A 69,813-nucleotide genomic window follows, 5' to 3' on the forward strand; every position below is an offset into this window, starting at 1 on the left:
GCAATATGGAGAGGGCCTGAGATCTCCACACACACCTGTCTGAAAGAAACCAGAAACATGACAAGAGAAAAGAACAAGGAAAAACCTCCAGCTGCTGACCCTCGGGAAGTAAATCCAGGAGAGGTAAATACAGAAGAGACCCAGTGCAGCAACAACATCAGCAGACATAAAGAAATACCTTCGTGACCTCATAGATGAACTTAAAACTGAAATTCTAATCCAAGTGAGACAAGATAATTAATAAAAGAAATGCTAAGCCTTTCTCAAGAAGGATGGAAGAATAGAGAAACCCAGAAAAGGAACCATACCCTTTCTTTTGGGTATGGTTTTGCTTGCTACCTGGAAATTTTCTTAGCAGAAGTTCCACATTCTTTGGCATTTCCAGCATCCTGAGGTCTGCCTGCACTTTTTGCTTTACTCTCAGTGCTTCACATACTGCCCTCCCAGGGCACACTGCCTGGCTTCCCAGGCCTTCCTTCCTTTGAAAACTATTTGGAAGTCTCCATGTCCCCATAATTCTTGCATTCTGTGTGACTATAAAACCAGCACCATGGTGAATGATGCCAAAGTTTACCACCAATTTGATCAGCAGCTGGCCCCCTTTGGATAATGGTAGCAGAGGTCTCTGAGTGCTTGGATGGCTAAGTACTGTGAAGCCAATCCTAGGGAAGCAACGAATCCTTTATGTGGCCCTTTTCAAACAGGGATTCTCAAGTGAAAGATTTACAGTTCTGCATCCTCAAGTCTGTGAAGGGTGGTATCTTGCTGATTCTGAAGATGCCCTCAAGGCATTTTTCTTACTGTTCTGATGCAAAGGACTTGGCTTCTTTTTAATGCTAAATCTTTTTAGCAACCATGTCCTTCTTTGCCATAACTTTTGAGATTCTTTCTTTCTGGCAAAACTGAAAATTCATTTCAGCCAGATCTACAATGAGAATCAGGGACAAGCCACAGAGCTGAATGATTCGATGACGTATTCTGGGAAATTCTGCAATGACTACTAGCCAAGGAAAGAACAGATTATTTTGACATATATTTTTGAGAAAAAAGTTATAAACATTCAACTTATGAACTTACAGTTAAGAGCATGAACATTTATTCAATAAGTAGAACAAACAATAAATGAGTTACACATCTTCATGAAGTTCAGTCTGACTAAATGTTTAATGATTAATTTACCACATTCACTCACTAATCATTTAACCACCACATCAAATCTTGTTTTGAAGCAGGTAGCATATAAATTAAAAATAAAGAATGTATTCAGTTAACTCACAAGAACACCAAAACTTTGGCTACAAGTATGCAGCATTCTCTCAGCAGCTTAGGTGACAAACCACTAAGTCTGACCTGTTCTCCCAAATATTTAAGCAAAGAAGTAAAGATTTCTTGTTGCTTATTGCTGCATAAGAAGAATGACCCCCCTCCCAAATCCCTCCAAAATTTAATGGCTTAAAATCACAATCATCATGACCCTACGTGTGGGTTCTTGCTGGCATCTGTGTGAATCTTGCTCAGATGAACTCCTGTGATTACAGTCAATGACTAGGGATGAAGTCAAGACAGCCTTCTCCACTCACACGTCTGGCACTTGGTTGCAGTGTCTGAAACAGCCTCACCCCTCAATACAGTTTGGCTACTTGATGGCGTGTGTCCTCAACAAGGTCATTCTTCATTGCCAGAGAGTTGTTGTTCCAAAAGCAAGTATTCTAAAGCACGAAATAAAGGCTGCTGATCTTTTAAGGATCGATCTTACTTTTGCTTATTCTTATGCTTACACTACTCACAGAATCGGCCAAGATTTAAGAAGAAAATATCCATCTCTAAAAGATGGGAAGGCGAAATGTCAGAAAGACCATTTTTAGAATCTCTCTCAGATATATTTAAGGATTCAAATAAACTCAATTACTGCAAGGTCAGTAGGAAACACAGCTCTTTGGGGACAGACTTCCTTAGACCATGGACATGGCATGCAGTATACCAATGGACATCTTGAGCTTATTTATAAATTATTATAACAGTATAAGACTAACTGGGTGGTATGGTATTATCATAAACTGAATCAACAATTTGTTTACACAGGTTATGTGCATAATTTATTTGTATTGGAAGCATGCAATTTCCACAGTTCTTAGAATATCATTTAGCGCATAGCACTGATGACGGTGGTGGTGACGAGGAATACCTGGTCACATGGCTGTCTCTCAGACAAAGCTTCCAAACTTTTACTGGAGATGATGTAAGGTGTGGTTTAAAACATGAATGCAGCCAAAAATATTTCTTTTCAAGTATTTTATCTCATCATACAGAAACAATTTTCTCAGGAAATTTACTTTAAGAAGTTGAAATCCACTTTCAGTAATTTACTCTATTTCTTAGTCATTTCTTAACTTGTTGTTTCCCCTAAGAAATAAATAGCAAAACATTTCCAAATCTCGGCTTTCCTATCTCTCATGTGAAAGGATTTAATTAAATGATGTTTTTAAAGATTTATTTCAACTTAAGAACTAGCATTCATTGGGCAATGGATTCCAATGTATCGAGCATTGAAGTAAACAGTCATTATACGGTTTATTCCATTTAACTGTTGCAAAAATCATTTCTGGAACTATTAATGATATCCCTATTTTCAGGGAAGGGAAACATTTATTAAATGATTAATGGACCTAATTCCCAAACCAAATGAAAGGGAGTTAAGTATTTATATTTCTGTCATCTTCTCACCAAGATCTTATTCACTTTACCTTGAAGTGTTTCCTCCCATTCAATAAAAAACATATGAGCTTATGATTATGAAATTATTCAGGGTTTGAGTGAAGCTGTCTAGGAAGGCATTTGGAGGTTGTATTATGCTTCTCCTATGTTTTTACTAGGTCAGTTTATATGGTCTCTTTTTATGCCAGAAAGAAGCTATGTGAGCTAGACTACCTATTTATTTGCCTAACTATATGAAATATAGTTAATGCCAGGGAAATAATAATTATTATAATTTTTATTAGTATACCCCACAAAAGACTTGATATACTTATTTTTAATAACTTAGTGGATGAAACATTATTTCTTTTTTACAAGTGAGCATCCTAAAAGTTAAGAAATGTGTACATTTGCCAAGCTTGTATGGTAAAACAGATTTATCATGGTCAGCAGCTGTGAAATATATCAGATCTGTGTCATTGTGATGAGGAACAAGTGAGTTATATGACTAACAGCCACACAGGAAAAGTAATGTTAACCAAGGCCACAATGACAGGGTACAGATAGGTTTCAACTATGCCAGAGCAAAAAATCTTCAGGTCTGAAACTGTGTTAATCAAATTTATACTACATAATCAAGCATCTACCTTGAGTTTTTCTTCAATTAGTCCTCCAAAGAATAGTCTATAGATGACACATGTCCATTTTTCTAATGTCAATTATTAGTCATATGAAGTTTGCTAGCCTAAAATTAAAATCCCATATAATGTGGAAATTAATAGTATATAGGCTGAACTCTAGAGAGCTTCTATACTCTAGAGAAAATTGCCCAGAAAGCACACACATGTGGTATCATTCAGGGTCCAAACAGGAGACAGAAACTTTACATTAATGTGAACAGGTAACATTTAACAGAAGGAATTATTAACTATAAAGGAGGATGAAGCCATGAAGAATTGTCTACTAGGAAGCAAAGAGGATTCTAAAGAATGCAGAAACTGTAGATATAATCTTCCCCAGGGCTGACATAAACTTCCAAAAGACTTCTCCCACTCTAAGGGCTAGATCTAAACCTCTCTTTAGACCTGGCCACAGCTTATTGGAACTGTGGCTGTGCTGACACACCAGGACATTTTCAGGGACCTCCTGGAAAGCTGCCCAAAGTAATGCCATGGGAACTGCTTGCAGGGAGGTATCTTAGCACTCCCCTGCAAAATCCATCCAAAAGTATGTCATGGGAAAGAGCTGACCAGTGGATGCTATTGGCACTCACATGTGCAGGAGTGGGTGGTGAAAAACTCACATGTTACAGAAGCTAAAAAACCAGGTGAGACAAGTGCATTATAACCAAGAGGATAACTGTTCTACTCCTAATGTCCCCGCAGAGGCTGCAACTGATACGGTTTAAAGACGTGCTAGCCAGGAAAGGAGAATTACTGCATCAATCACCATTACCGTACTACAAGCAATGAAAGGTGAATGCATGTGTACCAGAAAATGAACAAATAACTGACTCAGTTCTCTCCACTGGATGTGCAGGTCCTACATTTACTCACCTACACACCAGTCTGAACTCTCAGATGACAATGAATTGACTTTATTTCCACCTAGAAAGATTCAGCTGTCCTGACAACTGAAGAAGTACTTACTTCATCGCTCCCCAAATAAAGAGCTACATACATCCAGTGATAATTATGGGCATGCATATTCATTACACCTAAGTCTATCTTATTTGAACACTAAATTGTAAAATCCATTTTCAACAATTTATATATGAAATTAAAATGGAAAGGAGAAGTGGGGAGAGAACCATTAGCATATAAAATAAACACATTTCTAGAGTAAGCAAAGAGAAAGTAGTTAGAGCAGTAGTAGTAGATAGTTACCGTAATTACTGTTTATAAAATGGATATCAATGGCTTCTTTTATATCACTCATTCTACATGAATCTCTTCCTCATCCAAACAGCCTCCATGCGTCCATGTGCTTTACTGTTGAGTACCAAGACGGTGAGCTCTTACAGACAAGTGCCCAAACTGCAACCCAAAACCCACTTATTATTGCAAAACGTCAACACTGCAATTAACCCTTAATACTGAGGTTTTAGTTTAGAAAAAAGCAACTCATACATTAATGTCTTTTGTCTTAAAAGAAAAACAGTAATGCATGTACCATAGTTTTGCCATCACTATATTTTTATTCCCAAATCCTGAATCCTCAATTGTCTTCTGTTTTGTTTTGGTTTTGGTTACCAACAGTTTTCCATTACCTTTTAGTAATGGGTGTAAAAATGTTAAGAAGTGCCTTGGAAAATCTCCTGGGTCCTACACATATTCCTGCTGATCCCCAGAATGAAGCTCCAATTCAATTTTCTCTTAGATAGTCAGGATCAATCATTACAAGACATGGTGCAAAGACACAATGAGTGTTTAAATGTTTTTAAAACTTATTACAGCAAGAGACACACGGCCATTAATCCTCCTAAAAATACTTAAACACACTTATTGTGTCACTGTTGCCACAAATTATTTTAAGTAGTTTCTGTCAAATAAAAACATAGTTTCTGTCATGTAAAGATAATTTTCATTTAGAAAGGGAAATAAGACAAGTATACATACACAGGGCAGAATATTAGCTGTTCCTTAAGGAAGGTATTCAATACTTTGGAGAAGCTGCCCTGCTGAAGATTACCACAGGAGATTTACATTTACACAGAAGTCACATTTAAACTTGACCTGGAAAATTTTCATTAAGCATGAATTAGGACAGGGAAATAAAACTTAAGAGACATTTGAAGGATGACTAATTTCCATCTATTTATTTCCTTCATTATTCATATATTTGCTTACTTATTTCTTTAAAATAGGGCAGGAAAAAAGAAACCAAGTTTGTAAGATATTTTGAGATTTGACTATGGAAGGTCTTGGATGCCAAGATGAACTGGGAATTATCTTAATAGGCAATGAGAATCAGTGAAGCTATTTGTTCATAAAAATAACTGCTAACATTTATTTATTTGTTTATTTGCATTGAATAAGGCTTAACATGCTAACAATTTATGCTATTAGTTCTCATCAATCTCACACATTTTGAGGAAGGAACTGTTATTACTCGTTGCAGGTGGCAAAATTAAAGAATCAAAAAATTGAATTTACTCAAGAGCACTCCACTCGTGAGTAGCAGAGATAGCATGTAAATTCATGCCACACAAATATGTTGGAATTATTCTCTGTATCAAAAGCAAGATAGTAAAGAGCTAGTAGTTTTGTCATTAAAGTCAACAGATAAATTTAGATTACTGAAGGATCTTAAATGTTACCATATAGATCCTGGTGGAGACTGCTACAGTTACATCTAAGTATTTCACCCAGAGCTTCATTTCCTCATTGGCGGGGTTTGGTGGAGGTACTGGACTATGGGGGTGCTGGCAAGCAAAGCCTGGTTGGAGGAGGTTGATCACTGGGGCCATGGCCTGAAAAGTGTATCTCCCTCCTTCCGCCTTGGATCCCTCTCTGCTTTCTGTCTGCCACACCATTAGCTGTTTCTCCTCTGTGATGCCCTGCCCTGTGCCTTGGAGCCAGCCAACTCTGGACTGACCCCTCTACAAACTGAGCCAAAGTGATCTTCTTCTTTAACTTGTGGGTGTCAAGGGCTTTACACCAGCAACAAGAGAGGAAGTAAGACAGAGATATACTTATTTTAAGCAGATGAAAATAATGGTTTGAGATTACAGAGATGCAAAATGTGACTCAAGAGTAGAGAGTACTTTTCAGGGAAGAGAGGTAAAGAAAGTTAGTGGGTGGGGTTTTCTTTTTCTCAGATTTATTTCGCTTACGAGTATGATCTTGAGTTTCATCCATTTACCTCCCTAGTGTAAAATGTGCAATAGACACTGTAAAAGTGAAAGGGGAGAGAATTGCTCAAAAGGAAAGAACAATAGGGATGGAGGAAAGGAAGAAAGAAAGAAAGAAGAGAGATTATATATATGATAGATAATCATATTGCTAATCTCCATTAGCTCATCAAAGAGAAAATTTTTGCGTTCAGTTTTTGATCATTTTTTTCATACCTACATCTTGTAATCAACTGCTTTGAAGATAACAATGTGCTGTATATTAACCACTGTTAATCTCCTATTATTTTGTCTTGAAATTCTGTATCATTGTTTTTATTCTTGTTTCATTTTAAAATAAAATTTTTTCCCTCAGAAAACTAAAGTGTGCCCAAAGGAAAGAGCAGTAACAGAAACCTGCATTCTAGATGCATGAAAAATAAAAAGAGGCGAGAGCATAGTAAACATCCAGAAAAATCTGGAGAAAGAAGGGAATTACAGGGTTTCATAAGCCAAAGCAGAAGATATTTTCAAGGACAATGATCAGACATTGAAAATAATCAAGGACAACAATAATTGAATTTGGGGATGAGAAAAATAGAAAAGAGTCTCTAAGAGAACAGGTTAAATGTGAAAGACAAAAATCAGAATGAGTGGTAATAAAATTGAGGGGAAGCAGTGTTTACTCCATAATAAGGAAAAGCAGACGATATGGATAAATCACCTTAACGCAAAAGGACATTATATTGGTAGACTTTTGTCTACTGCCCTTTCATACCTCTTGTAGTGAAGTAGCCTCTGCTCATAATCCTACTGAAGAGGTCGGCTTGAATGATCATTATTGTTTCATTTGACCAGCTCTGGTACCCACCACATTAATCACATAAGAGGGCCAGAAATGGAAATTTGATCAGTGGGAAAACCTAGAGATGAATATGCCTATTTTTAATTTAGACAACTTTAATTAGGGAGGGCTGATGATGGTTGGTCAATAATGGGAACTGAATCTATAAAGTTATATATGTAGTCATGAGTAAACTGAAGAAGCTGAATAAAAAAGTATACAGATAAAGTAACAAGTGAGAGAAAATGTATGGCCTCTGAGAAATGATAACACAGGAGTTTGTTTAATGTGGAACTTGTTTTTGTTTGTTTTGTACCGGGATCAGACTCAGGACCTTGTGCTTGCCAGGCAGGCGTTTGTGCCACTGAGCTATACCCCCAGCCTAGGAGTTGTTTGTTTTTTTTTTTAATGAATTCCTACTTCAAATTTTATTTAATTTTGCATGTTGCATCATTACTATAAGTACAATTTTTCTGTTTTTTCTATCAAACAATGCCTGATTTAAATGGAACCCTCAAGTGTCTCTCCTTCTTCCGTCCTCCTTTGACTTCTGTATCTCTATCTCACTCTTTCCCTATACCTCTCTCCTCATTCACTTTTCAATTATTTTGTTTACTGCCCTTCAGCCTTGCTCTCATATTTTTCCCATCATTGACTGAAAGCAGAATTTTGTACTCTTTTATCTGCTTTTGCTCCTAGGAATGAAAAACTGAGCCACATTCAAGCAGAACAGGTGATAACACTTGCAGCTAGTAACTCTGTGTGTGGTTCACATATGGTTTATTCCCACAAAAGTTCATGCTCAAGTTTGCTTCCCAAGTGGTGGTGTCGGGAGGTGATTATATCCTGGCAGTCTTACCTTCATGAGGAGATTAATTTTTTTTGACAGACTGGATTAGGTAGCCTCAGACTGAATCAGGCTTTGAGGGATTAGAGTAGGTTTGTGGACCCAGACTCATTACCACAAGAAGGGTTATAAAGTTATAAAGTTAAACTGGCGCAACCCATCCCAGGTCTGTCTCACATACGTTCCTCTTTTCCCCATGAGCCTGCCTCTCTTTCTGGTTTCCTGCCATGCATGGAACAACACATGGCCATCACCAAAAATTGGATAGATGCCAGTGCCATGCTCTTGACTTTCATAAGCATAAGCCAACATAAACCTCTCTTATTTACAAATTATCCAGCATTGGATATTTTATTATAGCAACAAAAGATAAACTAAAAATCTTACACTGGTCTTGTGAATCAGACCCAAAGCAGCTAGGACTTCTCTCTCTTTTGCCTACCAGTAGTTGTAGATGGCTTGAGCAAAATGGTTATTTTTCCACCTACAATGTGTTTACATGGAATTTGCTTCTATGAGAGAATATAGAATGACTTAAATCACTCACTACATAGCTGGTAATACAGATATACAAGTATCTCTCCACTAGTGGATGATAAAAATGAATGCAAAATGATCTGAGCTAAGTATAACTTCCTGAAATCCCTGGCAGGTAGGTAATCACATTATGGTAACTATAAAGCTTAGTTTTTGAGGCATTTCAGTTTTTAAATATTTTCATTTAATCTTGTGTGCTTGTAAAACACATCTCATTTATGAGTAAGTCAAATGGATTTCCCTAAAAAATAGACAATCTCAATCAGCGTTATAATTTGAGCTAATTCTGGACAATAATCCTACTTTGTATTGCATGACTATGTTCAAAATTAAATTTGATCTTTCAAGCAAAGTGAAATAAAATGAAAAACAGTCAATCCTTAGTACTCACACTATAATACAAGGTTACTTCTAACTTTAGAACAATAAAATAAAATACTTCATGATTATTCATTATAATGGTTTATGCATCAATAGTCAATAAAGATGTATCAATCATTCTTTATTTTCCTCAAGAACTCACATGTTAACATGCTCACTGGTTTGCCTTCTGTACTCCGCCTACTTCATCTGACCTGAGACCTGAGTTTCAGACTTTTCCTACTAGTAGCTAGCTGTGTGAGCTGAGGCAGGTCAATTAATTACTATAAGGGTCTATGCTGTCTCCGTGTCTCAGAGGGTATCATAACACCTGCCCTAATTTTTCTATAAGACTGTTGTAAAGAGACAGAACCAGACAGTAGGGTGATCATATCTTATGTTCTAAACAGAGTGAATTAAGAGCTGTGCCTCTTATTGGGGCACATGGTAGACTGTGGCTTGTGTTTTCACTAGATGGGGTTGGCCTGCTGCATAGGCAGGTGTGCTGGTCAGTCTTGTCAATTTGACTGGATTAGATCCTGTGATTGGTTTGTGAGTATAGTGTGAGTACAGTCAGTAGATTAACCCACTGATGTTTATCAGCTGAATGTGCTTTGAGGAGGGGCCCTGTAGGTGGAGCCACGTCACTGGGGTTTGTGTCTTTGGAGGGTGTGTTTCTGTGGCACTCTGGGCTTTGCTCTGTTGCCCAGCTGCCATGAAGCGAGAAGCTTTGATCCACCACCCTCTTCCTGCATGATGTTTCTGTCTTGGAGCAGCCATGGCCTGAAACCTTAAAGCTATGAGCTGAAATAAGCCTCTCGTACATTGTTATAAGTGAGAAGTATTTTTGTCCCAGTAAAGAGTTGACTCTAGACAGCAGGTTAGATTGATGCTTTTCCCACTGGATTGTTTCCTGGGACTGGACTGAAAGTTTTTAAAAATGTGATGTTCTTTAGAAGTCAGAAAAGTATATACAAAATTCCTGTGTAGTTTTTTTTTTTTTTTAAAAAGGACTATTGCAAAGAGAAATGAAATCAAGCATGTAAAATTAGTCAAGCTCCATGGATGTTAGACATCACTCTTTTGGTGAGTACATTTGACCAAGAGTTGACTGACTAAATAAAAGCAAAAGATCAAATCAGTTGGTATCACAAATAGATTAGAGATATAGGCATGAATGGTCTAGAAAAGTAAAAAATAGTATACATAAAAAGCTTAAAGGTTTGAGGTTATGTAAAATTTCTCTTTGCCAAAAACAGGCAAATATAGAAAAACAGAGCATAATCTGATTTGTAATCTGGTCTGGATTCACAGAACAATGATCTGCAGACAAGAGATAAACCTACATTAGAAACACAAGTGTGGACTGCAGGGAGTGACTGAAGCTGGAGATCCCTCACACATGTGGGGCTAAAGCAAGATCAGCCCTGAGAACATGAAGATCCTAAAATGAGCCACATGAACAAGCTGTTCCAGCTCCAAGAAGACAAGGCGCCCAGGCTAGCCAGAAAAGCAAGTTGCTAGGCAAAGGGCTTGAAACTGACATCATTCGCCTGAGTGTATAAATAAACATGCTCTGGTGGTTGAGCAGTTCCTTTTCTCCCATCAGGAAAGAGGGCTCCACCTGACCTCAGATTTCATCTCTTTGCACTGTCCTTCCCCTTGGGAACTTTGAGAGCTGCTGGTACATGGCAGCAAGCATCACCACCAGTGCTCTCACAAATTACTTCTGAAGCACCCTGACATATCTCAAGCCCAGGTGCCAAGGATGGAGGCTGGGAACAGTTGATGTTATTTCTCCCTGAGCCGCACTGCAAGCCTCTCTGGAAGAGCTACACTTGTGTGATACCTGTGCTGTTTGTTTGTTATTAATATCCCATAAATCTGCATACCATATCAATTATTTCATAAATTAACAAAAGAGGAAATGTTGGCATTCAGATGAACACACCATACGGTCAAAGTTAGGGTGAAATTCTGTTAGCAGGTTATATCAATCTTTAGTTACAAATGTTTCTGTCAAAATACTCATTCCCCAAGCACTCATGTTCTCACTATGATAGATTAATAAGTATCGCTGCAAACAACTAAGCCTGAAGTACTCATCTTTTAGTTGATTCTCTCATTCAGCCAATAGTTATGGATTAGTTCAGGGCAAGAAAATGGAGTAAATGCTATAAACTTCCCAAGCCGTCCCCTACAAAAAAATGAAATGAAGGAAAAAAAAAGATAATGCCAAAGATGGAAGGGGAGGTATAATTCCAGAAGGTTCTTTCAAGATTAAAGTAGATAGCAAGAGTGAGACAGAAAAGCAATTTCCAGTGATAAGAGATTGATTAGTGATGTAGTAAAGGAAAAACAGTAGCAACAACTAGCCAATGTGGTAAATACCAGGGCAAATGTAAATAACAACTAAGTCTTCCGTACGCTGCCAGTTCCAGTGAAGCCAAACAACTTGCCTCCTTGTGGTCATGTGGGTACCCTGAGAAGGAAATGGGGTATAAATGTGGTGAGTAAGAGGAGCACAGATATTTCTGCTCTTGGAAAATGTGTAAGAGGAATCCTCTGATGGAGTGAAACAATAAAGGCGAGAAGAGATTAGGGGATTTACACTACAGCCTGTAAGTGGGCGTGACTCAAGAAAGTCAGGCCTTTGGGTCTGCCTAGTTTGGACTGTGACACAATGGATGCCAGTAGAATTCTTTTGGCAGCAACAATGGCATCATGTCAGGGTACTAGATGCAAGAAGCTGGGATCGTGGGCTTGAGTGGAAACCCACTTTGAGGGCCCACGTGCCATCATGTGGCATTACTTCTTTACTAAATAAAACCAGATCTAGGCTACCAAGGACCCCTGCAGTGGGCTCCAATCTCCTGCCAGGTGTTACTGTGCAAAGGGCAGTGCAGCAGGAATCTGGGACGACCACTTTTTCATAGGGAACAAAAGGCCATAAAGCAGCCAGGACCTTGGTATTTACTGGTTACATCTGTGTCAACTACAATGGTGAAGAACAGCGAGTGTTTTCAGGAACAGTAATGGCAACTGTGTTGTGCTAGGAAGAAGAACAAACCATTCTTGCAAGGACAAGATAAGGAGCAATAAGAAAACTGTATTTCCCCAGGTGTCTTATTGTCTTCAGCAGGCCCTGTCTTGTCCTGTGAGTGCACTGTCACTACCCGAGGGCTTTCAGCTGTAACCAGAAGAAAGCAGGAAATTTCCTCGCCCCAGTCTGGCTCAAAGGGCATAACAAGGACCACCTCAGACATCCTCTACACTCAGTTTATTTGTGGCCCCCAACAGTGGACAGCCATAAAAGCAGAACTTATTCAGGAGCCATTTACACAGGAGAAAAGAAACATCAGAATGAATTTGGGCTGGTTTCCAAACACAGCATGGATGAATGGAGACTTGTAGCCAAGGAGCAGTGCGGGAGTAAGGGGATGGAAAATTGCTAAGGGGAAATATTAGGAGAAAGGAGGACTCTGGCTAAGCCTCCAATAAATTTCTTGCTAAAGAAGCTTAATGGGATTTTTGCTGAAAGTTACCAGAATTATTAGATACCAAAGAAGAGGGTAAGAAATTTGCATCTGCATGAATCTCTTCCTGGGTAGATATTAATTTCTCTACTTACTGTCTTAATGATCACTACAAAGACTTTGGGGGGCATAAAACTGTAACAATTCTTTTCTTGAGAAATACATGATAAGGGGTCTTCTGTGAGTACATGAAACATTCATGAAATACTTTATTAATAAGCTGGGCATGCTGGTACATGCCTTTAATCTTAGTTCTTTGGAAAGCCAAGGCAGGAAAATTACAAACTAGATCCTGCTCTAGGCAATTTGGCAATTTAGCAAGATTTTGTTTTAAAAAAATAAAAAGACTAGGGATGAAGCTCATTGCAAAGACCTAAGTGAAATCCCTGTCGCTACTGCCAAAAAAAAAAAAAAAAAAAAATCAAAACAGAGAGCCAGAATAAACAAAACAAAAACCTGCATTAATGGAAGATAACATGTGACAGTAATTAAGACGGGGTTCAGACAGACAAGGATGATGGAGGAAATTTTTCAGCTTTGGTTGTCCAAAATAATACTGCATCCAATATTAAAGAAAGGACTGACTTTCCTCAGGGAAAAAAGAGAAGGGTTGGTGCATTAAAATTAAAATAAGCCTGAACCATGTTTATGTTTTTTGAATCTAAAGAAGCCTGAGATGCCACACATTATACAAGGAGAAACGAGGAAGAGATTACCATTTATGATATGCCTTTCACACTGATGTCTTTATAATATGTACTTTTTTATTTTAAAGGGAAAAAAATCTCAAAACAAGATAATTAGAGGGTAACAATGGTTAGTACATTGTATATTGTTATCTTTAAATTAGAGTATAAGATAGCAGCAAGGTTAATTTAAGTCAGGAAATATAGGGCCAAATTAACTCCACTATTTCCTCTTGCCGAGGTTATCCAGAAAAATTCATGTTTCCATCTTCTAAGTAATTATAGCATGGTATGCAAATCTCTGTTAGCACAGTCTAAAAGTAGCAAGTCTAAAAGTAGCAAGAACAACTTGAGTCATTTCTCTCCCAATTCTAACTGGCTGGAAAGAATACCACAGATATACAGTATGTATCTGTTGAATAGTGTGTACATGTGACATAGATAAATAATGGACCAAACTGTTAAAAGGAATAACAGAGAATATTGTGTCTCTATGTTGAAGAGGACTTCATGAAGAGACAGGAAGGCAGCTCTGGAACTTCATGAAGAGATAAGCAGGCAGAGACAGACCTTGGTGTCCAGGCATGCCTAGCCTTCCCGTGTTCACACCAGGAAACCAGGCCTGGGAAGAAGCTAGATCACCTCAGATGTCCTAAGACCCTCCTTTTTCCAGAGGATCTGGAGGGAGGCACAGAACACAAAGGCCAAGAAGAACCAGAACAGATAGGCCTTGCTGGGTTCCCCCACCAGTCAACTAGCAACCATCGGGAAGCAGGGAAGGCTCCAGGCAAACCCCAAAGAATGGGGCTTGGAGTGCTTCCGGGGACTGAGCACATGGGGCTCCTAAAGAGCAGCAGGCCAGAGACAGCACAGAAACTCTGCACTGCTCCGCGGCTGGCCCTCCGCTGTGTCTCTTCAATTGCATCCTCTGTGATATCCTCTACAATAAATCAGCAAACGTGAAAACAGGAAAAGAGAGGAAGGCAGGAAAAAAGACAGTAACATCGTAAGCCCAGCAGAGGTCACTCAACAGAAAAGGAAGTGGAAGCTCTTGGGTTAGTGTGGAGTGGAAAATGTCCCCTGTGAGACACCAGGATGCCCTGCGGACGCCCACAAAGTATTCCATCCTAAATACTAACTCAGAACCAAAAACACAGCAACTAACTTCCCCAAAGCGTTATTTCTCTCGGAATAAAGAAAAAAAAAAAGTCAGACTCTGCTGTGAGACCTTGCTCTGTGCAGAGTGTGGAGAAACATGGAGTCAGTTGGAGCTCGAATAAGAGAGAGAAGACCTCTGAAGAGGGGCAGCTCTCTCTTCATTCCAAAGGTGTTGTCTCCCTGTGACCAGTAGGAGCCACTAAGGTGCTGGGTCAGAGACCCAGAACACAGGGTGCAGCCTCCAGTCAGATTCCCTTCCAGGTTCAAATACAAAACATTACATAGTCTTGGCATCCTATGTTTCACATTTGTTTTTCATGATTCTGACTGCTTGGAAGGATTTATTTATAAATTAGCATGTATTATTGGGTGACCAGACTACTTCAAAATAAATTATTTTTACATTTTGGATCTTAGATCTGAACAACTACTTTGAAGATAACAACAATATATTAACCATTGTTAATCTATTATCTTGCTTTGAAATTCTGTATCATTGTCTTTATTCCTTTTTAACATTAAAAAATAAACGTTTTTCAAAACAAAGTAAATCCATCAAATGGTTCTTCATTGCTTGCTGGCCAAGAAACAGCAGCCTGGATAGCAATGCTAATCCTTCCGTGGTCTGTTTTCATGGGCCACTGTCAAACCGGTTTGTGGATGATTCGCATTGGGTTGATCATTTTCTTCGTTCTGTCTTATTTGAACAGCCTCCAGTTGTGAGAGGAGCAGGAGGGGAAGAAATACAAATGTTTGGGCTGACTAGGCTCTGCTAGGTAAAACATCTCACTGGTAAACTCCCACTTCTCCATCAGCATAGAGGTACACACACACACACACACACAGCACTGCATCAGGGCTGGACCTAGGGTTAAAAATTTAGACCCAGTAGTTCTATTTTTAAAGCACAAACACCAAAGAACTGAGTCCTTCAATTTTGGACTCTCATCTAAGACATTTACCATTATTTTTAGAAGAAAGGTATAATTTAAAAACCCTTTAAACACTATAGACATAGAAGCAGGCAAATTTTAAGGCATTTTCTTTCTGTAAAAAAAGGTTTTATTTTCGCTAAAGGTTTAATATGAAGGAAGCTACATTTAAGTTGTATACCTAAAACAATAACTTGGTCCTAGAAAAATAATTTTGCTGGGGGAGGAGCACCCCATTCTCATGGGAATTGACTGCCCCATCACTGCATGTCCATAGTCTACCTCAGTTCTGTGGTTCGGTTCAAATTCCACTCCTCGGTGAGGCCTATCTTGATTCCTCTTCTCCATAACTTCACTTTCCTCCAGAATCCATCCATAGCATTTCATCTGAACTTCTGTTATCTTGTCTCCAACAATCGAGGACCCATCCCACCACCTGTCATATAGCAAGCAACAGGAAATGCTTATTAACTGACTGAAGGAATCTACGTCACAAACAGTAATCTGCTATCTAGGTGTACTCTAACCCTGAGCATGTTACTTTGGATTGTTTTCTAAGCTCCTGAGAAACACCAGGAAGGAGCTGAACTCTTTTTCAGAATATATCAAGCAAAGATACTGTTTACATATTACTGTATTACTTATCATACAAATTGACATTTGCCTTTATATGCAAGAATATTTACCCTTGCCGAATATATATGTGGTGTGTGTATAAATTAATATGCACAAAGATTATATGGCAACATGCATCCAAAGTCAAAATAATTTTGAAGGCAAGCCCAAAGGCCTCTGACTGATACAGCCACCTGTGTAGATGCACCTCTGGAAGTCTTTCGGCTATCTTTCTTCTTTGGGAACACATGAAACATCTCACTTTCTCTCTCCCCTTTGACTCCCTCTGCATGAATTTAATCAAGCCTAGAGCTACTGTTCCACTGTGGGCCAGCTCAAGGGACGGACTATAAAGCAAAGCCTGACGAAGCTTCTAGCTCTGTCTCTCAGCATACTACCCAGGCTCCTCCACAAGCTAAGCATATGTGTTGCACAGGTCATCTAAATCCTTCTGGAGATTATGTGATGATCGACTGAGGTAAATTGTGCGCAGTAGATACATCTGGGACATCTTAACTATTTAACAAATGTTTATATTGTTATAATTGTTACTGTTATTATTGCCATCTGTATTTATGCTTTTACTGGAAAATTCAGTTTACAGATTGGGAAATTTCTGATACCACATTAATGCCAAAGCCACATCTTCCAGAATCTACTCTGGGACCCCATAGACAGCCTGCTTTGTGACAGCTCTCTCAGGGATGTGCAAGTCTCCTGAGACAGTGAGAGTGAATAAGTGCAGAGATTTTATCGCTGTACTCTGTGGTACCAGGATACCTGCCATTAATCTGACGATACTCTCCTGCATAGACTAATGCAGACTGAATACCTTACAAAGCCAGAAAATAGCTTCAGCATGAATCTCATCTTTCTTCTCCTTTACCGGACAGTTTTGCAAAACTATCTAAAAACCTCAAAGCAAAGAGTAACAAATCATGCTTTCTTTTCTGATGAAATACTCCTCCATTTTGGAGGTACTAAATCACATTTTAAAGTTGCAAAACTGTCAGAGTGTATTTAACTTGTGTTGCTTCATATTCCTGATTCAGCAATTGTTGAAGACATGGCTTTATAAGGGACTAAAGAGACAGCAGTAAGTGACACACGGTACTGTGAGCAGCACAGTACCCATTTGTCCCTACCAGAGGGACAGGGAAGAAAGTCACAAGAGGTTGTGTTTGAAGACGAGGTCATGTTGTGTCTGAAGATTCTGGTGTTTCTTTTATTCCTCCATGCACAGCCTGCCAAACCCTCTCCCATACCTTCTGAATCCTCAGAAGACCAAAGTACACAAATTGCTCAGGTAAATTAACTATCTGTGGAATGGTGGTTGCTTTCCTGGTTCCTAGGACATTTTGAGGGTTATTTTCTCTTTTCAATCTAAACTGCCTGAAGGAAATTAACTGTGTGGTTTGGTTGAGCCTCTCTTTTCAGTGATCTAGAGGTTTCCAACCTGGGAATGCTGGGCTTTCCAAAATCTAGTTATGAAAGCAAGTGAGTGGCCTCTTCAAAGCCTGGACATGCACCTCTGCAGAACGCATCCAGCTGGAAACCCCTTTAGAAGCAATGGTTTTGTTTATAAAACTTTCTGTTAATGACTTTCTTTCTCATCTATGGCTTTGTCTTAGAGTATGCTTGTAATCCAGTTGTACATGCCTGCTGCCTCTACTATAGGACATTGTTTTGCAACCAAAACTGCTAGATATAGAAGAGAGCACATAAATGAGAGATTATAATGGAATTAGTAAGTAGTGTAATCAGATTTCCCAGCACTAGACTGTCAACCTTACAAACTCTTAGGGGTTGTTTTTGCGGGGGGGGGGGGGAGGATGGTATCAGGAATCGAACTCATGACCTCACACTTGCCAAACAGGCACTGTGCAGCTGAACTATATCCCCAGAAACTCTAATAAACTCTTGGAAGCATTCTATGAGCAAACCAAATACCTTTCTTTCCCTATTGCTTTATAGTTTGAAAGGCCAAAGCTTTAAGAAATACAAGGGAAGGCTGTCAAAACTTTCTCATGCATAATTTTGTTACCTTTACAGTTTGGGAAAAACATTATTCTTGATACTTCTTTTCCTTATAATGACAAATATTCCCTTAGACAATGCAACATGTAAAGTATCAATTGCATATTCTATATAAGGCCCTCTGCTAATTTTATTACATTCCCATGATTATTACATCCGTTACAGAGGCCAAAGTGAATCTTAAATCAGAAAAGTAATGTGTCCAAGTTTGCACAATTAATCCATAGCAGAGCTAAGTAAGATTTACCCAAGCCTATCCAATCTCAGTGTGTGTGCTCTGTGTGATGTCACCTAAAAAGTTGGGACAGGTAGTCCCAGGCTTCACAAGGTGTGATGAAGAAGTTTCATGATTGGCTTATTAACACTCCTCTGAAACTTTATTTCCAAATGAGTGTTGACCCTTTCCAAAAAATTATTTGGTGAGTAAAATTCTAATATCAGTGTTGCTACCTTTGTCCAAAAACATAGCTAGAATTCTTCGGAAATGATCAATTCTCATTTAAGAGACAATACAGCAGTTGGAACCTAAATTGTCATTTTGTAAGTTCCTCACTTCCCTATCCCTCCCTTTCTTTATGTAGATAATTAAAACTTCTTTCCAGTAGTAAATAGGATTTTTTAAAAAACTGATTATTTTAACAGACATTTAAAAATACTAATCCTAATTCTTAAATAAAAATAAGAAGGCAGTATCCTCACTATAAATAACATTTTGTATGTGTGATTTGATCTTTATCCTTCATGAGACACCTATTTTTATGTATAAGTATTATTTGGAGCACTGAATGGAGGATCAGTTTTTTCCAGTAGCCATTGTTCCATCAAAGTCAAACTGCAAAGCTGTTACTGTACATGTGGCTGTCAGGTTATTAGTCCTCACTTGAACTCTGCAATTACTTAGAAAGAATTGCAAAACTGAGAACTGAAGACAATTTCAAAGTAAGGTCCTATGTATGCTTATTTTGTCCAGAATTACCTAGAAAAGTTCTACCACTTGCAAGTGAAGAATTATCGATCTTCAATTCAGAATAGCACTGATATGTTTGTTGAAAAACTTAAAGAAATGCAGCATTTTTTTGGATTGAATGTGACGGGGAAGCCAAATGCAGAAACTCTGGAGATGATGAAAAGGCCTCGCTGCGGAGTGCCTGATTCTGGCGAGTATATGATGACCCCAGGAAACCCCAAGTGGAAACACACAAGCCTCACCTACAGGTAATTTTTCTGGAGGTTCAGACTTCATTCAGTCAGCTAGTAGTGACTGAGCTCTAATGACGTGCAGACAATGTTTTTGAACATAGGATACCCAAAGGATAAAAGATAAAAACCCCTGAACTTGCAGAGCTATGAACAATGAAGAATGAATAAAATGTGAATATTATGAGAATGAAAGGCTAGAGACCTAATAGGTTCATTTCACCCCAAAGCCTGTCATTTTTCTCATCCTTCTCCAAATAATATAAACAATGTGAAGTTGTCTCTCTAGACACTCATTTTAAGGTCAAAATAAGGCTTAGAAAATCTAGTCCCACTTCCCACACGTGAGTAATAATAATAATATCCTGTATTTGTGGGCCACTGTTTACCAAATAATGCACTAGGAGGGATCCTATTTTATTGTCCTCATTTTACAGATGAGGACACTGAGGTAATTTCTCCAGTCCTGTCTGTCTTCAGTCCTGAGGTTCGCACTCCTCTTGTACTCCCCTCCCGCGATAGGGCAACGCAAATGCAACTCACTCCAACAAGAGCAACTTGGTGTGCTCACAGGAGATTGCTCTATGCAATAACAAATGCCTCATGTACCTTCTTGTCTTGAAGGATCGTAAATTATACACCACAGTTGTTTCAGGCTGACGTGGAAACAGCTATTGAAAAAGCTTTTCAGGTGTGGAGTGGTGCATCACCTCTGACCTTCACCAGGACCACAGAGAAAGAAGCAGACATCAACATTGGTTTCTTCCATAGAGGTGTGTTCGATGCAGTCATGCTCAGTTTTGCTTTCTCTGGCTAACCTGAAGTGTCACAAAGACAAAACATAAATTATCTTGTTTTAGACCATGGTGACAATTCTCCATTTGATGGGCCCAACGGAATTCTTGCTCATGCCTTTCAGCCAGGTCAAGGTATTGGAGGAGATGCTCATTTTGATGCAGAAGAAATATGGACTGTAAGCTCAAAAGGTAAATTAACCAAGATTTTATTACATGCAGTTTCTGAATTACCTTTGTCTCCATAAGAATATGCCCACGTGTGTATACATCTATATATACACACACACACATACACATAATTACAGTAATATTTCAAATTCATAAAAATAGATCATTTAAAACCTGTGCCACCTCAAGACACTAAGTTATTTAGGTTTTAAAAAATCCAAAGCTAATTACTGACTGTATTTCCTAACCTAATTATCTTCATACATTTGTGCTGCTGTAACAGAATACCTGAGACTGGGTAACTGACAAGCAAGAGAAACTTATTTTCTCATGGTTTTAGAGGCCAGATAGTCCAGGACAAAGTGTTGGCTTCCGAAGAGGCTCTCCTCATGAGGGCAGGAGACAGAAGGCAGGACAAAAGGGCCAATTCTCAGCCTGGAGCCCTTTTCCTGCAGTGTTAGTGTAAACTTCTCATTAGGCCCCACTCCCAACACTGTTGCATTGGGATTAAGCTTCTAAGACATGAATTGCTGAGAGATACATTCAGATCCTAACAGGCAGGCGTCAGATCAAATCCTGCCTGCCCCTGTCTGTGTGAGGCCGTATTGTAGGAAATCCACATTGATTCATCCATGCTTCATCCACGACTGCTTTTTCTCTGCAGCCAAAGGGCTCAGTTGGTGCAGAGAAGCACAAAGCCTAAAAATGTTGCTGGGTGTTGCTTCAGGTCATCTCTTTTTTAAAATTTGAAATGTAATGATGTTTGAAAAGGCCTATTATTTAAATTTTTGCAAACTCAGAAATAATCAAATTCCCAAAATAATAGGATAATTTGGAAGGTTATTCTATTAGGAAAAAACAGCCACATTCTCTCCTCCAGTTATTTCATTTTCATAGATCTCTTTCAACAGTATGTTCCCATTTAGCAAACCACTCCTTTGAGGGAAATAATCTCATAACAAGAAAGCAGCACCGTCTGATGGGAAGAAAAAAAATGTGAGAACAGCACTACATAGACCATGTAGCACTGGACAAGGTAACAAAGTGTACTTTTTAGAAAATACTAGAAGCAACAGAGCACATTTTAGATAACAAAGAGAAAAGTAACTTCTGTTTTCTTGCTTGACACCTGAGCCTCTCACCACTTTCTGAACATCTAAGTTGTCAGTGCATACTCTGCCTAACCCCTGTGCTCAGAACTGTGTGTACAAAAGACAGATACTGATGCCCGCTGTTCCTATGCCACCCATTAACTAGGATGATCATCTGCTTAATGATACAAATTCCTACCTCAGCTACCAACTACCCCCTTCCAGTCACTTCCCCTTCTTGGTTTTGTTTTGTTTTTGCTTTTTTTGTTTGTTTGTTTGTTTAGTTTTTGGTCGGGGGGGTGTTGCACTGCAGCAAGATTTTTTTCGATCTTGAGTTGTATTACTCTCCCTCTTAAATGTTTTCAGTATTTCCTGGTCTCCACCAAATCGAGCCCAAGTATCATCACTTGGAATTGAAGGTTCTTAGTGATTGTCCATCCTCATCTTTCTTGGCTTGTTTTCATATTTCAAATACACAGCCATATCGCGATTTGACTATTCCATCTTCCCTATATTAACTCATAACACTTTGTCTTCCTGAAATGTTTTTCCCGGACCCCTAACTCTGCCTTCCAAAATCCCTCTCATACAACCATGCAATGACAAGGGCATCCTCGACCTTGTCTTCAGCTGGTGATGAGGTCTTCCTCAGAAGATTTCTGACACTTCTGAATCTCTTTCCTAGCTGTTCTCATTCATTGTTTTGTGTGCTCAAGTTGTTGGCACACATATTTCCCCTTCCAGATTATGCACTCCTGCAGCGCAGAGAATCAAACTCAAATCCCCCAAAGCCTCTTGCATTGTAACCCAGGCACTTAATGATGAATTTTGAGATACATAATGTTCCTTAATGTATAATGGAAGAATATGGTGAAAAAAAAAGCCAGTCTTGGAGCACTGGTAGAATTTCACTTTCTCATTATTAACAGAAAGTTGAACATTTAAAAGCACAGGTCTTGACTCCAGGTCTACAACTTACTAATTGCAAGAGTGATAAAAAGATATTTAAAAGCTGTGTGCTTTAGCTCTTTTACTGTAAAAATATTACCAATAAAACTTCATAAAATTGTTGTAAGGATTGTACATTATTACAGTGTCTAGCATATGGTGGGTACTCTACAACTACGATTACTGTTTTTTTTTTTCCAAAGTAGGTTTATAAGGACTGTACGTTAATGAGAAGGTACATAAGTTGGTTGGACAGAAAGACTCAGACTAGAAGTTGAGCCCTCAAATATTTGCAGGAGTCAGATGAGGGCTCTTTTGAGGGCCAGGTAAAGGAGTTTGGGCTTATTGATAGGAAGTAGGACCCTTATAGTTTGAATGCCTACCACCCCTGATCTGCATGGAGTCATTCACCATGAATGCTTCTATTTCAGGTTACAATCTGTTTCTTGTTGCTGCTCATGAATTTGGCCATTCTCTGGGGCTCTCTCACTCCACAGACCCTGGTGCCTTGATGTATCCCAACTACGCTTTCAGCGATCCCAATACCTACTCACTCCCTCAAGATGACATCAATGGCATTCAGGCCATCTATGGTAAGTTTATCTGAAGAACCAGGAAGTAAATGGTGGGACCAGGGAACAAGCACAGGAATGAACCCCAGCAGTCCCGCACCTGAGTATATCTTCCTTTGTGCGTCTCTCTCATTCCATCTTTAGGGTAAGTTCAAATCAAACTCTAAACATCACCAGTAGTAACTTTAGCATTAGCAAAGAAGACCTTGGGGACTTAGTTTTTAATTCTGCCTTAAAATGTTAGGACAAGATACATCATGGTGCTTCTCAGTTTTTACCTCTGAACAGTGTAGATTTTTCCCTTCTCTTCTACTCCTCAATGTTGTATATTCTAAGAAGACACGACTTTTCCTGTTTGTATAACAATCCTGCTCAAAGACATATTTATCAAAGAAATTTTCACATATCCCCATAAGGGGACATTTATATAACATGTGAAGGATGTTCACTAAAGTCTTGTTCATGGTAGGAGAAGTTGGAGGGCCCCAGCAGATCTATCAAGAGAAGAAAACATCAGTACAACACGGTGGATGTGTACTATGGGTAAGGCACAGCCATCAGAAGCTCAGGATTAGGATATACCCTGAAAAGTATCATTATTTTGATTAAACAAACAAAAACCTTAAAAAGGTGAACCAATACTTTGTAAAATAGTCTGATAGATTGTTCTTCAGATGAAGACCTTCAGCTTCCTGAGGAGCAGCTAAAGTATAATAATAGTCACACTGAATTTAACACTTAATAAAAATCCTTTTTCTCCACAGGACCTTCAAACAACCCTATCCAGCCTACTGGACCAAGCACTCCTACAGCCTGTGACCCCAGACTGACATTTGATGCTGTTACCACACTCCGGGGAGAAATATTTTTCTTCAAAGACAAGTATAAAACTCAATTTTCCATTCCTTTGACTTCTTATTGACATACCTTAGAACTGGATTCTAATTAAATTACATATTAGCTTTTTCTTTGAATTCTACACATATGCAGCTCACTAGAATTTTTTATACATTTTGCTGGGCAGCACAAAATGTCAAGAAGAAAAACTTAAAACATTCACAAGCATTCACATATTTGTTGTGATGTAAACAGATATAAGCTATAGTTACTTGGGAACTTAATAGGTGAGTTGAACTCAATCAAAACATCATTCAAATGCATCCAAAATTTTTCAAGTAAAAAGAGACTCCCCCTTAACTAGCAGTGAGTCAAATCATCTAACTGAAAAGTTCCAGTTTTCTACCAGCTGCTTTATGACTGTAGAGTCACAGGCTGAATGTGTGTGCTGTTGGTTTTTATCAGTGTCTATATATCCTTAATATGTAAAAGAAAAATTATGAAAAATACTGACAAAGATTGTGAATGTGCCAATAAGGGACAATGTCAAATGTAACCAAATATGATCATTCTTGTGACATCTTCTGGAAACTGTTGTCTCCAGATGGCCAACAACCCCATAAACCTAGGCATATGTTGGTCACTGTGTTGGAAACTGTATACACTATATTGTTATATCCTCCCTGAAACTTTAAAAAAATTTTTTGAGTACCTGTTTGCAGTACATAAAGATTACATTCACTGTAGGGAGTCACTACTTGTACACAACACATCTTAATCTTATTAGGGCTATTATTTGCCTAAGAGCCCTAGAAACCAACTACTTAGGTGTGTGTGTGTGTGTCTTTCCTTCTGTTCTCCTAGGTTCTTCTGGAGACGGCATCCTCAGCAGCAAGTGCTTGACCTCAATTTTATTTCTCTGTTCTGGCCATCCTTACCCAACGGCATACAAGCAGCTTATGAGGATTCAGATAAAGACCTAGTTTTCATATTTAAAGGTAACTCCATAAAGTTTTTTGCTTATTTTAGTTGTAACAAATGGCAGAGGTGGGGTTCTTTGCTGTTCCGTGCAGATTTGAAAGAGATGAGCTGAGAACAGTGCTGGCCAGGCTTTCACAGGGAGATGACTTGGTTTCCTCGCGATCATGAGCCACTGTGTGAATTGGAGCCAAGTCTGCATCCTCTTCAGACCTTAGTATTCTCCTGCATAAAATAAGACCACGTTAGAACATCTTTATTAAATTTCCCCTCCCTTATCCTAGATAGAATTTGATAACCTCACTTTCATCCTAGATAGGTCATAGTTTAATTTCTATACAGAATCTATACAAAGTAAGATCTTCAATTGTGGAGTTCTGAATATGAGAACTAAAAAGTCTAAATAGTAAATTTTTGAAAATATGAGGAAGAACCATTAAAGATATCCTGACTGTCATGAACTTACAGTTGCCACCTTCATCTTTCAAAGACTATTGGTTCCATTTTAACTTATATGATGAATTTATACAAAGAGATGGTATACAATATTTTGCAGAGATATGAGAACTTTACTTAACATACAACATGAATCATTGACAGGAAACCATTACTGGGTTATGAATGGCTATGACATTCAGCAAGGTTACCCCAGGGATATATCAAACTTTGGATTCCCAAGCACCGTCCGAGCTATTGATGCAGCTGTTTTCTATAGAGGAAAAACATATTTCTTTGTAAACAATCTGTTCTGGAGGTAAGAAAAACTGCTTTTTCAATTAGATGTTAAATCGTGTGCTTTTCTTCCCTGTCTACAAACCACTAACCATTAGCCATGAAGATTTCAAAAATCTAGTGGTCTCCAATAAGTTTTAGAGAGGTTATACCCATTCTTATAAGATAATTGATGTTGCTATGGATTTTGAAAGCTTGTTTTTATAAAATCAAAATATCTTCAAAGTAATAATAAGGATTTTGAATTGTGAAAAATAACACAACTGCATAAAGTGCAAAAAGGGATGCAAAGAAAGACATAGGCTAATTTTCATGTGTGAGTTAAATCCTGACACACGCAAACAAGTATTGTCCATATCTCCATTAGAATTCCATGCCCTGGATGAACTTATTGTTTCTATTTGTATATGCACACGTACATATGTATTAATAGAAGATACACCAGTTAAATAAAATCTTTAGAACACATAAGATCATATTTTTGGCAATAATCTTGCGTCTGCCATAAGAACCCTGTTTTATAATTAATGATAACCATCCAAGTTTATCTGAGTATAACAATAAAACATAATGATAACAATCTGAGTATAACTGATGTTTTATATATAAGTTTTATACATGTGTATACTCTTAGGTAGAAAAATTAACCATTCATAATCCCAGTAAATAGGACACTGTGAAGACCAAATTTTACAAGTGCACGAAAAGGCACTTTGTTAACATTCAGACCACTAAAAGAAAACTATTATTATAATCTATAACAGTCTTAAATCATGTGACATTTTATTCTATCAGGTATGATAATCGAAGACAATCCATGGACCAAGGCTTTCCCAAATGCACATCAATTGCTTTTCCAGGAATAAGAAGTAGAATTGATGCAGTTTTCCAGGAGAATAGTAAGTATGAGGGAAAAAACTTGCTAATAAGCTTGATTAAATTTTAAAATAGCATATTTATATTTAGATGATATATTGGAGTGGGAGGGTAGTATATTTAGATATCTAGGATCTACTGTAAACTAATTCAATAAATTAACTTTTTCTTTGTAGACGTCTTCCTTTTCTTCAGCGGACCAAATTATTATGCCTTTGATTTTACTGCTCAAAGAGTTATTAGACATGGAAGAAGTAATTTATGGCTTAATTGTAGATAAAGTTGAAGCAAAATCGAAAGTAATTGTACCCACTTTCGAATATAGAAGGAAAACCTCACTTGCATATCCATCACTTTAAGTCGTGTTTATACTACCCTCAATTCTTGGTAATTTTTTTTTCTTTTCCCAACACTGAGTCTGTCCTCACTGAAAATGTGCCCGTGGCAGAAGCTGATTCAGTTCTACACATTCTACCTTAGATTAGCAAATCGATCATAAAAAGAAGAAAAGTAAGCCCTCTTTGTGACCTCTGTGTTTACTATCTCATCTGTCTGCTAAAATTCTCTGTTACATCGCTTGCTTATCTGACTTTAAATATTTCTGAGTCTCTTTACATATGACTTATATACATTTGCTACATATGATTGAGACTAGATTTTGATTAGAGGTAAGAATTGTTAAAAATACAGACAAGTACTCTTTGATTTTACAAAACTTATGGTGCTATTTTTCACTCTTGAAAAGAAATAAAGATATACATATTATAAATTGAATTGTGTCTCTCCCAAAGAAAGATATGTTGAAGTCTTAACCCCATATATCAATGAATATGAGTTTATTTGAAACCGGGATCTTTGCATATGTAAACAATTATGTAAAAATAGCATTATACTGGATTACGGTGAACCCTCAATCTGTATAACTTGTGTCCTTATAAAAGTAAGAGCGGGCTGAGAGTAGCACTTGCCTAGCGTGCATGAGATTCTGGGTCCAATTCCCAGCAGGAGGGGAGAGGAGAGGGAGGAAGGCTGAAGAAGGGGGAGAGGGAGAGGGAGAGGGACAGGAGAGAGAAGGCAAAGTAGATGGCGTGATGGACCTACAAGACACAGTACAACCAGGATTTCCAGCAACCAGCAGAAGCTGGGAAGAGGCAAGAAACAATTTTCTCCTACAACCTGAGAGAGGACACCAGGGCTTGTAATGCCTGCTGATTTTGGCTTCTAGCCATGTTTCTGTTGTTTTGAGCCACCAAGTTTGTGATATTTTGTTGCAGCGGTCCTACATCTGTACTTTAAAAAGGGATTCAACACAGAATGCCAATACTGAGGTCCTGCTAAGGATTACTGGGGCTCTTCTCAGGAAAGCAGGGTGGGGGGGACCTCTTGTGTCCCCTTCCCACTCTCCTTCCCCAGTCTCCACAAATGGCCAGCTGCATCTATTGTTCCTTAGCTGTTTACTTTCTGAGATACTCGAGAGGACACACTCAGTACATGACATGACATGACTATGTCTGTACATATGTGACTGAGGCTTACTACACAAACAGCAGCAGCAGGCACAACATTCAGAAAATCTTATACCGGGGCTGGGGATTTAGCTCAGCGGCATAAGCGCCTGCCTTGCAAGCAGGCAGTCATGAGTTTGATCCCCGGTACCTATAAAAAGGAAAAAGACAAAAAAAAAAAAAAATCTTATGCAATTGAATTAACTAACCCCATCGATGTTTTATGTGAACTTTGATGCACAAATTTACTAATGAGCATTTTTTTTGTTGTTAAAACTCTCAGGGTTCATGAGACCTCAAGGTCTAGTCAAGACATCAAAATTATATTTTCACATTTCAACATATTCCAGTGTATTGCAGCTTGTTATATAATATACATGGATTGTAAAATGTATTTCTCACCAGCACATCCTGTATTCTTTCTCCTTCAAAGGATTTAAATCACACAAATAACCATTATGGCACCTTGTTCTGATTCAAAATTATCTGTGAAATTAGTTCAAAATAAATATTTTTATTTTAAATAAAAATAAAATGATCTGTGATCTATTTATAATTTCTTAAAGTGCTAAAGTAATTTCTTAAAGTTCATGCAAATTATAAAAATAATATATTTGTAACCATTTATCCCCTTTTCCAAATAATTATATCAACAGTAAATTTTAGTAACTGTTTCACATTTTGTGAAAATTTTATACACAGTATGTCCTCAAAACTTACCTCAATTATGTCAGCATGTTATTTTCAGTTTAAACTATAAACTATCATTCTACTCATTCATCCCTCATTTATTCATCAGGAATCCATTAATCACCTATAAGCTGTGGTGCTATGTTAGGGAAAGGAGTGGGATGTATACCCAATTCATTGCATTGGTGTAACAAGTGTAAAAGTATATTTGCACACTCAATTTTTTTTTGTCTTTTTCCTTTTTATCGGTACCAGGGATCGAACTCACGACTGCCTGCTTGCAAGGCAGGCGCTTATGCTGCTGAGCTAAATCCCCAGCCCCTGCACACTCAATTTTTAACCATAGTGTCAATTTCAGGTTACTATATTTTCTAAAACTTCCTGTAAAAGTCAACTTTTACAGTCAAAAATATGAAACATGCATTTTTTTCAAAACACCTGCTAAATCTGTAAACTAGTGGTAATATATTCTTTTTTTAATCTTTTTGAGGCAGACCTTTGGTATGCACTTCAGGCTGGCCTTGACTCACAATGATCCTCCTACCTCAGGCTCCCGAGTGCTGGGATAACAGGCATGTGTGCCATGCCCAGCCTTATAATAGATTCCCGTTCCAAACCTCATCTGTTCCATTTAGGTGACAACTGAGTTCATATTATTTCTTTAACCATATTTCACAGTCATGGGAAATGAATCACAGTATAAAGCATAACAAGGAATTTGAAAATTTTTTATTTCCTTTTTATTTTCTGCTTACTATATGTGAGTATCGGAGATATAAGAATTTATATGTGAATATAGGAGATATAGAATTTAAGCTTAAAATTCAAGATTCCTTTTCATTTAGGTTGAGTTCATTAAAAGCAAAACTTGTGAAGCTCCTGATCCTATTATTTTTGGAGGAGGGACACAGTCCCAGGAAGCAAGTGGAATGAGATAGGGAAGAAGGGAAGGTCAGTGCAAGTACAAGACAAGGACACAGAATCCAGCTTTCTGCTAGGGACAGCCAGCGCTTGACTCCACCAGCCCCCGAGACGCCTCCAGAGCACTGTTTAGCTGTTAATGTTTTCAGTGTACAGGAGGCTGGAACCTTCCTGCTTCCTGTCCAGTCTGCACTGGGTGAGGTTTGTCCTTGATGATACCTACTGCCTTACACTTCTGCGATGCATCTTGACACTGACCTGGCAGCTCTCCGGTATCACTGGTAGAAATTAGAAAGATGCAGCATGTACTTAAGATTGGACTTTGTCACAGTGAGGTGAGCTGTACAAACCTGTCCACCACTGCTGCAGGTAAGGCAAAGGGATGCCAAGGAGATATGGCGTAGGGCACCACAGGCATCTAGGAGAAAAGATTTAGAGATACGGACACTGGAGAAATCTCAGTGGCCCAGGCTGCTAGTAACTTCTTGAGACATTCATCCATTGTCATTTTCTGTTCTGAAGGAGACTCCATTTTCCTTAGATGTGACAACGCAGCCTACTATAACACTACACTTTGTAACCTTGCTTAAAGGTAAATGGGTCGATCTTTCAACTTCTTGGAAAAATCTGTAAACTAAATATTGTGTGGAACTTCTTGAAAAAGACTGAAGATTTACTTTTATTTTGTTTTCCCTCTTTCTTCTGTCCATAGTGCAAATGCAATGGTTAGTTTGAGAAATCAGATCAACAGGCACTGTAGTAAGAGACAGCGGTAACAGGGTAGATGTTCCCTACACCCCTGAGGATGTGGCATTCCCATAGAAATCCTGGACTACCAAAACTTGTATCTGACAGAAAAGTACATTTTAATTTTATTAAGAATGCGTTATTTTGGGATTTTGTGTTGTGTTCAAACACATCTCATCCTAACTACTACATCATACTAAATGTCTCTGTCTCGCTTCTCTGCAGTGAAGGTCATAGTTCACCAGTCCTGCCCATGTGTGTGAGAGCTGCCAGTCAGCTTTCCTATCTCTCTTTCATAAACAGATTGCACACACAGTCACCAGCATCTGAAAAAGGAATATAGTGTTTAAAAAAAAAAGGTCTGAAAGAAACTTTGAAGGAATAGAGACAATCTAGGGAGCAAAAGTAAATATGAAAATAAACTAAAATATTTAATATTATTAGCAAAGACAATATTTTACATCCCCAAACACTTAAAATGCAAAAAAGTAAAAAAAATTACATAGAGAACTGGAAAGAACTCATTGAAATTAAAAATACGACAGGTGAAGTAATCAATAGGTGAATAGTCAAAAGAATAAAATAGGAGAGAAATAGTAAAGGTTATATTTAAAACAAAAGCTCAATCCAGGGGGATCAATAGAGACACATCTCAGAAACTGATAAGTAAAAATGATATGAAAAATTATAAAAGAAATAATATAGGAATTTAATCTCCAATCAGTTTGGCCCACTTACCACAAGTGTTGGCTAGAAGATGTTAACAAAAAAATTTTTAAGATAGTAAAATACAACAAAACAAAGCCAATCAAGACAATGCAACAAAAATGGTAGAAAGATGCAGCACATACTTGAGGTTGGACTTTGTCACAGTGAGGTAAGTGAGATGCAGAACTTCAGAGCACAATACCAGGAAAACAATAATAATTACCGCAATATATCTCATTATCTTCGTAATAGTTGTCCATTCCATCAGGTATAGCAAATTCAAATCAAAAACAAAACAGAATAAAACCAATCAAAACAGAATATTGAATAGAGCAAAACAATTAATCAGAACAAAGCAAAACAGTGAAAACAATATTGGCCTTCAAAGACAAGATAGAAGGAAATGCCCCATGTTTGCTATATTGCACACTGTCATCCTCCAGAGAGATACTCAGACTTCTGGCCCCAGGGCTGCCTAATCAACCAAACAATACAAGCATTTAGTTGCTTTACATACCTTAGTTGTTATCAACTCAGGCTGTCGTTGGAACTATCTGGTTGCTAACGGGAGTAGGGAACACGTTTGATTCCCAGCCCATGCACTAGTAGGCTCACAGGTGCACACATGCCCCATGCCCACTTACCAGGAAGGCTGGCTGATTGCTTTCCTGGCTGGTTCCCCAAGTCCTAGCATCATTAATGGTAACACAAGAAAACTCACATCAAGAGGTGATATGACTTAAATTGCAAAATATTTGGATAGAGAGAAAATAACCAAATTTTTTCGAATTTTCAAGACACAGTAAAAGACTTCTCGATAGTTATACTAGATTCTGGAATAATGAGACAGTGCCCTCAAATTTCTAAGGGAAATTTATAGGGGCTGGGGATTTAGCTCAGCGGCATAAGTGCCTGCCTTGCAAGCAGGCAGTTGTGAGTTCGATCCCTGGTACCGATAAAAAGGAAAAAGACAAAAAAAAAAAAAAAGAAATTTATTTCAGCCTGAGATTCTAAATAGAGACACATGCTTAAGAGTGAGAACAAAATAATGGGTACTCTTAGGAACAAAATGTTTCAAAACATTCATTTTCATTGCATCATTCCTTAGGAGACTCCCGAGAGATATGCTCCATCAAAGCAAGGGAACAAAGCATGAAATGGATGGAAATTAAATCCAGGATCCAGGGATCTAACAAAGTCACAGTAAAAATGCTCTGTGTGATCACAGGGTGATGGCTTTGCAGCAAACCCAGATTGGTTCTCCAATCATGCTCCAAGCATGCTCAAAGGAATTACTTGGAAGATGGGAGAGTTTGAATGGTCTGTCATATTGGATTATTTTAAGAAGTGTTTAGGGGGCTGGGGATTTAGCTCAGTGGCATAAGTACCTGCCTTGCAAGCAGGCGGTCGTGAGTTCGATCCCCGGTACCGATAAAAAGAGGGGGAAAAAAAGGGTTTAGGGGTTCTATAGGAGGATTTGAAGGAATTCACAAATTCAAGAAAAGTCTCAATTCACCTATCAACTTTAGAGAAGATAACAGGTGTACATAAAAGGAGATATAATGCCTTGTGAATAGTATTTTCACAGTAATGATTGAAAAACACAGGTTACTCATTAATGAAAACTTTACAGCCACACCTTGTATTGGGCTGCTTTGAAACTCTTCAAATTTAATATTCAACACATTTTGGCATGAAAATTTGGTCTGACACTCATTTGGTACTCAATGTGCAAGTGGTAAACTTGGTGTTGGTTGTCTCACGATTTGCTTCCCTTTCCAGCCAAAACAATTTGTTTGGTATTCATCAATTTTGGTCCTCTTTGTACTCTGAGAATGTATTAATGTCAAGAATGGAGGTAGCACTACATAACCCACTTAGGAAAATAGAGGAAGTAAGGTGAAGATAGAGTCCTCCTCTTTCATAGAAAAACATTAGTAACGTAAATATTAAAACACTGAAAGCTCAACAAACAGTAGCATAAATGTCTAGTTAGAAATGCAGAGCTGAGTATGAAGGGAAAACTGGAAGAATAATCACAATTATCTCTGAGGAGTGGGACATGAAGGAATGAAAGACAGAAGTTGGCTTTCATTATAAACGAGATACAGAGGCTTCTTCTTCTTCTTAACTGTAATTTCTGAATTTTGTCCTAAAATATTTCAGAATTTAAAAGCCACAGAACATAATATAATGGACATGCATATGCTCATACCAGGTCCCAAGACCATTGTAACTCATATCTTGATGTGTCTAACACTCCCTTCCATTTTTCTCTCCCCCTGAGACCTACTAGACGACTTTCATATATCAACTAATTTATTTAATAATACTATTTTTATTTCTGAAACAGCATCTATAATCTGGACAGGTTTCAAAGTCAAATGAATTTAGAATGCAGTAAAAAATACAACAGAACAAGACAGAACAAATCCAGTCGAAACAAAGCAGTGACATTGGTACAGAACTTCAAAGCAGGATACTGGGATAGTAGTAATAGATAATATAGTATATTTCATTATTTTCACAATAGTTGTCCAGTCATTTATGTATAGCAAAATCAAACCAATATCAGACCATTGTAAAACCAATTGAAGGAGATACTGAATAGAGCATAACAATCATTACAAACTATAACAGTGAAAATAACCTTTGAAAGGCAGATGAATTTTATACCTAGATTATATTCATAGTAAGTTCTTCAAATATGTCTGAAAATTTTATTCAGAATATCGGCAAGGGGAAAGGAATAAGATTTAGAAGGGTATGTAAAAGGGAATTGACCCTGGGAAAGAAACAGAAAGCAATCTGGCAATTAGTAGAGAAAAGCCAGCGAAAGAGAGAGGATGTGGCTTTGGTTAGCAGTGCTGCTTCACTTGAAAGTAGCCCAGGTAAAAATGGAAACACACTGAAATTGCCCAAGAGGTTCTCCCCGACCATATCTTCACTTCCAATGCTGCTTCTGGCCTTCAAAGTCCTTTATAATCTGTGCTTCCGTGAGTTCTTCTTCTCCCCTGTCAGCTCTCTGCAGCACACTCCATCCCGTCCCCATGGTTTCCTTCTTACCTGATCCAGTGCGAGCAGATCTTCTACAGATCATCCCTGCCCCGCCCCCTGCTTCCCACAGCCCCCCTCTCCTCAGATGCTGCCTTCCTCCAGGGGTTCCGTTTCTGCCTATTCTTCAAGACCTAGTGCCAGCATGAAGCCTCTGCGTCCTACCTATCAGCAGTTACCTGTTCCCTTTATGGTCCTTCCCAGTCTTTACTTTTTTTTTAATTTAAAGGAAAAAAAAAAAAACAGAAAAAGGGTAGAAATGATACATAATTTCAAAAAAAAAAGAGTAAAACCACTAATTGATAAATTACATATTGTTTTCTCAGAAATAGTTGTTCAAGTTACAAAAGTAAAGCATACAAAGTGGACATTTAAACAGTGAGACTGCAAACAGTTCTGTTCAACTATCCAACAAAAACTTAGTAATATGGTTATCAATCCTACACACTTAAACATACATGCAGTTACATCCTTTAGAGCACTTTCTTTTCCTCTTTTTTACAATAGCAATTATACATTTTGAGTTTTATTACTCCTACATTTCTTATTACTTTTTTACACTAGAGACACAATGTGATATTTATAAATATGATATTTATAAATATTTATTTCACTAATGAGGATAGCCTCAAGTTGTCGCCACTTGCCTATAAAGGCCTCGAGATCATTGTTTTTTATAGCTGAGTAATCTTGTCAGTCTTTGTTGTAGTTAGGGGTTGCGCAGAGAACAATTAGAATCAGGACATGGAGTTTATAATATTATTTTTATAATGGTCACTAGGAATTAACACAAGAAAATGAAGGAAATCTATCCGCAACACCAAAGACATAGAATATTTAGTCAAGGGCCTAAATCCCACAGCAATGTCCCAGTGAGTCCAGAGAAAAACCTAGAGCTCAGGACAATGCCTCCCACAAGTCCAACTGGAGGTCCAGAGCCCACAAGGACTCACACTAGTCTCTTTTATGGATCTGTGCTGGGAAGGCCCAAAGGTCAGCGTGGAAGCCAGAAAGTCCATGCCAGCAGGGTGAAGGATCTGTGCTGGTGGGATGAGGGTTCTACACTGGAGCTGACATGTCACAATAAAGACCAGGGCTGTCCTGAAAAGGCACCACAGCCATCTCAGGGACACGGAGGCCCCAAGCTCCTCCAATGACAAGCACAGTCAGTACATTCCAGGAAGCAGAGTGACGAGTCCATCCTGGAGACCAAGCAGCACACGTCTTCCCCTCCGGAGCCAGGAAGCAATGCTCGATGTGATGACCAAAGCTTCTCCAGGAGAATCTAATGGCTCAAACAGCAACTTGTAGGAGAACGCACAATGCCTCCATGCAACAATGCATAATGCCTCAATGCCTCAACCCCCTCCTTCTCCTTCTCCACCTATTTATGCTGGCAACTTTCCTCAGGTGGAGCATCTTCGCTCAGTGCCATGCTGATGTAATCCAGCTGGCATTAAATTGACCACCAGTTCTTAATCCATAACAGTCTTCATAGCCTGTACCGTGCATTTGACCATTTATCTCCATTTTATCCTTCACTAGAATCTGACAAGTCTGAATCCTCCAGCATGATTTCATTTACAGTGTCAGATAAATACAATAGTAGGTGCTTGGTATAGGCATTTGAAGATCATTTTTACTATTACATTGTCATTTCTGGTTCACTTGTCTTGGCATAATATCACAGAGATATTTTATGGTTTCCTTCAGCAGAAAAATTATATTTCACAAACTTTCAAGAATTTTTAGATAGAAAAAATGCCAACTTTGCAAGAAGAGATGTACCTTGAAGTCTCACAATATATTTGATTCAATAGAGAGCAGCACATTCACCAAACAACCATGAACCATGATTGTGAAATCAAGCTATTTAAGAAGTTATGACACACTTCATGGCAAGTCTTGTTTTCTGTTATTAATTAAATGATGATAAAACCGATCCATGCCACGTCTCACTATTATTTTCTAAATCTGTGCAAACAGGAACAGGCTTTCACGGAAGAGAAAGAGGAATGAAGCAACTCTTGCCTCTATGTCTGCTTTTTATAACATTTTCTTCTGCATTTCCTATAGATGCAAAGGGAGAAAATGAAGAAAACCTGCAACTGGCTCAGGTACTGTCTCCATAAATGTTATTAACAGCTCGTAATAGCAAGTTCATTTTGTTACTTCTTTCGGGACCTAAGCAGACAGCAAATTCCTACAAGAGAATCCTGGAGTTTCTTGGGAAAAGGAGGTGGTTTTCATTTGTCTGGCTATAAGGAGATCAAGGGCTTTGGTGAGAGAGGAAGGGGCGGGTCGGGTACTGTAGCAGAACTTGCTACAACTCCGAACAAAGGTCATAAATCAAGCATCAGAGACAGGAGATGAGCAGTGCTGGGAGGAGTGGAGATTTCTGTGGTCTCATTTCTAAACTGCCAGGAGGATCCAGGCTACAGTCTGGAGCCCCTTATTCACACGCTGCTTGAGAAAGTCCCCCAAGCAATGTCAGTCCAGTTAACTTGTCACATTTGGTTATCAAATAAATTTGTAAAATGGATAATAACCTGTATGTTCTAGAATTTCTTTTAAGGAAGTGCCAAAAGATAATAACAGCAAAACTATGTCAGTTGTGTCATCATTTGACAGGTGGAAGTTTCCTTATAGGTCATATGGTTTGGTTAACTGTAGTTATTCCTAAGTCAAACAATTCCTGGAATTGAATGAACAGGGTGTCTCCTTTCTTTCCTCTTTACGTACTCTCTTTCTTGTTTCTCTCATCATGTAGTTCCTTTTATCCCCTTGTATTGTCAGAGAGGATTTCAGGCCATTTTGGTTTTTGCCAAGGTGGAGAGTCTCTGTCCTGTAGTCTGTGCCTTTTTGTCTTTTTGGTCAGGCATATCTCAACCAGTTCTACTCTATTGAAATAAAAGCAAGTCATCTCATTCAAAGCAAGAACAGAAGTCTCATAGACAGCAAAATTCGGGAAATGCAAGCATTTTTTGGATTGTCAGTGACTGGAAAGCTGGACTCTAACACTCTGGAGATCATGAGGACCCCCAGGTGCGGGGTGCCCGATGTGGGGCAGTATGGCTACACGCTCCCCGGGTGGAGAAAACGCAAGCTCACATACAGGTAATAGCTCTGGCAACCAGTCCAAAGAGAGACGGTTATAACCTCCAAAAAACACTAATAAACATTTATTTTCCTGACACTTCCCATGTGCTCATCATTTCATAAATGTCTTATGTTCCATCCTCCCAAAATACCTATGATTCCGGCATGACTATCTTGCCACCTGAAAACCAAAGACACTGACACAAAGAGTTATTTAGCATGGCCAGGGTGACCCAGGAGATGCACGCTAACCACCACCCTTAGCACCTGCATGTGAGACCAGGTCCTGAAGCCCTGTCTCTGACTACAGATGCTCAGAAGCATGGATGAAGGCTGTGCAAAGACATGGGAAGACAAAGATGTGTGTGCCTTGCTGTGGTCTTCCTATAGATGGGTCCCAGTGTCAACTATGGGGTTTATTTCTAGGCATATTAAAGAAAAGGGCTCATTGCCAGAAAGAAGCTGATGTATCACTCCAACCTGAAACAGAGGCAGTGACTTTTCCACCAGTCTGCAACAGTTTTATCTTCATTTTACTGAATCTGAGGACTTGAGATAAAAATGGGTTTCGAAACACAGGAAACATAAGAGAAAAATCTTTCTCAGACTAATTATTTGCAGCTCTTGAGTAAAAACCCTTAATATATAATACACAAATGAAACTTCACCATTGTATCGTAAATCTTAATTCTTTAAAAAATTATATTTATGATACAATCATTACACAAGCATACACATGCATGAACTTAATTCTATCTTGTTTATGGCATGATTTTAGGAAGGCCGTTTATCTTTTGAGCACCCTTTGTTAAAATGTTACTCTACTTGATCCATAGGGAAGAAGAAATAATTGACTTATATAGTGTATATGAAAGTAGTTCATTTAAATAAAATGGTATACAAATTTCCAATAACCCAATAACAAAAGTCCCTATAGTAACTGCACCCATGGCTGGTAAATTAGAAATGACCTTTGCAGTATGAGTGTACCTAAGTACTTGTCTCACCAGAAATTGCTATATTTTTGTTATTTTTAAGGATAATGAACTATACTCCAGATATGCCACAAGCTGATGTGGATGAGGCCATCCAAAAAGCTTTAGAAGTGTGGAGTGAGGTCACGCCACTAATGTTCACCAGGGTCTACAGAGGGGTTGCAGACATCATGATTGCCTTCAGGACTCGAGGTAAGACTTCCAACAGAGAGGAAAGTGCACTATTTTCGTCTCAGGAAATGTGAGAAAACTGATCTTTCTCTCCCATGAATTGTATCCCAGTCCATGGTTGGTGTCCTCGTCATTTTGATGGTCCACTGGGAGTCCTTGGCCATGCCTTTCCTCCAGGTCCAGGTCTGGGTGGTGACATGCACTTTGATGAGGATGAGAACTGGACCATCAAGAATGCAACAGGTGAGGCTGATTTTCTTTTCTTTTTTTCTTCTTTTTTTCTTTTCTTTATTTGTTAATATTAAGAAGAAAAGGTAAAACAAATTTTAGGCTGATTTTCTTGATGGACAGACTAAATTATTCTAAAAAAATCCCTGAAAAGAACAGCTATCCATCTAGTTGCCTTTTACTAGAAAACTTCCCAAATTTTCCTCAATGTTCCATATTCCAAGACGACATTGGTGGCAGTGCTTAATATCTATTTAGTGCTTGTGCAGCTCTAAGTCTTATTCACAAAATGCCTTCATAAAGTTGCTACTCCTGGTTTAATCAGGATACATCTATTTATATGACCACAATGCCTGAGATCCACTATGTGCCTGAAACTCTGCAAGGACCATAAAGTTGAGCTCAAAAGTTCCAGCCTTCAGAAGTTCATGATTGTGTGCAGATGGATAAGGCCTGGACCCACATGCCTATCATACAAAGCAGAATGTGTTATGTGTTGCACTAGTGGTAGAAATTATCTATTGCTTAAAGATTAAATGACAACTGTAGGGAGGTAATAATGTTAAGCTTTTGATTAAACAATAGTGTGTGGATTCATGGACCATAGAGAATCTATTTAAAACTATAAACATTTTTTAACACTTGCTTATATGTGAAAGAATTATGTCCTAATCCTTATCTTTGACCTATTCTGTTAAATCAAGTAAGTTGATTTTATTTCTCATAATGGACCTGACATGAGTTGTTTTATACTTTTCAAACAAAAACAAAACTTTTACTACAAGTAACAGCATATCCACTAAACCAAGGAGCAGGTTCCAGATATTCTCCAGGCCTCTCCATTATTTTTGTCCTGTCATTGACTACACATCTTGTGTAGTGCCTGGCTTCCAGGATACCAGGAAAGCACACACTGGATGTGTTGCTTGATGACAGCACTTGACAAGTGACTCCAGGTAGTCAGGTCAGTTCTACATTGTCAGCACAATGACCTATGGCCACTCATTGGTCAGTTCCACCATGCGAAGCCACTGTCTTTCTGCATGTTAGTGAGAAATGTGAGATCAGTACTGACTAGGCTTCAGGAAGCAGGGGAAAACTAGGATTGGTTGCCATCAGCCAGCTCCACAATAGACAAAAGGATCAGGGAGGAATATTGTCATTGAAGCAACCAAAATACCGTCGCACTTGGCAAAATCAGAGTTAGTCCCCTTGCTTAGATAGTTCTTGCTATCATATCTAGAGGCAGAAATCAGCCAGAGATTTCACTCTCTCATTTTATCCTTTGGATGTAATTCTTATCCATATGGCTGCAGTCTGTCAAGTGGGATGTGTGAATTATTAAAAAGTCCGCAGCGATCAGGGCTCTGTGTTGGCAAGACTTGCCTGAGGAAGGCAGGAGATAATACTGTCCTCACCCAAGTTCTGGGTAGACCACCAGATGGCCATTCCAAAAGGTTCGCCTTCTGCCCATTTTATTATATTCCCTCAGGATAGCAGGGAGTGGAAGGAAGAATATTTGGGGCAGAATGGATGAGAACACAGAGTGTTCCTGAAAACATGAATGGCACAAACGGGAAATGCAAATGATTCTATTTGACTAGCTGATAGAATATGAAAACAAAATATGAACCTGGGAAAAGACAAGGACTGGATCATGGAGGGCCATGTGGTAGCATTTGGACTTTACCTGCAGCCAGTGGAGAATCTCTGATGAATCTAAATAGGAGCAACATGGTCACATATAATAAAGTAAAGCAGCTGGGCATGCTGATGCAACTGTAATCCCAGCACTTGGGATGCTGAGGCAGGACGATCATTGCAAGACCAATCTGGGCTACAAAGTGAGCCCAAGGCCAGCCTGAAGTGTATAGTAAGACCCTTTCTCAAAAAGACAAAATAATAATAATAACAATAAAGCAAAGCAGTCACTAAAAGCTGACTTCATTTTTAAAGGAACACTATCCATTTTTAAATAATATTTCAAGTATTTAATTGCCTACTCTAGATTAAATTTTCCATGACATGACTAGTATCAGTATCAGTATTAATACTGAAACATGTCCCAGATAAATAATGCAGTATATAACCATCGACACAGCAAGACCTCATTCTCCTTAGCTATTTCCTGATGTCAGGTGCAACCATTCCCCTTTTGATCAACTCATATCCTGATGTATTCTCTTGTTTTATTAAGGGTTTAACTTGTTTCTTGTGGCTGCTCATGAATTTGGTCATTCACTGGGGCTTTCTCACTCCAGTGATGAAAGAGCATTGATGTTCCCAAATTACGTCACTCTGGATCCTAGCAAGTACCCACTTTCTCAGGATGATATCAACGGAATCCAGTCCATCTACGGTGAGCAATATAAATCTGAACATATCTGAACTAAATAGGAAGCTTTTGGAAAAGGAAATTGAGAAAGTTACTCTTGAAATATTATGAAGCAAAAATTCACTTAAGTAAGATCCTTCTATGAGCAAATTTCCTCCTGTCTGCTTAATTCTTTTCTCCCCTTATTTCTCATTCTTATTTCTTTTCTCACCAAAGGAGTTCTACCTACAGCACCTGTCAAAACCAAAGAAACCAGGGTACCCCATGCCTGTGACCCTGACTTGACTTTTGATGCTATCACCACTCTCCGCAGAGAAATAATGTTCTTTAAAGGCAGGTAAACCCACTCCCTTAAACACCTGAACTTCCCAAGAAGATTTTCTTTTCAAGGGATTTGAGAGTGAAGAGTGAGTTGTGGAGACTGTGAAAATATGTGTCATTCTGATAATTGTACATTCTATTTGAATGCTTTACCGTAAGCATATATATTTTACTGGTTCAATAATCTAGTTTTAAGTGATCTAAAACAATTTTTAAATTCCATAAGAAGGTAAAGTTTACCTCAGGTGACTATTTGACCAAAATAATACACCAATCCCAGTGCTATGCTGGAATTAATTTGTATCTGTTTTCAGCAGTCTATTGTTAAATTTTCAGGAATTTTACCCATCATATTAGTAGATGAAACTGGCCATGGTTGGAGTATGTACACACTATACAGAAGCAAAATGTTAAAATTCAGCTTTTCCAACTGGAGAGCTAATCATTAAGTATGTACACACCACCCATCATTACTTACTATTGCATCAATGAAGTGTGGTTCTATGGTAGGAAATCTCTCCTCTCACCATACATAACGTATTGTAATTAATTTCAACATTGTGTGCCAGTTCTGTACACCAGAACCATATTTTCTGAACAAACTACCAGATTTTGGACTGGTTTTTTGGTTTGTTGGTTTGTTTCTTTGTTTTTGGTACTGGGAATCAAACTTACAACCTCGTGCTTACTAGGCAGGCACTGTGCTGCTGAGCTATATTTCCGGCCCTTTAACAAATTATCAAAATATAAGCCACTTGACAAGCATATAGAAGCAAAAGAAAAATACTTGCAATAATACTATTTTCAGGCATGAGTACTTAAATAGCTTATTACTATCATGCTCTGACTAGCGGAGACCAAGAGGCCACTTCTTAAAGATATACCAGACAAAAATTACCTATATGGAAAAAGAATTGGAAAATAGAGACTTCCCAAGTATAATTCATAGATTTGGAATATTTCAGCCAAAAGGGAATATCTGAGAAAATACTTTAGCATACCAATAATAAGATTTCTTCTTTCCAGCAGATACTAGCATCAAAATGTTCCTTTTAGTATACTTGAAGTTGGCTCAGAATATTGGGTGTCACTGCAAAAATGAGAAGATGGAGCACTCAGAACTCTTTATATTATTTCTGTGGGTAGTTAGCCACTTTCCCAAGTGGATGCACACAAAGACATGGCCTCACCTTGGTAGTTCAAAGGGTAGGACTCAACTCGAAACCATGTAAATGTGCTTGAGGAAATAGTATTACTTCTCTAATTATCTAAGGGAAATATCAATCAATTAGATAGACAAGCCTAAGACTGAAATACTATCATCAATGTGGTTATGTAAGCTACAGGTACACAGTGTTGTTTTTTAACCACAGGCACATATGGAGGATCTATTATGATATTACTGATGTGGAATTTGAGTTAATTGCTTCATTCTGGCCAACTTTGCCAACTGATCTTCAAGCTGCTTATGAGAACCCCAAAGACAGGATTCTGGTTTTTAAAGGTAAACTTTCGCATTATGATTTTTCTCTTTTTTTCTGGATGTCTGAACTAGATAGTGGATATTTTGTTGTAAAGAGCATAATCTTCATGCATGAGCCAAATGACTAAGGCTTCTGCACCGATCTGAAGTGTCCGTCAAAAGGAGCAGCTATCCAGGAGATTCTCTGGGGCTGCAAAGACAAACACTATCCCAGTTTCATGGGACTAAAAGAAACCTGGGTGATAAAACTTTAAAAGTGCTTTTTATTCTGCCAAGTAAAGGTAACTTAGCTCCTTCTATTGTTCCCTTTTTGTAGGGTTGTCAGATTTGACAAGTAAAAATATAGGATACCATGAATTTCAGAAAGCAGCAAATAAATTTTTAGTGTATATGCCATCTTACAATATTTTAGAGACACCAAAAAATTAGTCATTGTCATATGAAATTCAGATTTAACTGGGATTTTATATTTAACCTAGTAATCTTATTTCTTATATGAACTTAGTCAGATTATTAACTTTTGAGTATATTTGAGGGTTGGGATTTAGGACAACATATCCAAACATACTTGTTTGTTTTGACAGTTTCTCAATTAAAAACAATCAATAGAGAAAGCAATTGATAAGGATGGCACACTATTGACTATGGTGACACATTATTTGCATAATATTAATGATATAAGCAACCAAAGAAAGTGCTATCAATACACAGAGACGTAAGATTACTAAATCTCTAAGCCCTGGAAACTGAGATGATCTGGGCATCTAATGATTCTCAAACTTCTTAAGACAACATCCATTCCCTCTAGGAGGCAGGTCAGAAGATAATCACTTTCTCTCTTCCCAGGTGAAAATTTCTGGATGATCAGAGGGTACGCTGTCCTTCCAGATTATCCCAAACCCATCTATACTCTTGGCTTTCCAAGACGTGTGAAGAAAATTGATGCAGCTGTTTGTGACCGAGACACAAGAAAAACCTACTTCTTTGTGGGCATTTGGTGCTGGAGGTAATTTCACAGAAGACTGAGCCCTTTATTTTACAAAGAATAATAATCACAATAACATCACTTTGACACAGATAAAAATCATTAGTCTTCTTCAAGTGCATCATGTTGAAGGCAGTTTCTGTTGGATGAAATTTTCCGAACCAAAAGATGCTTTAAGCCTAAAATTCTTTCTAAAACTTAAAAAATAAAGATAGCATATTAAAACTGGCAGTGCCAACCAAATTACAAACAATGCAAACATATCCTGTCAAAATCTTGGAAGGGTATGAGCTGGACCCTGTTTGATTTAACAGTTCCTCAGAATAGTTCCAGTCTGACAAACGATGTAGTCTTTTTACCTGATCACATTTTGCTTCCAAGACAAAACAAATGATTCAACCAAACATACTCTTCAAAATATTTTTTGCATTATTGATCCCATTAGTTTGTTTCTAGCAGGCCTGCTTATCCCCCACATCCCTGCTTGACTCTAAGCCGGCAGTGGAAGAAACAGATTCCTCCGAACGAAGACACAGTAGAAACCTCTGAAATGCACATATGCAGGTATGACGAGACGGCCCAAACCATGGACAGGGGCTACCCACGGAGAGTGCTGAAACAGTTTCCAGGAATTGGTCTCCGGGTCGATGCTGCTTTCCAGCATAAAGGTAAGCATCATGGCCTAAACCGTTAGGATGCTTGTAGGATTGCACTGACTGAGAAAGAAACCATCATGAAAACTTAAATATTTTAATGTTAGTGTAAATGTACTACTCTTAAGTATGCACACAAAATAATACGCATTAACCCTGCAGATGTTACCACAAACTGAATCAGCAAATGTTGAACTATAACCTCACAATGCTATTTCAAGTTTATGTAAAAATTGCCAAAATTACTTTTATCGTTGTTGATCCAAAATACCCTCTAAAGTACAGGGAAAAAAAGATAAAGCCTATGAGCTGAACAATGATTCCTGAGCGTGTAACAGTGCATACAGTGTGAGGTTCACATGTGAAGCAACAAATTTCCAGTATCTAAGGCAGTAGGATTATGAGTGAGATCCAGGAATCTGTAGTTTTAAAGAATCCCAGAGAGTTTAATGTGCGTAGTCTATCTATTCTATTTTCAAAAACGGTGCCCTAAGAATGGAAGTAATTGGGAGTCTAAAATGTTTTTTGAGTGACACAGTGTATTATTTTAATGACATCTAGCACAGAATCTGAAAATCTAAGACAGATAAAAGTATAACAGCTCTAATGAAATGAGGATATAAAGTTCAAGGGCAAACCTACAGAGACCTTCTGCCTCGCACTGAGATGCTTTGTAAAAATACCTAGTTTGAGGACTTCTGACTTAGACCACAGGCCGGCTATGAACTTGGAAGTCCCTTGAAACTTATGCTTCATACATTGGCTTCCTTGTAGAGAAATAATAAGATTTCCCCAGTAGCAGCAGAAAAATAAAGTCTATCTATATAATTCTACCAGTTTCTTTGTTCTCCATAATGTCATTTTATTGTCTATTGATAAAATTTATAATATGGCACCATTTTATAATCATGCAAGATAACTAATTATAATTCTCTGTCTGTAGGGTTCTTCTATTTCTTCCGTGGATCAAAGCAGTTTGAGTATGACCTTAAGGCAAAGAACATTACCCGAGTATTGAGAACCAATTCTTGGTTCAAGTGTAAAGAACCATTAAACTCATCATTTGATATTGAAAAAAAGGTACATTCAGGTGGAGTGGAGATATTAAACCATAAAAGTTTAATCTTGTTTACTTTTAGTGGTTTTTATCTGCTGGAAAAAATTTATAGTTATCAATAAATTCAAAAAATAAACTTCAAGAAATACTTTAATCTAAACTCTTCCTCAAAAGAAAAGACAGCCATTTTTCAACATCAAGTCACCAGTCCAAGTTTTAAATACCTACTGGGTAAAGATTCATTCAGCTACTTGATTTTTTTTCCCCCCGAAGTCATTAACTCTGGCTATACTCATAGTAATCCTATTTCATGCTTTCAGACTTGGAAAAGTTAGACATGTCTCATAACTAAATATTGAACACATTTATTAAACTAATATTTAGCACTCAATTTTGTCTGGTCCTTTGGAGTCTGAGAGGCCCTGTGCACATTCTGAACTCACATCATCTGTTATTTCTCCCTCCCAGAGAAGGGTAAGAGTCTGGGGAGGGGAAGGAGGCTAAGAGGTAATTCTCTAGTAGTTAAAGGTGAGAGAAAATCAATGTTCTGACAGCCTTGCTGACACTGACTTCTGCATTTATCCATCTCTTCCAAAATACATAATTGAGTTTTGTGCACATTGATACCATATACCAGAAACATAAGGATCTCCTCCTTGTGTTTTGAGATATACTGTCATCACTTAAGCCTATGGATAGAAATTCTTGTTCTTTATTCCACCGTGTACTTGTAAATGCTTACATTTAGGTTTATCTTTCGACCCTCAGAGCTAAATGTTTAGCAAAGCTATTCTTAAATGTTCTCACTGAGATGGGGAGGTTTTCAGCTGAGCTTCATTCTGATAGGTGATAGACTGAGCATGTGTGTGCTGACTGAAAGTCTCATTAACAAAGTTCATAGACGCTTGCTGGGTCCATTCTAGCTTTCTTGAAGCCTGTGATCTGGTCTGAAGGGAAAGAAACAACTTTAAAAACAAGCATGACCTCTGTGGACAACAGTTACTCACTTTAGAGATGTGAGTGGATGAGGTGGAACAGAAACAAATTCACAAAGAGACCATGTATCTGAATTTTTTCTTACCTGAGGACAAAAGATAAAAATTGCTATAATCTTTCTCTTGTTTTCCATCAGTGAGCTCTCCACTTACCTAAACGAATCATTTATTCCAAATAACAACGTGAATTTTTTCTTGGTCTTGAAGTTATTTGAAACAAATAATTTATCTATAGGTTGAAATTCAGTCTTTTGTTTTTCTTCAGGTATACAGAATCTTGGAAAAAAGTTTAGTAACTAAAAATGATCTTCAATGTACATAAATTGGTCATAAAGTCCTAATCTAATTTTGTATTCATTTATTATCCAAAGTCAGTAGGAACCATAATCCAGTTGTTAATGATACAATTCACTCAGAATTTAATATGTAGGTGAAATCAAGAATTTCATAAAGTGGATTGTTTCCAGAACAAAGAAATGTTTCAGTTTAACCACTATTTATAGTTTCAGTGTTCATTGCTTAATTAACCAAAAGCCAAATTTCATTTTAATCTTGATACTTAATAAATTACTTTAATGATCCACTTTTCTGGGTTATAGTATGTGCAATTTTATTAGTAATAAATAATCCAAGCATTTTTTATTTTCAAGATGGCTTTATTTTTCTTTATAAAAATTTTTCTGACAAAGTTTGGCGATTCAGATTTCCTGAACTATTTTTTAAAATTTACAAGCAAAATGAATCAAGAAGCATGTCAGTCAGACAAATTCACGAAGATGAATGGAAATTTTCTGAATCTAAAATCCCTCAGGAAATACACTAAGTATTCAAATGAATCACATATTAAAATATATTATAAATTATAGGCTTCTCCAAATGAATAGTTGTTGTTGTGTGATGTAAATAAACCTATTGAGGTAGATTTCAACTAAGGCACCTTGTTATTTTTCATGTAACAACTACCTTGGGGTTTGTTCCATAGATCTGTGTTGCAGACTTGCTGTAAGTCAGATACCCTGAGATGGTTACCAAATACCTGTATGCATCAGGCACTGTTTCAGGAACTAGGTACACTCAGGACAAAACAGCAAGCCCTGCCTTGTGGCTTCTATATTCTAGCCAAGGTAGAGAAACCAAAAATCAGTGAAAAATCGCAAAGATGTTGAAGATGATAAATTCTTTGCTGGAAAATAGAGCAGGCAGTGCTGGCGCTGGGCATTTTTACCCTCAGGTTTGTTCCCAGCCTTCCCAGCACTCCACTGGGAACCAGATGGTCGTGCTACCCCCTGTAGACAAAGAGTGGCCTCAGCATCCCCCGCCTCGGGTGGAACAGTCCAGGGCAACTCCCTCTCGGCAGCTTCTGGGTAGCGCTGGGTCTCTTCAGCCTTGCAGCTTACACCTCAGCCAGTGTGGTTCCTGCTTGGGTGGAGGATGTGGGTACCACGGTGTCTCCCTTGTGGGGAGGAAGGGTCTGGTGAATTCCTAGAGGCTATAACATCTGATACAGCTTCCTGTCCCAGACTTGGCTTTCCAACCTCTTCTGTTGCAAATGTCACTAATTTCTGGGGTTAAATGCCCCTGAGTCAAACACTATTTGTCTGTCTGGTTGATATTTTACCGATGCTTTGTTGTTTCTTTGTTTTCCTGAATGATATTTGACTTGTGATTTGGGTATGGGAATAGAATGACAAAGGTAGGGTGTTCCAGGATGAATTACATACATGGAGATTACATCTGTGTGAAGACTTGACATGTGAAGCTGAAGGAAATTACACCTAGTGGAATGGATGCCCCAGGGAGATGACACAAGTGCAAAGGCCCTGAGGTGGAGACATGCTGTGCTCAGCTCAAGAACTGACAAGACTCTTGTGGCTGTACAGAAACTGGGGCAGGGATGAAGTGAGAGACTGGACAAGTGTCAGGAAAACAGATCACACAAGGTCTTAAAGGCCACTGCACAGACTTTGGATTCTAGAGAGGTTTAATCAAAGACAATATTTTTAGAAGCTCTGGATGTTCTGAGGGCAATAAACCACAGGAGCTAAAAAATCAAGCTAGGAGATCTGTTAGGAGGCTACTGCAAAATCCAGATAATACGATGGCGCTAGCATTTAGAAAAAGTCTGAGGCTGTTTTTGAAGGTAGAGGCACCAGGGTGGGTGGGGTGTGTGGTGCAGTGTGGAGAGAGAAGCCATTTGTAACCCAACTCTCTTTTTCTGAATGAGTGAGTGTCCATTCATGGAGATGATAAAGTTCGAGAGAAGAACAACTTTGAGGAGGAAATCAAGATATACACTAGGCAGTTGGATATTTAAGGTTTTTTTTCTGCAGAGTCTGAATGTGGAGATGCATACCTGAGAGTGACCATTATGTAGAGGAATAGGTCATCTGGGTGGTGACTGAGATAACAGGAACAAATTGAGAATTGATCGGCATTAATCAGCCAATTAAACTTGGTAGTCCATTTTTAAATCTCCACAGCACTTGATGTGCATGTGTCCATCCATGGCGTGGCCGTTCCCCACTGTGCATGGCTGAGGTTGCTGCCTCACCTTGCATGACTTCCCAGCATTCTCAGCCTTCCTAGTGGATCCTCCAGACCATAACACAGGCGTTCTTCACTGGAGGAGGGAGAGGTGGGTGGAAAAGCACTGGTTGGGACTTCTGGGGTTGAAATGCAGAGAATACTCAACAGTACATAAAGTCATCTATGCCAACAAGATAGGCATGGTTATACTTAGTACATCTTTTTTAATTTTATTTTGAAAGTAGTAAAAATCCAACAGCACAAGACAGAACAAAATCAATCGAGACAATGCAGTGAAATTGGTACAGGATTTCACAGTAGGATACTGGGATAGTAGTAATAGGTACTATGGTATATCTCCTTAGCATCACAATAGTTGTCCAGTCCTAATGGACAACTAATAGCAAAATCAAACCAAAAATAGAACATTATAAAACCAATTGAGAGTACTGAATAGAGCAAAAGAAACATCACAAAACAAAACAGTGAAAACAACCTTTGCCTTCAAACAGAAAATAGAAGGAAATCCCCCATATTTGCTATACTGCATATGGTCATCCTCCCAAGAGATGCTGAGACATCTTTCCCAGTAGTTGGGGGTGGAGGGAAGGGTGCTTGATTTTCAGCCCACGTGGCAGTAGGCTCACAGGTAATGGTTCTCCTCCAGGCCCATGCCGCAGGTGCTCACCAAGAGCGCGGGTGAATGAGCTGCCAAGTCCCACCATGTCCAGGTCTCAGGAGTGCTGGTTCTCCTCCTGGCCCACACCACAGGCACTTTCCAAGAGGGTGGGTGAATAAGCTGTCTGAGTCCCACCATGGCCAGATCTCGAGAGTTCTCCTTAGTACATTTCTTAAATCATACCTTTCCCCTTAATGTATGACTATTAGCAAAATGGAAAAACTTTGACCCTGCTATCATGAAGAGAAACCCGTTGTCTATAAGATGGAACTCTGCCTCACAACCTGTTACACGGTCTTCAAACTGAGTTTCTAGTCTGTGTGCCACTGAGACTCTGTTTTAATAAGCATTATGAGTACTAATGACATTTTTCTTTTCCTATATGGATGGAATTTATTTTAGGAAACAACAAAAAAAAAGAATACTTCAAAACTTTTACATAACAGGAAATAATTTCTTTAGAAACATTTTTCCACCAGGACCTTACAATTCAATTAGGAAAATATATCACTTTCCAGATTCAGCTGTTAGTGGCAAGGGCAGGGCGCTGCCTGGAAGGAGCACCTCCTCGGTGACTGGCATTCAAGGAGAAAATGAGCTCCACTATGTGTGTGCCCTGTCTTCACTGTTTACAGACAGTTCTGAGATAGGGAGGTAGGGTGTAGCACAGCTGGCCTGGGAGTCAGCACTACCTGTTACTCCCAGGACACCTTCCAGGAACAGTTCCCAAAGCCCCATGTGGACTTCTCATGAGAAACTGCACTGTATGGGATGAATAAAAAGACACAAGATGTATGAAGGATTCAGTAAGATGCCTCCCCACATCAGCCCACCTATATTCTCTAGGGTGTACTTTTATTTTCCTATTATTTTTATTTTTACTTGGCTCAAACTTGCTCTGCAGAGCCAGTTTCTCCCTTTCCTACCTTTTAAATTATTCTTATCTCAAATAAATGTGAAACCTTGCCACCAATTTGCTGGTTTCATTCAATTTTTTGTTTGAGATGGAAAGGAGCTAGAAACCACCTCCAGAAGGAGACTCCAGCACTCCAAAAGCTAGTAACAGTCCCATGCTACTTTATGAATAATCATAATAGCAGTGACCACTTACTGAACACTTACGACATGCTGTAACTACCTATGTCATTTCACTTATCTTCATAACAATCTTACAAGGGAAAATAGTTGCTATTAGCAATGAGAAATGAGATTCATGGGAGTATTTTCACGCCTAAGTCATCTAATAAATGCTAGAATTGAAATGTTGTCTTGTATATTTACATTTTCCATCTTCTGGTGGAATAATAATGTTCTAACACTATCATACCCTGTACTCACCATGACCACTCGAAGCAAAACAAAGACTCCTTCCACCTATTATTTCTTTATCTATAAGCTATCTGATTCTCCTGCTTACCCTCGGACCTGCAGTTGCACCCAGCAGAATCCATTGCGATGTTTCCTGGTTCTTCTGCAACATATTTCACTGAATTTCTGATTTCGTGAGGTCTGTGGTTTATTTTCTCAACATGTTTAAAGGAAAACCAAAGAACCCAGTACGTTCTCCATTAAGCAATCCTGCAGCACAGCAAATGGCAACTAACAGTGACCCAGGTTATGTTGGACTGCATGGCACCAAATCAGTTCATGAAGACATTTCTGTAGGATGTGATTGTCAAAGAGGTTCTGGGGAACCTGACTACATTTCAACACTGCACCCTTCAGACTGAGGCTTCCTTCCCTCACAGTAATAAGAATGCTAAACATGTTAGCTTGCATGTTATTTGCATAAAACTAGGCTGTGCAAACATTCTAGTGACAATTTAAGCTTCTTATTCACTAATTGTTTCATGTCTATGATATACTTTGGTTCTCAAGAGAACGCGTTAAGATAAATAGAGAAAATATGGAGAGGAATGAATTCATTTTATCCACTTCCAGAGAACAAAACTAAGATACACTTTAGCTGATAGCAAAGATGGAATTCATGTTTGGACATCTTGGCTGGTGGTCTTGTGTTCTTTTTATTACAGTTCTTTTCCACATAGCAGTCTTTATCCCAGAACTTTTATTTTGCTGTTGTTTAGGATTATTTGTTTTGATTGCATGACCAACTTCTTAAATGATCCCTTAGTTATGTTAATACCACATGTCTAATTCTAAGGAGGCCTTGAAAGGATCTGTTGGATTGAAATGGAAAATGTGACAGTGATGTTTCTTTCCATGGTCTTTGTGTTCCCTGCCTTTTTTCACAAGATATAAAGCTAAGGTATCAGTGCTGGTTTGGGTAATTGTAGCATACCTTGCCGCCGCTTTATGTAATCTGAAGAAGGGGATCAATCTCTAAATTTAATACCCAAAGATATAAGTGTCAGGCACTCCAGGAATTGTAAGATACTAGTCACAGCCTTCATGAGAGCAGGTGTTCACAAAGCTTGGAGCTGCCACTCCTGAAGAGTTCACAACTCCACACAGTCAGGTTAAGGAGCCTGAACACCTCAGCACCATTTCCTGCACCGTTTCCCTTTTCCAAGGAAGCTGGTGTCCAGCGCTGCCACCTGCTGGGCTGGGCCTGTCTTGATCCTCTCCCAGGGGTGTTGCTCCCTCCCCTGACCTGGGCCCTTCTGCTTGGCTAACTGGCATCCCTCAGGGAGACCTAGACTACATCTTAGACTCTGAGACAGGCCCTGTATGCCCCTTGGATGCAGGCTTTTGACCCTGGGATGGACAGAATTAACTTTGGACTGCTTGGCTCTCCATATTTCAGTTAACAGCTTCACCTCACACTGGTAAGTTAGTTCTTGGCTTCATTTTCCTGAAGGTGAGAATCTGAAAGCATGACAGACTATTGTTCCAATGACAACCCTGGGCTTCTCCCTAGCCTTCTTCTACTGACATTCTGCAACCCCTTCTTTAGAGGAAGGGCTGATAACAGCTTACTCTAGCTCAATTCGGTGAAGCTACAAAGGAAAATCATTCATCATTTTAATAGCTGTCAAGGAGGAATCACCTTTTCTCTCTGCATTTAACTGTTTCTTAGGACAGTAATACTCAGTCCTGGATATACAATTAGAACATATGCAGAATTCTTAAAATTATTAATAAGTAATCCCAAGAGGGTGGGGCTTGAGATTCCGCATTTCTAACAAATTTCCAGGTGTGTTGGTCTACAAGTTTTCTCTGAGTAACCCTGACTTTTAAAGCGGTGTCTGTCCATTGTTGATGCATCACAATGGTCTACTGGATTTGTTAAAGCAGGCATGACTGTGCCCCACAACAAGATTCCCTGAACCAATTGCTTTTCAAAGGATCTGAGAATCTACATTTCTACAAGTTCCCAGGTGCTATACTTTGGAATCCTAATGTTCCCCAAAGAGCCATGTATGGTATTCAGCTTGGCAATATTGGGAAGTGGTAGAAACTTGTAGAGATGGGGCCTGGGAAATGTTGCATTTTGGGGAGCACACCTGTGACGGGGATGTTGGGACCCCGGCTTTTTCTCACTCTTTTATTTCCTTCCTGACCAGTGTGAGGTGAGCATCTTCACTCTCTGAAGTTCTCACCATGATATATTGCCTTGCTACCAGCCCAAAACTAATGGAATTAGCTGACCACGAACTGAACCCTCCAAAACTGTCAGCTAAAATAAGGCTTTCTTCCTTCTAAACTGATTATCCAATCTATTTTTCACAGTGATAAAAAGCTAACACACCAGGTCATACTGATGTTGCTAGTGCAGGAAACATATTTTAAAAACCCCTCTAGTTTGCATGGCTCCACTTTACTTCCTGACCTATCCCTTTTTGTTCTTCTAATTCCATTGTAACTACAGCGGGAATGATTTGGGAGAAAAGACAAGAAGACCAAGGTAAGGAGCCCTGAATCTTACCCCTGTGCATGGATCCAAGTCCATAAATCTACCTTTAAGATTTGAATGAAGGCAATTAGCTTCTATCCATACAGTTGCTCTGCCAAGAGTCCCCATGTGCCACATGTTTATCAAGTAGGAACCAGCCTCAGCTCACTTGGGCTTCTTAATAAGCAGCCACCCAACCCATAATGAAAACAGAAACTCCCCTGGCTGGTGCTCTCCTGGCTGGATTTGAGATCTTAACATGAGTGATTAAAGCCAGTTATGAAATATTTTTCCCAGAAAAAGACCAATGCCCACTGAGCTCTGAGGGCCCCAGAATCTGTTTAGGCCCTTGCTAACTTTGACAAACTACTTGGAAGGATAACTGGCTCACAAGAATACTTTGAGAACAGACAGCCTTTTTTCTCTGTCATAGTGCCTGGCATGACTGTTTAGCTAGTCAGGAGAATAGGAAACGTTTGTTTGTGAGACAGTTCCTGATTTATTCTTGCCCAAGGAGGACTGCCATAAATCATTTCCCCTGATTTTGCTCCTTGAGCTCTGAGGACACAGTAATTACCCAGGGCTTCATAAAATCCCAGAGCTATGAGCAAAACTAGCCAAGAGCAGTGCCAGCCAGGCTTAGCTTGGAGTGGGTGATTACTGAAGAAGGTAATTCTGTCAAGCAAGGTTAAGACTCCCATCTTTAAAGCTTAATAGCAACCAGGCAGATTCCACAAATCTCTGTGGATTTATTAGAAGAAAACATCCCACACTGGCAGTGAGAAAATATTCAAAATCACAACCTAAAGAGTAAAAGCAAATCATAGAACTACAGGTTCTGTGGTCCCTTCCTCTTAAACCTAGGCTAGGTTTCTCTTAATCCCTCATAAACTTGAACGCTATACAGAACCCGAAAGTCAAGCTTTGTTTTCATAGTTTTCTGAATTTAAACCTTCAAGTGTTTAGCATCATTTAAAATTCTCCATGCCACCTAATGAAAATTTCAGTGTATTAAAAAATGTTTTTGCATGGTACTGGAATAAAAGCAGACTTGAAGATCAGTGGAATATATTAGAAGATACAACTACAACTACAAACACACTCAGTCACCTTATCTTTGATAAGAAGCCAAACACATTCACTAGAAGAATGACAGTCTCTTTAATAAGTGGTGCTGAAAAAATTGGCTTTCCATATGCCGAAAACTAAAACTAGGACCATGCCTATCACCATGTATTAAGCTAAAATCAAAATGGATCAAAGATCTAAATTTTAAAACAGAAATAGTAAATCTGCTGGAAGACAAATTAGCCAGAAATCTTGAAGACATAGGGGTAAGCAGCGAATTCATGGACAAAAATCAAACCACAGGGGAAATACTTTCCAGAATCAACAACTGGGATCTCATCTTATTAAAAAGTTTTTGCAAGTCAAAAGAAATCTCCAACAGAGTAAAAAAGAAACCCATAAATTTTGAAAATATCTTAGTCAGCTGTCCCTCAGACAAAGGACTTCTGTCTAGAACATATAAAGAATTTTTAAAAATCAGACCCCTGAAATTCAAAGACACATTCCAAAAATGGTCATCTGAGATGAATACACAGTTCTCAGATTAAAAAAAAAAAATACAAACGACAAATAAATGCATGAAAAAAAAATGTTCAGCATCATTGGTAATTAGAGAAATACAAATAAAAACCACACAGAGATTCCATCTCACTCCAGAAAGAATGGCCACAAGCAAGAAAACTACCAATAACAAATGCTGGAGAGGCTGCAGGGGAAAAGGAACTCTCCTGCGCTGTTGGTGGGAGTGTAGACTGGTGCAACCAATGTGGAGGTCAGTCTAGAAGTTCCTCAGAAGATGAGATTAGAAGTCCCATTTGACCCAGCTATTCCACTTCTGGGCTTATTCCCAGAAGGACTGAAAACATCATACCACAGTGATGTATGTGCATCCATGTTTATAGCAACATAATTTGTAATAGCCAGATCTTAGAAACAACCTAAATGCCCATTGATTGAGGAATGGATAAAAAAAGATGTGGTACTTTTATACAATGGAGAACTACTCAGCTATAAAGAATAATGACATTGAGATATTTATAAGTAAATGGATACAACTTGAGAGCATACTCTTAAGTGAAAAAAAATCAAACTTACATGTGTAAATACCATATTGTCTCCCTAGTGTAAGAAATGTAAGAGTACATAAGATGTAAAATCCTCAATAAATATGGTGAAAGGGTAAGAATCTGCTCAAAGGGGAAAAAATAATGTCTCAGGGAAAAGGAGGGGAAAAAAAGGAAGGGAAAAGAAAAAATATCTAAATTTGTATAAACACACTTAGGATAGCTAAGATGATTGTGCTACAAATTATATTAGTTCTTGGAACAAAACAGTTAGCATTCATAGGATTGGAACAATTTTGCATGTTTGTATTTGGTGATCTGGGGAACTCTTTCGAAGATCACTACGTAAAATGACAACCTTAGCTCTGTTCCTACCACCTTGTTTTGAAGGCCTATATCGTCATTGTTTTGGGCTCTTTGCTATTGGTATTTGTCTTTTTTGTTTCGTGATTTTCTAGTAATCTGTTTTGTTTTGTTTTTCCTTCTAATACAGAAAGTATAGATATACACGTAGAGGCTTATACATGCCTAGAACTTTTCCTAAACTGTTTACAAGAATCAATTACACTATACGTGATGAAATGTACAGCTTCTTTGAAGAAAAGTAGACATTATGGTATCCGTTGCTGATTCCCTAGTGTCATGCTGTGAAATCCAGTAATGCTTGTATTCTTTGTTCAGAGCCATTTTAGTCTGCTTTGTACTGTTTACTTTCAACATACATGAAGGTGTGGACAGCTATTTTGAAGAGATCGAGAGACATTATGACAGTCATTGTTGATTTTCCTATTGTCTGGTTTTGAAAGCCTGTAATACCTTCACTACTTTGTTCTGATCAGCTTTATTCTGTTTTGTTTTGTATGAATTCACTGTGTGTGAAGATATAGACAACTATTTAGATGAAAACAAGAGACATTCTGATAGCCACTATAGATTTCCTGGTGTCTTGCTTTGAAATCTGTGTCCCTTACATTGTTTTCATCTGATCTGCTTTGTTCTGTTTTGTTCTACCCTCTTTAAAATAAAAAAATTTTAAAGTGTTTTTTGTTTTTGTTTTTATTTTTCTCTATCCTGTCAAATCTGGGCATTTTTTAATAAAGGGAAAAACATAGAAAATCTATTCCAGCATTTGGCTAATTTTATTGTTGAGGTGAATCATTGAGAGCTCTGATTCAGGTCACCTGAGATTCATTTCCAGAGACCCAGGGAAGCTCCAAATGACACTGTGAGTGGAAAGGATCTGTTCCACCTGCACTGGTCACATGGACTTAAGGAGCACCAAAGGAAATCGTGGGGTAATTTTTAAAACATTTTTTTCCTTTCTATATAAGTTACAAGCTGAGAAGGAGAATTGAAAAAACAGGAAAAGAGAATAAATAAAAATGAAAGTTTGTATGGAGAAAAAATACTATAAACACAAGAAAGCAGATAGCTATTTATAGAGGATTGTTTTTCTTTGATGTTGGTAACTCTTTTCATATTAATAAGAAAATTACTAAAGTCAATAAAATCAGTGGTCAAATGATAGAAAAGGATTTATGACCAGTGAAAGGAGGGTTTACATTGGAATCTATCACACTCACAATTAAAGAAACAAGATATTTAAAAGCACCCTGAAATGTTGGTGCAAATGTTGTTGCTGGAAGGATGAAGCAGGAAGATTACAAATTTGAGCTCAGCCTGAACACGTTACTGACAGCAAGACATTGTCTGAAAAGTAAAATGTGAAAAACAGAGCCTGGGTACGTGGCTCAGCGCAAAAGCTCTGGGTTCAGTCCCCAAAAAGCACTGAGATATTTTTGTTAACCCTTCAGATCATCCAAGTTCTGAGATCTGTTTGTTTATTGGAACAGGTTGTTTTTGTTTTTGTGGTGATGGGGTGCAAACTCAGAGCCTTATGCGTGCTAAGCACATACTACCACTTGGGTTTGGTTTTTATTGGAGGTGAAAGCATAGGATTTGATACTTTCCTGTTCTGATAATCCAGATATAAACTGTTGTGACATGGTTGGTGGGAAATTAAAATACACACATCTTTTGATCCAGTCAATACTGTTTCCTGGAATATATCCAAAAGATACACAGCTGTACACATGTAAAACTGAGCACCTATAGATAATCATTGTAGATAATCATTGTAGCACTAATTAATTGTATACAAAATCAATCTTTTACTTATGGACAGGTTAAATGATTATACGACCAGACGACTAAACATACTGATTGAAAAAGTGGCATAGATTTGTATTATGCTATGAAAAGACCTCCAAAAACTGTATCAAAACTTAAAATTTTCGCACCATGATAAAATCTCTTAAGACAAAAAGACAAGCTACAAACTTGATGGAAAATATTTACAAACCACAAATCTGAATGAGACTTCACATAGAAAATATAAGGGACTCTAAAAATTCAACTTAAATCCAATTAATGGGTAAATGCCATGAAGAGACATTTCACAGAGAAGATTCTGCATCTAGCAAATAAGCACTGGAGAAGAGGTTTGACATAGCCATTATCAAAATCCAGATTAACACGACAGTGACATATCACTATACATAATATGATAGTTAAAATAAAAATACAGTGTCAATATGAAATGCTGCTAAGACTATGGAGAACACATTTTATTCACTGTCTGTAAGAATGTAAAATGGCACTTATTTGGCCGTTTGGGAAAAAAAACTAAACATATAATGCAGAAATCATCACAGTAGCAGAACATGAAAGCCGCTTTCTGGGATAGCCCTAAAAGATAGTGGTGAAGGGACATCATCACAGTGGGCAGAACTTCGAGCAGCGCACTTGGTGGTACATTTTGCCTGAAAGGAGAAATGGCCAGATGTGCAACTGTATGCTGACTTGTGGGCCACAGGTGATGGTCTGGCTGGCTGGTCAGAAATTTGAAAGGAACATAACTAGAAAATTGGTGACAAAGATATTTGGGGAAGAAGTATGTGGTAGACCACATGAGCAAAGGATATAAAAATATTTCTTTCCCATGTAATTGACCACCAAAAGGTCAACAGAAGAGGACTTTAAAATTCAAGTGGATAAAATTACCCCCATTCTAATTTAGTACATGGTGATAGGCATGGGTCTAGCTTTAGTTTTCGGCAAATGGAGAGCCAGTTTTTCCAGCACCATTTATTAAAGAGACTGTCGTTCTTCCAGTGAACCTGCTTGGCTCCTTTATCAAAGATAAGGTGGTTGATGAAAAAATGTTCATCATCATTGGTCATTAGAGAAATGCAAATTAAAACCACACTGAGATTCCATTTCACTCCTGAAAGAATGGCCAGGATCAAGAAAACCAACAACAAATGCTGGAGAGGCTGTGGGGAAAAAGGAACTCTCCTACACTGTTGGTGGGAGTGTAGACTGGTACAACCATTGTGGAGGTCAGTCTGGAGATTTCTCAAAAAGCTGGGATCGGAAGTCCCATTTGTTCCAGCTCCTAGGCATATTCCCAGAAGAACTGAAAGCATCATACCACAGTGATATATGTGCACCTATGTTTATAGCAGCACAATTTGTAATCGCCAGATCTTGGAAACAACCCATGTCCCAACTGAAGAATGGATAAAAAAGTTGTGGTATTTCTATACAACAGAGTACTACTCAGCTATAAAGAAGGATCACATTGAGATATTTATCAATAAATGGGCGCAGCTTGAAACCATACTCATAAGTGAAATAAATCAATCTCGCATGTGTGAATACCGAATAGTTTCCCTAATGTAAGTAATGATTCAAATATATAAAAGTATGTGGTAATCATGATTCCCCATTATGTGGCCTTGAAGCCTTATAAAGTTTTCACTTATTAATTGGAATGATTTTATTCTGGGCTGCTTGATATTATTGCCTGTGATGAAATGATCATCTATTTTGAAGAAAATAAGTTATTATAATAGCTAGTGCTGATTTACTATCATCTTGTTTTGAAGCCCCACCAAACTATGGCTCTTCTGTCTCCATTGGTTTTATCATGATGTATCTTGCTGGATTTTATTATATGTGATAGTATAAACAAAAATTGTTATAGGCAAAGAGATAATATAGAAACCATTGTTCGTTTTCTGTTAGCTGGTTCTCAATACCCTACAATGCTTTCATCCACTTGAATGGTTTTACACTGACGTGATATATTTGAAGCCATAGTATATGAAGTTATATTCAAATATTTCAAGGAAAAAGACACTATGGTAACTATTATTAAGTCGGGTTATTTGGTGATGAAGCACTAGGTTACTGAAACTGTCATGCTTTGACCTGTATTGTTATGTTGTTATGTCCTCTTTTATCTCAATCTCTCCTTATTCATTAAAAAAATTATTTAGTTATTTTTTATGATTTTTTAATTAAGGGGAAAAATTTTAAAAATTAGCAGGATATATTATAGTAACTTTTTTGATTTCCTATTAACTTGATTTGAAGTCCTGTAATACTCCCACTATCTTGTTTTGACTGATTAGACTCTGTTCCGTTCTGTATGATAGTACCAAGTTTGAGGGTATAGGCAACTACTTTGAAGGCAATAAGATTCACTATGATGCCCATTCTGGTTTGACTATTATCTTCTTTGGAAGTCCTGTAATGTTTACAAGGTTTAGGTTTTATTGGTCTTGTTCTCTACTGTTTTGTTCAACTTTATAATGCCTAATGAGATAGACAATTCTTTTTAAGGAAGCAAGAGGCATTATGGTAACCATTGTTGATAACCTTGTACTCTGTTTTTACATCATGTGCTATGTCTATCCTTGGTTTTGACTGACAGCTTTGTTTTGCCATATTTGACTTTATTCTCTTCCAAAAAAAAAAGTAATAAGAACTAAGGAGTAATAAAACCCAAAATGTGTAAATTGTGTTGTAAAAAAGAGAAGGAAAAAAAGTGCTCTAAAGGATACAACTGCAAGTGTGTTTAGGGGTGTTAAATAGATGACTATATTAATGTTTTTGGTTGGATCACTGAATACAACTGTTTACAGTCTCTCTGTTTGAATGTCCACTTTGTATGCTTTGGATACTGTGACTTGAGCAACTATCTCTAAGATGATAATGTGTAATCTATTAACTGGTGATTTCTTACTTTTTTTTTTTTTTTTTTTTTTGTAGTTCTGTATTACTTGTACCCTTACACCGCTTTGTTTTGTTTTGTTTTTTCTTTTTCCTTTTAAATAAATTTTTTTTTAAAAATTACCCCATTCTGTGAATAGTGGTGGACTATAGAGAGCCCTTCCCAGTCCTCCTCTCAGTCTAGGAAATTTATATTTGTAATCCCATGAAAAAGTAATTGAAATTTATATTTGTAATCCCATGAAAAAGTAATTGAAATTCCAATCTTCCAGTGCAACCCATGGCAAGAATAAAGACACTGAGACATATTTATAATTATGGGGAGCCACAGGGGTCCTAATTCAGCTAAGATGGTAGTTCACAGAACAAAGGGCTTGACCCAGGGCTGAACCCAGATTTTATTAATTCATGAAGGAGGAAGTGACTGTGAAAACGGCAGGAAGTATATGAGTACTGCAATAAACAGGAGGCCTGAAATCACCCTCTGCAATATGCAGAGAGAAAGCCATGTAGAAAGAGTAATCTACATAACACAATTAGGTAGTATCTAATGTTTTGGGATTGGTGCTTCAGCTCCGATATGTAATCTTTTATGTCCTGGGAAATCATAGCCTCTTGTCTTGAGGTTCAGTCCCAGCCAACAATGCAGAGCCTGGCTGTCCTTCCTACCTGACTCACATGTTTTTTGGGAGCTACAGGAATAGGGAAACACTGACTGTTGCCTTGCTTCAAAGATTATATACACATCAGCCCCTCAGCCAGACCAATTTATATGGCTTAAAGTCAGCTGAAGGGACAAAGAGAAATCCTAGCCAGCTCTGTGCATATCAATTTATGGAAATCGGTCACGTACCCCCAAAATGGAGGTAATGGCCCTTCTTTGGAGGAGAGGCAACCAGTTGTTTCTCCACAGCCAACCTCCTTCTTCAGCCACCCCTGTTATTGCCCAGGAGATGGCCATGGTGGCAGGTATGGAGGTTTCACATGGAATCAGCGATGTGGACTTGTGCAGGACATTGGAGTGGGGCCCAGACCCTCTGGATTCTTTGGATCTGGATTCTTTGTACCTCTAGTGGTGGACAGATCACTGGCGCTCTTTCACATTTGACTCCTTAGGTGAATATCATAAAATAATCCTATAAATTATGTGTAGATTCAGTTGTTTCTCTTGTAAACCCTAACTACAACAGCACATATGCACAATCGAATTCTATTCAGGCAAAGAAAAGGATAAAATGCTGTCATTTGTAGCAGCATGGATAGAACTGGAGATCATTGTGTTAAGTTAAATAAGTTAGGCATAGAAAGACAGTACCACATGACCTCACTCATAGGCAGAAAGTAAGAATATTGGTCTCATACAAGGTGAGAGAGAATAGTGGTCACCAGAGACTGGGGTGGAGGTGGGGCTCTAGGGGAAGGATGAAGAATGGATCGTCAGTGGGTACTTCTTACTCATCGCTGAGACAAAATACCTGGTGCCCAAAGTTAGGGAACGAAAAGCTCATTTCTTACAGTTCCTGGAGGTTCAGTCCATACTCAGTTGGCTCCAATGCAGTGAGGTATGGTGGGACAGACCTTCATGGCAGCTGCGAACAGCAAGGCAGGAACCAGTGAGAGAGAGAGAAAGAGAGAGAGAGAGAAAGAGAAAGAGAAAGAGAAAGAGACAGAGAGCTTCTTCCTGCCATTACACTGTATAGTAGCTGCACCCCGATCGACAATCCCAGCACTAGACAACAAACCAATCATAAATGTTAGATTCAGCCTCATCCATGTTACATGAGGCGGGGCAGGGAGCAAAGGAATAGATAATCTGTAACAGGTACAACTAGATTGGAGCAGAAGTTCTGGTGTGCTATTCCACAGTGGGATGATGACAAAGAATGATAAAATACTACACACTTTAAAAAGGTAAAAGAAAGGATTTGAAAGTTTTCACAATACTGTTAATATTTGGGGTGATAAATATGCTTCATGTAATTTAAACATTATGCAATGTATACAACTATCAAACCTTACATTACAATCCATTAGCGTGATTGTATGTTTCTATGCATGAATTAAAAATAAAATTTATGTGCCCACCTTAGAGAGTTGCTTTGGAGATGAAATGTGGACGTATGTGTAATACCCCATAGATGCCAAAGAAATAAAGTCCCTTACTAGAAAATAATTTTAACAGAAGCTCTTTTTTGGTCTTATTGTCTTAGAGTTTCTGTGAGAGTAGGAAACTGGCGGGTTTTCAGAGCAGTACTTCCATAGCCAATGACTCAAGGTTGAGCTAAGGACTCAATCATGCAATTTCCATCTTCACTAACTAGCACGGTTGTTCCTCACTCTGCCGCTAGATGGCAATTGCCTCCCAGAGCCTGTGAGCTGGAAAGGAGGCTTTCACACCCCCAAGGTCCCACTCAGGTTTCTCTTCAGAGGAGAGCATATAAATCTTCCTCATTTTATAAATATCCAAGGCCTTTCCAAGATGGATTTTACAAATCAGGCCTAAAGCTAACTTCAAATGAGTAGAAAGCCCCTCAAAGGTTATATTTTCACTTAGTAATTATGGAATTGCTCCCTGAATTCAAAAGTGCAGCAGAGAGGGGTGATTGTACAGAAGACCATTTTATGACATTTTCCACAAAGGCACCTAGGTATGTGACCTTGTTTGTTCTTGCAACAGAAGCTTTGCACAATATTGTCCCATCCTGCTGGGTCCTCTTCCCCTGGGCATTCTACAAGCTGCTCCTTTCTGTATTTATTAATAGCTTTCTGCCCCCAAAATGTAAGCTCCAGGAGAGCGGGGCCTGTTAGATTCCTTACAGCAGCACCCTCAACTCCAGAACTATTCCACAGAGAAAGTGTTAGATAAATCTCTGTGAAATGAATGTTCAGTGAACTCACAAGATTCCAAGTTGTTCATCCACCAGCTAGAACGATGCTTTCTCTCTTCTTTTCATGAAAGGAAATCAAGATGCAGGCAAACCAGAGAGACAGTGTCCTACCAGCTCAGGGATTAATGCCACAGGGGATCTCCACACCTCTGCAAATCATACATCGTCTGTATCCCCTGAACCACAATTGCAAGGCTAATAAACTATAGTCATCAGTAGGGCAGCTTATTATAGAACTCTAGAGTCCTCCTGGACAGAAAGTTTCTCCTAAAGCCTTCCATCTCCTTCGTGCAGTCTTTTATCTGCTTTTCCAGCTATCACAGTTGCTTCAAACTCAAATAGATTCATTCTCTCCCTTCACAAACCGTCTCTGATAGTGGCGTTCCACTACCAGGATTTTAGGCTACCGCTCACCTTAGACGTCACATGTAATCATCATTTCCATGTCCATCACCTTCAAGTAGACCCCTGTGCTGCCCTTCTCCATTCTTATTGCCACCATCCAGGGTCAGGTCCTCATTCTCCTGGGCACACACTAGGGTATTAGATGAAATGCACAACTCTAGCCATGACAATCTGCTTACAACATTCTGTGAGCCCAGTAAAGATCAGTTATTACTATTTCCTTAGGAAGCCACCCCTGCTGTCTGCATCTCAGAGCATAATTAGCCCCCTGCCTCTTTTGTGTCCACTGTGCTTCGTCTAGATTCCTCTTGCACCATAGGCTCCTCTATTGCAATGAACTCTTAACCAGCCACTTTCCCTATAGATGGTGTTTAAGTGTCCAGTGCCTAAAAGAATACCTAGAGCATATTGATGTTCATAATTGGTACCAGTTGCCTACTAAATAAAATCTAAGCCTCTTTCACACCATTGCCTGTCACCAGTGTGTCCCTCCATCATTCCCCTGCTAGGCTGTCCACTGCCAGCTCAGCAGAGACTCTCTAAATCTGTTTGCACAAGTCTGGGATTACATTAATGACCTGTGAGAATGGCCCTTGGACGAAACAATTAGTATATGACAGAAGGTTGTACTTAAAGTGTTTGCATGTGGGTTAGGTAGGAGTTCTAGAGCCAGGCCTCTTGGGTTCCAATCTCCTTTCTGCTACTCACTGTGACTTGAGTTAATAGTACCTTACTCTCTCTGAGTCTCCTTTCTTCACTACCAAAAGAGTATTCCTTTCTCATAAGGGTTTCTTGAGGGATTTGCTTAATATATGCAAAGCTCTGGAATAATAGCACAGACTTAGCCCTCAAGGAATTCTGATTGTTGGCTGTCCACTACATGTTAGCCACATAACAGTCTTAACAAGACTGGAGATGAGCAGTATTTCCCACCAATATACTCCCCCAGTGAGAAGGGAAAGGCCCATATTCACAATTAGAAAGTGCCACAGCAGGGACTTGAACCCAGAGCTATCTGATCCACTCCACTTTGCTAACATTTCCCAAATTTCAATAAACCATATACCACTTAGTAAATTTTGCTCCATATGAACTCTATTTACTAAATATCATTTAATTAGGTCCCTTTCCTTTTATATAAATGTAATATAAATGTTACCTTCATTTCACTTTCATGGATGAGTTTGATGTGGTTGTTATTACACATTTTAATTCAAACAAATTTTTAACTCTTAAAATAATTTTCCATCTGTATTGCATCTAAAACTATGATTATGCCGCAATACTACTTGGTAAACACAGTACTGAGTCATCATGCTTAGCCTGTTTTTACTCATGAATTTTGAAAGAATAAAGTAAATCCTTTATTTATAAATAAGAAAAACCTTCAGAGAGATTTGTTCGAGGAACAAGTAGGTATCCATGTACAAACCTTTTGAGGGAGGTAGAGCAGGGACGGTCCTGGGGACGGAACCCAGGCTTGCACATGCTAGACAAGCACTTGGCTACTGAGCAGTGTCATCAGTCCCTCCCCTAGACACCAGTTTAAGAACCTGCTGTGTTCCCAGAAGGCTGTGTTGGACACAAAAAGAAATAATGCCATGCTGCTTGTGTTCCATGATACAGGGAGGCTGGGCAAAGGGACGGGCCGCTTACAGTAGTACGTTGGTTGGCAAACTTAACTCTTTCCACGATTCTAACAAATCGGATGAGAATTTAATCAAATTTCCCCATGAGATCAACATGGAACCTAATCATTGAATTTGATTCATGTCTCATCCAATTTGGATTGCAACCAGAACTATGGAAAGAATCAAGTTCTTCAACCGAGGCACCACTGCACTTGCAACTCTTCATCTATATCAACCTACACAATATTTTGGAGGTGAGATCCCATCAAATGCTTACCCTCCTCCCACCACCATTCCCTTACTGGATAACCAGTGGTATCACGTTTTACCATGAAACGCTAGTAAGTAGTAGAAAAAGGTGGGCCAACGATTTAGCTCAGTGGAATAAGTGTCTGGCTGGCAAGCGCAAGGCTGTGAGTTCAATCCCCAGCACCAATAAAAGAAAAAGAGAACTATGGAAACTCTCTCAACCCAAGAGGTGGAACCTTCAAAGATAAGCTAAGGACCCAGAGCCATCAAGAAAGCAATAGAAAAGGCTGACTAATGATGTGCATTGGAGTGAGGAGGGGGAAAACATCAAGGAGACATAACAGCCAGACACAATAGGATCCCTGCAAGTAAACATTGTTTAATGTGATGACTGTGTATTTAAACTGAAGTCAGCACTTAGCCCCTGTCAGTAAGCCAGTAAGATGCCTCTAAGTGCTTACGGGGGTTCTTGCATGTGTATATTTTCCTGCTCCAACACATACTTAAGGCAAACGCTGGGTTGTGGCATCTTTTTTATGCCTGCTTACTTGGGCCAAGCTGTGATTCCCCTTTGGACAAGGCTCTCCTTATTTGGCCCTATGTGAAGGATTAAAAAATCTTCCCACTGATTCTCCCTGTAATTCTTCTTATTCTTTCTTGTGCTGAATGAAAAGGAGCTTTGTGGAATGGTTAGCATATCTCCGAACTATAAAAGAAGCACTAGAAGCTCTCCTCTGCTGGCAAGACTACATCCTTTTTTTTTAGTAAATGTCAAAAAGACATGCATGCTCAAAAGAGTTAACACAGTAAGCTTGAGCTGCTATTCTTAGAAAGCCCTGCTTACAAAGTGGGTCTTTTGGCTGACAGCTGAAAATTCAAATTGCAGAAGGTTCCCACTGTAACTGAGAGCATTGACTGCTGGGCCTGAGCAGTGTGTGGGCACAGTGCACTTTGTGCTCTCCTTCTGGAAGCCTAGGATTTTGACACATGCCAGGAAGACTGCGAATGTCACCTTAAACCAGTTAGGAAAAAAGAACCAGAGGGCAGCTCTAACAAGGTGACCTTATCTGCATCTGTTTGCACGTGTTGTCTCAATACAACACAGTGTTGGGGACTAAAGGATGTCGCATGTGAGGGACATCTGGACACTTGCATCTGCCTTTCCCTGAACACGATTCCACGCATCATTCCCCTTTACTGATTTTCTCTGTGTCCCTTGGCTGTTATTAATCACACCCATCAGTAAAACTATACAATGAACTCCAAGAGTCCTCCCAAGGCATCAGGGAATTAGGCATGGATGTAGGGAATCCACCAACACAAGTACTTATGCTTTCCTGTGCTCTGGGGATACACGATGGGTCATGGATTGAAAACCAAGAAACAATTTTGGCAGAGTATGAAATTTAAATATAAGATATAAACTCTATAATCATCAGCTAGGGAGTGGTCTCTGTCTTGGACATACAGGAAAATATAATAAACTTTTTGCAGCAAAAGAAAAGGAAACAGATATTTTGGCTTAAAGAGCATCATTTCATTCGTGACCCGGTCATTTATGGAAGAAAAAGTCCCTGTGTAAACAGATGCCAGCAAGCACAAATAAGCTTCCCCAGGGGGAACCATTACAAAACTAGAAATCTAAGATTCCGCCGTGTTTTTTTTTTTTTTTTTTAAGGCCCAGCATTCCACATAGGTCTTTAGAAAGTCTTAGACTTGAAGGGAATCACACAGATTGTTATTCCCTCTCTTCTCAGTACACAAATTGTGTGTACAACACTTCTATTAGATGAGCACATCCCTTACACTCACTGCTTCTCCAAATTTTCCTCCAACCTCTAAATTACTAGCAGAAAAGTAGTTACAGCTATAGCTCAAATCAGATTTGCAAATATCTCTAACAGTACCATCACTTAAAAATTCACCTGAGTTTTACTTTCTATTTCATTGTATGTGTTCATATAATATAAAAATATTATAGCTTTGAAATACCATGACATGTATATTTTAGTGCAGATACTAATTTCCATTTTTAGAAGCCTGGTCTCAGAGAAATCACTGAAATAAAGTACATTTTATGTAAATTTCTTCCCAATTACAAAATATAAAAAATACCAAAAAACATCACAGTCATTCATAATTCCCATACCTCCATCCCAAAATAACTGCTTCCAGTATTTTAGTGCCTTGCTTAAAAGAGATTTTTATTTAAAAGGAAATAAAACAACTATAATATATCACGAAAAGTTCCACTTGCAGAAAAATGAGGAAAGAAAAAAAGGATTGGAAAGTAAAATTTCAATAGAAATTCCTGAAATCTAATTTTGACTAGAAAACTTTGAGATGAGAGAGACAGAAAATTAGATATAATAACCATGTTTTCATTTTAAAATATACCTTTTAAGTAAGGATTCAAATTCTTCTGATATAATATGGTAACGATGCAATCCAGAAAATTGAAGGAAGGCTGAGTGCATGTTTATTCATCTCAATTCTTTGTTAATATAAGGTTAGGCATCCATATACCCTTTACTTATACTAAGCAGCTGTCAGCAAAATCACTGCTAGAATTTTATAAATAAATCTTTCTATATGTAGATATTGAGAGTAAGAGAGAGGGAGGGAGAGACAGAGAGACATAATAGCTTTCAACAGACAGAGAGCTGGGTCGCATAAGAAAAATAATTGCGCATCCATGACTATCAAACTTTGTGACTGACTAAAAAGGAGACCCAGATAAGCTTTAAAGACATAAAAGATGTGAATATTGTGTGTACTTGTACACACATACACAAAGGGAAGGAACTTACAAGCGTAGGCAAGTATAAAATTCCTAGAGAACAATGTTATACCAGGCACTTAGCTAAAGGACTGGAATGTGTTCCAGGGCTGGAAATCTAGAGGCATCTGTAGTGTTTGAAAGAAACCGAGAACTTGCCCTGCAGGAAATCCAAATTCTAGTTCAAAGTTAGCTATTTACCTACTGGTGACCTATGCAAGTCAAATCACTTCTCTGAGTTTATTTTCTCACCCACAAAATGGATATAACATATACTAATTTGTTTCATCTATGCATTAAAATTAGATTTCAGGAATTTCTATTGAAATTTTACTTTCCAATCCTTTTTTTTTCCTCATTTTTCTGCAAGTGGAACTTTTCATGATATATTATAGTTGTTTTATTTTCTTTTAAATAAAAATCTCTTTTAAGCAAGGCACTAAAATACTGGAAGCAGTTATTTTGGGATGGAGGTATGGGAATTATGAATGACTGTGATCCTTTTTGGTATAAAGTTATAATAGTTATAAATAGTTATATTTGAAAAGTTTGTGTTATTATCTGTATGTTTCTTTTGTAAGGCTTTGCAGTTTATGTTTTTACTGAATAACTAATTTGAAGACAGTGCTACACAGTGTAATAGCTATTGCTATTCTCTTATTATTTGGTTATGAAATTTTTTTTTCATAAATTAAATCAAGAGCTGGGGATTTAGTTCAGTGGCCTAAGTGCCTGTCTGGCAAGCATGAGATCACAAGTTCAGTCCCCAGTACCAAAATAAATAAATAAATAAATAAATAAATAAAATCAGAAGAAAAGAAATGGGTATAAAAATACTTATCTTGAAAGGTTAAATTTTGTATGCTTCAGACTGTGTAGCATGTAATAAATGTTTATAAGTGAGGATTGTCATGCTGACAAAATAAAAACAAATATGACAAAATAAAACAATACATATAAAAGCACTTTGCAATATATATAGTTATTTGGGGTGATGCCAACTATCACTAGAATGCTGATGTTTAGAACCAAGTATTGCAATTCATAAAGACCTCATAGAGTAAAGAAGACAGATTTCACATCAACTCTATGTGATGAGGAGCTGCTGTTTCAAGTCATGAATTGTAAAAAACAAAAACAAAGAAATCCTGAAGTCATGCTCAAACTCTGACAGAGTACTGTAAGAATTCTTTGTTTCTCCTGACAGAGGAAGAAAGAATTGCAGTACTCACACCAGGTACTGCAGCATAATCTAAGTGATTCTGTGTTACAGCTTAATCCAACACAGATTTTCAAAAGGGCAACCTACCTGCACCCTGGATCCTTGATCTAAGACTAACATTTCAGGAAAAGGTTTCTTGAACACAA

At 38.4% G+C, this 69,813-nt stretch overlaps 2 protein-coding genes across 2 annotated transcripts; both read left to right on the forward strand.

The window, feature by feature from the left end:
• Positions 1-17,141: 17,141 nt before the first annotated feature.
• Mmp8 (matrix metallopeptidase 8) lies at positions 17,142-28,236 on the forward strand. Its single transcript, XM_003472793.4, has 10 exons — positions 17,142-17,347; positions 19,049-19,293; positions 19,900-20,048; positions 20,136-20,261; positions 22,711-22,872; positions 23,616-23,733; positions 24,553-24,686; positions 25,267-25,420; positions 26,194-26,297; positions 26,451-28,236. The coding sequence occupies exons 1-10, from the start codon at positions 17,237-17,239 to the stop codon at positions 26,552-26,554; spliced, it is 1,407 nt and encodes a 468-aa protein (XP_003472841.1). The 5' UTR covers positions 17,142-17,236; the 3' UTR covers positions 26,555-28,236.
• Positions 28,237-35,884: 7,648 nt separating this feature from the next.
• Positions 35,885-45,617, forward strand: Mmp27 (matrix metallopeptidase 27). Its single transcript, XM_003472525.4, has 10 exons — positions 35,885-36,016; positions 36,778-37,016; positions 38,037-38,185; positions 38,276-38,407; positions 40,590-40,751; positions 40,944-41,064; positions 42,422-42,552; positions 43,378-43,537; positions 44,081-44,184; positions 45,113-45,617. The coding sequence occupies exons 1-10, from the start codon at positions 35,915-35,917 to the stop codon at positions 45,346-45,348; spliced, it is 1,536 nt and encodes a 511-aa protein (XP_003472573.1). The 5' UTR covers positions 35,885-35,914; the 3' UTR covers positions 45,349-45,617.
• The last annotated feature ends 24,196 nt before the right edge of the window (positions 45,618-69,813 follow it).

The sequence above is a fragment of the Cavia porcellus genome, unplaced genomic scaffold (assembly GCF_034190915.1).
Source record: "Cavia porcellus strain 051 isolate PalLab524CR breed Dunkin Hartley unplaced genomic scaffold, mCavPor4.1 scaffold_9, whole genome shotgun sequence".
Taxonomy (NCBI): domain Eukaryota; kingdom Metazoa; phylum Chordata; class Mammalia; order Rodentia; family Caviidae; genus Cavia; species Cavia porcellus.

Coding starts and splice junctions, on each gene's coding strand:
- Mmp8 (XM_003472793.4), top strand. CDS start 17,237: ATGTTGTGTCTGAAGATTCTGGTGTTTCTTTTATTCCTCCATGCACAG. Junction 19,294..19,899: donor CACACAAGCCTCACCTACAG/GTAATTTTTCTG, acceptor CTTGTCTTGAAG/GATCGTAAATTATACACCAC. Junction 22,873..23,615: donor TGGCATTCAGGCCATCTATG/GTAAGTTTATCT, acceptor TTTTCTCCACAG/GACCTTCAAACAACCCTATC.
- Mmp27 (XM_003472525.4), top strand. CDS start 35,915: ATGAAGCAACTCTTGCCTCTATGTCTGCTTTTTATAACATTTTCTTCT. Junction 40,752..40,943: donor CGGAATCCAGTCCATCTACG/GTGAGCAATATA, acceptor TTCTCACCAAAG/GAGTTCTACCTACAGCACCT. Junction 43,538..44,080: donor GTGGGCATTTGGTGCTGGAG/GTAATTTCACAG, acceptor GCACATATGCAG/GTATGACGAGACGGCCCAAA.